The following is a 72,089-nucleotide window of genomic DNA, read 5'->3' as shown; positions in this document are numbered from 1 at the left end:
GGAGAGCTTCGGCAGCACGATGACGTGGTGACGATGGAGCTGCGTGGTACTCCGGTAGGACTTCGCCAAGCGCTACAGAGGACGAGGAGGAGGAGAGGTAGGGCTGCACCGAGGGGAGGAAGAACTTGTGTGTCTAGCAGCCCCAAACCCTCACATATATATAGGGGGGGAGGAGGAGGGTGCACCACCCCTAGGGTTTCCCTAGGTGGTGCGGCTGCAGCCCTAGATGGGAGGGGCGGCGGCCAAGAGAGCAGGGGCAGCGCCCTAGGGTGGGCTTGGCGCGCAATGCAGCCCCCACGCCTAGGGTTTGGCCCCCTTAGCCCCCTTGTGCGCCTTGGGCCCTTGGTGGTGGCAAACCAGCCCATCTAGGGGCTGGTTCCCATACACTTTTGGCCCACGTAGCCCTTCGGGGCTAGTGTCCTGCTACCTCTTGGGCTTCCATTGGTTTTTCCCTTTAAGAGGAAAGGGTGATGCAACACAGTAGCGATAAGTATTTACCTCAGTTTGAGAACCAAGGTATCAATCCAGTAGGAGTATCAAGATGAGGCACCAAGTACCTACGCAAAAACAAACAAACTTGCACCCAACGCTATAAAGGGGTTGTCAATCCCTTCATGATTATTTGCAAGTTGAGATCCGAAGGTGAAAAGTGCAACAAAGTAATTGTGTAGATCTGAGAATATGATGTGAAGTAGACCCGGGGGCCATAGTGTTCACTAGAGGCTTCTCTCATGATAGCAAGTATTATGGTGGGTGAACGAATTACCGTCGAGCAATTGATAGAATCGCGCAAAGTCATGACGATATCTAAGGCAATGATCATACATATAGGCATCACATCCGAGACAAGTAGACCGATACTTTCTGCATCTACTACTATTACTCCACACATCGACCGCTATCCAGCATGCATCTAGTGTATTGAGTTCATAACAAACAGAGTAACGCCTTAAGCAAGATGACATGATGTAGAGGGATAGATTCATGCAATATGATATAAACCCCATCTGTTTACCCTTGATGGCAACAACATGATGCGTGCCTCGCTGCCCCTTCTGTCACTAGGTGAGGACACCGCACGGTATGAACCCAAAACCAAGCACTTCTCCCATTGCAAGAATTATAGATCAAGTTGGCCAAACGAAACCCACAACTCGAAGAGAATTACAAGGATACGAAATCATGCATATAAGAGATCAGAGGAGACTCAAATAATGTGCATAGATAATCTGATCATAAATCCACAATTCATCGGATCTCGACAAACACACCGCAAAAGAAGGTTACATCGGATAGATCTCCATGAAGATCATGGAGAACTTTGTATTGAAGATCCAAGAGAGAGAAGAAGCCATCTAACTACTAGCTATGGACCCGAAGGTCTGTGGCGAATGATACGTCTCCATCGTATCTACTTTTCCAAAATCTTTTGCCCTTGTTTTGTACTCTAATTTGCATGATTTGAATGGAACTAACCTGGACTGACGCTGTTTTCAGCAGAATTGCCTTGGTGTTGTTTTTGTGCAGAAATGAAAGTTCTCAGAACGTCCTGAAAATTTACGGAGAATATTTCTGGAAAATATGAAAAATACGTGCGCAAAGATCCACCGGAGGGGATGGGTCAGTGGGCCACAAGCCCTGTAGCCACCACCCCCTGGTGGCGGCTAGCAAGCTTGTGGGGCCCACATGGCTCAGCCGCCCCCAAACTCAGTCTATAAATTTACTTTCGTCCCAGAAAAAATCAAGAGAGAAGATTTCGTCGCGTTTGCGATACGGAGGCGCCACCACATCCTGTTCTTCATCTGGAGGGCAAATCTGGAGTCCATTTTGGGCTCCGGAGAGGGGAAATTGTCGCCATCGTCATCATCAACCTTCTTCCCTCTCCAATTCCATGAAGCTCTTCATAGTTCGTGAGTAATCTATTTGTAGGCTCGCTGGGCGGTGATGAGTAGGATGAGATCTATCATGTAATCGAGTTAGTTTTGATGGGGATTGATCCCTAGTATCCACTATGTTCTGGGATTGATGTTGCTACTACTTTGCCATGCTTAATGCTTCTCACTAGGGCCCGAGTGCCATGATTTCAGATCTGAAATTATTATGTTGTCACCAATATATGTGTGTTAGTTCCGATCTTGCAAGTAGTAGTTACCTACTATGTGTTATGACCCGGCAACCCCGGAGTGACAATAACCGGAACCACTCCCGGTGATGACCATAGTTTCAGGAGTTCATGTGTTCACCAAGTTCTAATGCGTTGGTCCGGTTCATTATTAAAAGGAGAACCTTAATATCCTGTAGTTTCCTTTTGGACCCCGCTGCCACAGGAGGGATGGACAATAGATGTCATGCAAGTTCTTTTCCCTAAGCACGTATGACGACACACGGAATGCATGCCTACATCACATTGTCGAACGGGAGCTAGCCACATATCTCTCCGTGTTATGACTATTGCGTGATGAATATCATCCAAACAAATCACTGACCCATTGCCTACGAGTTTGTCCCACTGCTGTTGTTACTTGTTTTGCTCTGCTGCTGTTACTACTGTTGCCGCTACTGTTACTTGCTCTGTTGTTACTTGCTACTCTTGCTACTTGCTACTGCCGTTACTTGCTACTGTTGCTACTTCCTATTGCTGTCACTACTGCTGTTCCTTGCCACTGCTGCTACTCGTTACACTGCTGCTACCTGCTACAATTCTGATTCGCTCGGCATTGACGGGAAAAGACAATTTCCGTCAATGGGCAACTTCTGGCGCCATTGATACGATAGTTAGGAATAGTCTGCCATCAACAGATCGTTTCTGACACTGTTGCTATCATACTACTTTGTTGTTGATACTTTGCTTGCAGATATTAATCTTTCAGGTGTGGTTGAATATGACACATTCAGCTGCTAATACTTGAGAGTATCCTCTCACTTCCTATTGGCGAACCAACAAATTTGGGTTGAATACTCTACCCTCGAAAACTGCCTCGATCCCACACGCTGGTGGGTTATTGCAAGACAATTTCTAATTGTTGAGCAATCGAGAATTGCAAACGTCTAGCCATTGCCAGAGATTGCCATCAGTGAACTACTCACGCGTCATCGGAGAGGCAATGGTGTTGATGCAGAAGCCCTCCGTGTCCAAATCCCCCTCTGACACGGCACCAGAACGGTCCCCAGATGGCATCTTGAGGAGACAGAAGCCTGCGGCGGCGAAAAAGTATTTTCGTGGATCTCTCTGGTGGTTTTAGATTTTTAGAGAATTTATAGGCGAAAGAGGTAGGGCAAAGGAGCCACTAGGGGCCCACAAGCCTGCCAGGCGCCCCCCCCCAGGCCGCGGCTAGGGGGCTTGTGATCTCCCCCGAGGTCTTCTGCCTTGGTTCTCAGGTCCCCTGCGTATCTTCTGTTATGGAAAAAATCATCCCGCAGGTTTTATTCCGTTTGGACTCCGTTTAATATTCTTCTCTAGAAAAGGTCAAAAACACGGAAAAAACCAGAAACTGGCACTTGGCACTGAGTTAATAGGTTAGTCCCAAAACAGATATAAAATAGCATATTCATGCATACAAAACATCCAAAGTTGACAAGATAATATCATGGAACCATCAAAAATTATAGATATGTTGGAGACGTATCAAGCATCCCCAAGCTTAACTCGTGCTCGTCCACGAGTAGGGAAGTCATAAAGACTGAATTTTTGATGTGGAATGCTACCTAACATATTTGTTCTTTGTAACTTCTTTCTTGTGGCATTAATGTTCAGATCCGTTAGATTCAAAACAATAGATTACTATTGACATGAAAACAATAATACTTCAAGCATACTAGCAAAGTGATCATGAACTTTTGAAATAATAAGGCCAAAGAAAGTTATCCCTAGAAAATCATATAGTCTAGCTATGCTCCATCATCCCCACACAACGAATTTAAATCATGCACAACCCCGATATTGGCCAAGTAATTGTTTTCGCACTCTTACTTTCTCAAACTTTTTCAACTCTCACGCAATACATGAGCGTGAGCCATGGATATAGCACTATAGGTGGAATAGAGTGTGGTGGATGTTGTGAGACAAAAAGAAGGAGATGGTCACATTGACTTGGCGTATCAAGGTGCTATGGAGATACCCATCAATAGATATCAATGTGAATGAGTAGGGATTGCCATGCAACGGATGCACTAGAGCTATAAGTGTGTGAAAGCTCAAAAGGAAAACTAGTGGGTGTGCACCCAACTTGCTTGCTCACGAAGACCTAGGGAAATTTTGAGGAAGCCCATCATTGGAATATACAATCCAAGTTATATAATGAAGATTCCCACTAGTATATGAAGTGTCAAAATAAGAGACTCTCTATCATGAAGAACATGGTGCTATTTTGAAGCACAAGTGTGGAAAAAGATAGTAACATTGTCCCTTCTCTCTTTTTCTCTCATTTTTTTGGGCTCTTTGGCCTCTCTTTTTTTTCATTTTTTTGGTGGGCATCTTTGGCCTCTTTTTTTTTATTTCCTCACATGGTACAATGCTCTAATAATGATGATCATCACACTTTTATTTACTTACAACTCAATACTTAGAACAATGATGACTCTATATGAAATGCCTCCGGCAGTGTACCGGGATGTGCAACGATCTAGCTTAGCGTATGACGTTGAAACATCTCGCTGGCTACCTTACAATCATGAAATGGCAATATGAAAGTGACGGCACATGTCATGAGACGGAACGGTGGGAGTTGCATGGCAATATATCTCGGAATGGCTATGAAAATGCCATAATAGGTAGGTATGGTGGCTGTTTTGAGGAAGGTATATGGTGGGTTTGTGCACCGGTGAAAGTTGTGCGGCACTAGAGAGGCTAGAAGTGGTGGAAGGTGAAAGTGCATCTATACCATGGAGTCACATTAGTCATGAAGAACTCATATACTTATTGCGAAAGTTTTATTAGTAATCGAAACAAAGTGCTAAACGCATACTCCTAGGGGAAGGGTTGGTAGGTGTTAACCAGCGCGCGATCCCGACTGCCACACAAAGGATGACAATCAATAAATCGATTATGCTCCAACTTCCTAACATAGCGGTTCACCATACGTGCATGCTACGGGAATCACTAACTTCAACACAAGTATTTCTAGATTCACAACACCCTACTAACATAACTCTAATATTACCATATCCATATATCGAAACTAATTGTCAGGAATCAAACTTATCTTATTAATCAACGCACTTGAATATGGAAGTTTTTATTATATCCTCTTTGGATGCATATCATCTTTAGGACTAGTTCATAGCACACGCCAATTACCAAGTTACTTAGAGAGAGCACTCTCAAAAAGATATAAGTGAAGATCGGGAGTTCTTATTTCTTCAAAATATGACACCGCCGTGCTCTAAAAAGATCTAAGTGAAGCACTAGAGCAAAATTATCTTGCTCAAAAGATATAACTGAAGCACATGCGAGCTAAATTACCTAACTCAAAAGATAGAAGTGAAGCTCAATGAGTATTCTAGCAAATTCACGATGAGTGCATGTCCCTCTCAAAAAGGTGTGTAGCAAGGATAATTGTGAAAAAACAAAAAGAAAATACTCCTACAATACATGACGCTCCAAGCAAAACACATATCATGTGGTGAATAAAAATATAGCTCCAAGTAACGTTACCGATGGATTGAAGACGAAAGAGGGGATGCCTTTCCGGGGCATCCCCAAGCTTAGGCTTTTTGGTGTCCTTTAATTTGGCTTGGGATGCCTTGGTCATCTACAAGCTTAAGCTCTTTCCACTCTTTATCCCATTGTCCATGAGAACATCACCCAAAAGTTGAAAACTTCACAACACAAAACTTAAAGAGAAACTCGTGATATCATTAGCATAAGAAAACAAACCACCACTCTTTTTAGGTACTGTAGTTAACTTTATTCCTATTTAGATTGATGTTAGATTACTGTATTCTCACTTTTCCATGGCTAGTACCCCCCCCCCCCCCCCCCGATACTATCCATAGTTTCATCAAAATAAGCAATCAACACAACAAAAACAGAATCTGTCAAAAACATACCAGTCTGTAGCAATATGTATACTACGTATACCTCTGGTATTTCAAAAATTCTGAAAAATTATGAAAATTAGGGAAATTCGAATATAAATCAGCCACAAAAAGAATCAACTCAAAATATCTTTCTGGATAGGAACTAAAAATAATTTCGTGAGCACAAAGTTTCTGTATTTTTCAGCATGATCAAACAACTATCACCAAAACTAATCATTAAGATTCTACTTGGCACAAACACTAACTAAAACATAAAAAACACAATCATAACAGAATTATGATGGTGTGGACACAACAAAACAGAAAGCAAAAGGCAAAAATAAATTTACTCATTGGGTTGCCTCCCAACAAGCGCCATCGTTTAACGCCCTTAGCTAGGCCTAACGATTTCAATGATGCTCACATAAAAGATAGCAATCAGACACGAAGAGAGCATCATGAAACATGTGACAAACATATCTAAGTCTAACATACTTCCTATGTATAGGCATTTTATAGGAAAACAAATTATGAAGACAAGCCATAACTACCATATGCCAGGAAGAAGAAAGAGACAATAGCAATCTCAACATAACGAGAGGTGATTTAGTGACATGAAAGTTTCTACCACAATATTTTCCTCTCTCATAATAATTACATGTGGGATCATATTCAAATTCAACAATATAACTATCACATAGGATATTCTTTTCATGATCCACATGCATGCAAAGTTGACGCTTTTCAAAAATAGTGGGATTATCATAAACTAAAGTCATGACTTCTCCAAACCCACTTTCAATCTTATTGCAAACATTATTATCAATATCATAATCATCATGAGGCTTAAACAAATTTTCAAGATCATAAGAAAAATCATCACCCCAATCATGATCATTGCAACAAGTAGTGGACATAGCAAAACTAGCATCCCCAAGCTTAGGGTTTTGCATATTTTTAGCATGATTGTCATTAATAGAATTTATAGTGAAATCATTGCAATCATGCTTTTCATTCAAGGAGCCCTCGTGAATCACTTCATAAATTTCTTCATCACAATTTTCAGATTCACGCATCTCAAGCAAAACTTCATAAAGATAATCTAGTGCACAAAACTCACTAGCAATTGGTTCAACATAATTGCATCTCTTAAAGAGATTGGCAAGTGGATGAGGATCCATATCAATAGATTTTTAGCAAGCGAAGATGCAAGTAAATAGAAGGCACATGGCAACACAAGCAAACATAGCAAGAAAAAGGTGAACGGAAGAAGAGCGAATAAAAAGGAAAATATTTTTGGTATTTTCAGAAAATCATTTTAGAAGTGGGGGAAAGGAAAACGAGAGGCAAAGGAAAATAATGTAAATGCAAGAGATGACTTTGCGATAGTTACTTGGATATGCTTCACTTTGAATACTCCCCGGCAACGGCACCAGAAATTCTTCTTGCTACCTCTTGAGCTTGCTTTGGGTTTTCCCTTGAAGAGGAAAGGGTGATGCACCACAGTAGCGATAAATATTTCCCTCAGTTTGAGAACCAAGGTATCAATCCAGTAGGAGTATCAAGATGAGGCACCAATGTACCTGCGCAAAAACAAACAAACTTGCACCCAATGCTATAAAGGGGTTGTCAATCCCTTCATGATTATTTGCAAGGTGAGATCTGAAGGTGAAAAGTGCAACAAAGTAATTGTGTAGATCTGAAAATATGATGTGAAGTAGACCCGGGGGCCATAGTGTTCACTAGAGGCTTCTCTCATGATAGCAAGTATTACGGTGGGTGAACGAATTACTGTCGAGCAATTGATAGAATCGCGCAAAGTCATGATGATATCTAAGGCAATGATCATACATATAGGCATCACATCCGAGACAAGTAGACCAATACTTTCTGCATCTACTACTATTACTCCACACATCGACCGCTATCCAGCATGCATCTTGTGTATTGAGTTCATAACAAACAGAGTAACGCCTTAAGCAAGATGACATGATGTAGAGGGATAGATTCATGCAATATGATATAAACCCCATCTTTTTACCCTTGATGGCAACAACACGATGCGTGCCTCGCTACCCCTTCTGTCACTAGGTGAGGACACCGCACGGTATGAACCCAAAACCAAGCACTTCTCCCATTGCAAGAATTATAGATCAAGTTGGCCAAACGAAACCCACAACTCGAAGAGAATTACAAGGATACGAAATCATGCATATAAGAGATCAGAGGAGACTCAAATAATGTTCATAGATAATCTGATCATAAATCCGCAATTCATCGGATCTCGACAAACACACCGCAAAAGAAGGTTACATCGGATAGATCTGCATGAAGATCATGGCGGACTTTGTATTGAAGATCCAAGAGAGAGAAGAAGCCACCTAGCTACTAGCTATGGATCCGAAGGTCTGTGGTGAACTACTCACGCATCATCGGATAGGCAATGGTGTTGATGAAGAAGCCCTCCGTGCCCGAATCTCCCTCAGGCAAAGCACCAGAACGGTCCCCAGATAGGATCTTGCGGAGACAGAAGCTTGTGGCGGCAGAAAAGTATTTTCGTGGCTCTCTCTTGTGGTTTTGGATTTTTAGAGAATTTATAGGCGAAAGAGGTAGTGCAAAGGAGCCACGGGGGGCCCACAAGCCTACCAGGCGCCCCCCCCCCCCAGGCCACTGGTAGGCGGCTTGTGATCTCCCCCGAGGTCTTCTGCCTTGGTTCTCAAGTCCCCTGCGTATCTTCTGTTATGGAAAAATCATCCCGCAGGTTTTATTCCGTTTGGACTCCGTTTAATATTCTTCTCTGGAAAAGGTCAAAAACACGGAAAAAACAGAAACTGGCAATTGGCACTGAGTTAGTAGGTTAGTCCCAAAATAGATATAAAATAGCATATTGATGCATACAAAACATCCAAAGTTGACAAGATAATAGCATGGAACCATCAAAAATTATAAATACGTTGGAGACGTATCATGGCCCTTCCCGATGGACCCCCGGAATCCTTCCGGTGGTCCCGGTACAATACCGACGATCCCCGAAACACTTCTGGCGATCAAATATCCACTTCCTATATATGAATATTTAGATTCGGACTATTACGTAACTCCTAGTGATGTCCAGGATGTCATCTGGGACTCCGAACAACCTTCGGTAACCACATATACTATTCCCATAACAACTCTAGCGTCATGGAACCTTAAGTGTGTAGACCCTACAGGTTCGGGAACCATGCAGACATGATTGAGACACCTCTCCGGTCAATAACCAGCAGCGGGGTGTGGATATCCATGTTGGTTCCCACATGATCCACGATGATCTCATCGGATGAACCACGATGTCGGGGATTTAATCAATCCCGTATGCAATTACCTTTGTCTACCAGTATGATACTTGCCCGAGATTTGATCGTCGGTATCCCTATACCTAGTTCAATCACGTTACTCGCAAGTCTCTTTACTCGTTCCGCAACACATCATCACGTGGCTAACTCCTTAGTCACATTGAGCTCAGTATGATGATGTATTACCGAGTGGGGCCATAGATACCTCTCTGTCACATGGAGTGACAAATCCCAGTCTCGATTTGCACCAACCCAACAGACACTTTCAGAGATACATGTAGTGCACCTTTATAATCAGTTAGTTACGTTGTGACGCTTGATACACCCAAAGCACTCCTATTGTATCCGGCAGTTGCACAATCTCATGGTCTAAGGAAATGATACTTGACACTAGAAAAGCTTTAGCAGACGAACAATATGATCTAGTGATGTGCTTAGGATTGGGTCTTGTCCATCACATCATTCTCCTAATGATGTGATCCCATTATCAATGGCATTCAATGTCCATGATCAGGAAACCATGATGATCTATTGATCAACGAGCTAGCCAACTAGAGGCTCACTAGGGACACATTGTGGTCTATGTATTCACACATGTATTACGGTTTCCGGTTAATACAATTATAGCATGAATAACAGACAATTATCATGAACTAGGAAATGTAATAATAACCACTTTATTATTGCCTCTAGGGCATATTTCCAACAGTCTCCCACTTGCACTAGAGTCAATAATCTAGTTACATTGTGATGAATCGAACACCCATAGAGTTCTGGTGTTGATCATGTTTTGCTCCTGGAAGAGGTTTAGTCAAGGGATCTACGACATTCAAATCCGTATGTACTTTACAAATATCTATATCTCCATCCTGGATGTATCCACGAATGGAGTTGAAATGGCGCTTGATGCGCTTGGTCTTGTTGTGAAACCTGGGCTCCTTGGTAATGGCAATAGCTCCAGTGCTGTCACAAAAGAGAGTCATCGGTCCCGACGCACTAGGAATCACTCCTAGGTCGGTGATGAACTCCTTCATCCAGACTCCTTCATGTGCTGCTTCCGAAGCAGCTATGTACTCTGCTTCACATGTAGAAGTCGCCACCGTGCTTTGCTTGCAACTGCACCAGCTGACTGCCCCACCATTCAAAATATACACGTATCTGGTTTGTGACTTGGAGTCATCCGGATCTGTGTCGAAGCTAGCATCGATGTAACCCTTTACAACGAGCTCTTCAACACCTCCATAAATGAGAAACATATCTTTAGTTCTTTTCAGGTACTTAAGGATGTTCTTGACCGCTATTTAGTGATCCACTCCTGGATCATTTTGGTACCTCCCTACCAAACTTATGGCAAGGTTGACACCAGGTCTGGTACACAGCATGGCATACATAATAGAGCCTATGGCTGAAGCATAGGGGACGGTACTCATCTTTTATCTATCTTCTGTCGTGGTCGGGTGTTGAGCCGTGCTCAACCTCACACCTTGTAATACAAGCAAGAACCCCTTTTAGCCTTATCCACATTGAACTCCTTCAATATCTTGTCAAGGTATGTGCTTTGTGAAAGACCAATGAGGCGTCTCGATCTATCTCTATAGATCTTGATGCCTAATATGTAAGCAGCTTCTCCAAGGTCCTTCATTGAAAAACTCTTATTCAAATAGGCCTTTATTCTTTCCAAAAGTTCTATATCATTTCCCATCAACAATATGTCATCCACATATAATATGAGAAATGCTACAGAGCTCCCACTCACTTTCTTGTAACTACAGGCTTCTCCATAAGTCTATACAAACCCAAACGCTTTGATCACCACATCAAAGAAAATGTTCCAACTCCGAGATGCTTGCACCAGCCCTTAGATGGAGCGCTGGAGCTTGCATACCTTGTTAGCATTGCTAGGATCGACAAAACCTTCCGGCTGTATCATATACAATTCTTCCTTAAGAAAGACATTCAGGAATGCCGTTTTGACGTCCATATGCCAGATTTCATAATCATAAAATGCGGCAACTACTAACATGATTCGGACCGACTTCAGCATCGCTACGGATGAGAAATTCTCATCGTAGTCAATTCCTTGAACTTGTCGATAACCCTTAGCGACAAGTCGAGCCTTATAGATGATCACATTACCATCCATGTCAGTCTTCTTCTTGAAGATCCATTTATGTTCTATGGATCGCGGATCATCGGGCAAGTCCACTAAAGTCCATACTTTGTTCTCATACATGGATCCTGTCTTGGATTTCATGGCCTCAAGCCATTTGTTGGAATCTGTGCCCATCGTCGCTTCTTCATAGTTCGAAGGATCACTGTTCTCCAACAACATGATTTCCATGACAGGGTTGTCGTACCACTCTGGTGCGGAACGTGTCCTTGTGGACCTTTGAGGTTCAGTAGCAACTTGATCTGAAGTTTCATGATCATCATCATTAACTTCTTCTCTAGCTGGTGAAGGCACCTCAAAAACATTTTCTTGTTCTACGCTACTCTCCGATTCGAGAGGAGGTACAATTACCTCATCAAGTTCTACTTTCCTCCCACTTACTTCTTTTGAGAGAAACTCTTTCTCTAGAAAGGATCCATTCTTGGCAACAAAGATTTTGCCTTCGGACCTAAGATAGAAGGTATACCCAATAGTTTCCTTAGGGTGTCCTGTGAAGAAGCATTTTTCCGCTTTGGGTTCGAGCTTCTCTGGTTGAAGTTTCTTCACATAATCATCGCAACCCCAAACTTTCAAAAACGACAGCTTAGGTTTCTTTCCAAACCATAATTCATACGGTGTCGTCTCAACAGATTTAGACGGTGCCCTATTTAAAGTGAATGCGGCAGTTTCCAATGCATATCCCAAAAATGATAGCGGTAAATTAGTAAGAGACATCATAGATCGCACCATATCCAATAGAGTGCAATTAGGAAGTTCAGACACACCGTTACGCTACGGTGTGCCAGGCGGCGTGAGTTGTGAAACAATTCCACATTTCTTTATGTGTGTGCGAAACTCGTGACTCAAATATTCTCCTCCATGATTAGATCATAGGAACTTTATTTTCTTGTCACGTTGATTCTCTACCTCACTCTGAAATTCCTTGAACCTTTCAAAGGTTTCAGACTTGTGTTTCATTACATAGACATACCCATATCTGCTTAAGTCATCGGTGAGGGTGAGAACATAACGATAGCCACCACGAGCCTCAACGCTCATTGGACCACATACATCGGTATGTATTATTTCCAACAAGTTGGTTGCTCGCTCCATTGTTCCGGAGAACGGAGTCTTGGTCATCTTTCCCCTGAGGCATGGTTCGCATGTGTCAAATGATTCAAAATCAAGTGACTCCAAAAGTCCATCTGTATGGAGTTTCTTCATGCACTTGACACCGATATGACCAAGGCGGCAGTGCCACAAGTATGTGGGACTATCATTATCAAATTTACATCTTTTGGTACTCACACTATGGATATGTGTAACATCATGTTCCAGATTCATCAAGAATAAACCATTGACCAGCGGGGCATGACCATAAAACATATAACTCGTATAAATGGAACAACCATTATTTTCAGATTTAAATGAGTAGCCATATCGCATCAAGCAAGATCCCGATACAATGTTCATGCTCAAAGCTGGTACTAAATAACAATTATTGAGGTTTAAAACTAATCCGGAAGGTAGATGTAGAGGCAGCGTGCCGACGGCGATCACATCGACCTTGGAACCATTCCCGACACGCATCATCACCTCGTCCTTAGCCAACCTTCGCTTATTCCGCAGTTCCTGTTTTGAGTTGCAAATGTGAGCAACAACGCTGGTATCAAATACCCAGGAGCTACTACGAGCGCTGGTAAGGTACACATCAATTACATGTATATCATATATACCTTTGACGTTGTTGGCCTTCTTATCCGCTAAGTACTTGGGGCAATTCCGCTTCCACTAACCGGTTCCCTTGCAATAATAGCACTTAGTCTCAGGCTTGGGTTCTTTCTTTGGCTTCTTCCCGGCAACTGGTTTACCGGGCGCAGCAACTACTTTGTCGTCCTTCCTGAAGTTCTTTTTTCCCTTGCCTTTCTTGAAACTGGTGGTCTTACTCACCATAAACACTTGATGTTCTTTCTTGATTTCTACCTCTGCTGATTTCAGCATTGAATACAACTCGGGAATGGTTTTCTCCATCCCTTGCATTTTTTTAGTTCATCAGAAAGCCCTTATAGCTAGCTGGAAGTGACTGGAGGATTCTGTCAATGACCGCGTCATCCGGGAGTTCAACTCCGAGCTGAGTCAAGCGGTTGTGCAACCCAGACATTTTGAGTATGTGCTCACTGACGGAACTATTCTCATCCATCTTACAACTGAAGAACTTGTGGGAGACTTCATATCTCTTGACCCGGGCATGAGCTTGGAAAACTAGTTTTAGCTCCTCGAACATCTCATATGCTCCATGTTGCTCAAAACGCCTTTGGACCCCCGGTTCTAAATTGTAAAGCATGCCGCATTGAACCAGGGAGTAGTTGATACGTCTCCAACGTATCTATAATTTTTTATGGTTCCATGCTATTATCTTGCCAAACTTTGGATGTTTTGTATGCATTTTATATCTTTTTTGGGACTAACTTATTAACTCAGTGCCAAGTGCCAGTTCCTGTTTTTTCCGTGTTTTTCACCATTTTCAGAGGAGAATATCAAACGGAGTCCAAACGGAATAAAACCTCCGAAAAGATTTTTTTCCGGAACAGAAGATACGTACGGAACTTGAGAACCAAGGCAAAGGCTCCCGGGGGAGGCCACAAGCCCCCTAGCCGCGACCTGGGGGGCTCGCCTAGCAGGCTTGTGGGCCCCCCATCGCTCCTTTGCCCTACCTCCTTCGCCTATAAATTCCCTAAAAATCTGAAACCACGGGAGAGAGCCACAAAATTACTTTTCCGCCGCCGCAAGCTTCTGTCTCCGCAAGATCCCATCTGGGGCACGTTCTCGTGCCCTGCTGGAGGGGGGATTCGGACACGGAGGGCTTCTTCATCAACACCATTGCCTCTCCGATGATGCGTGAGTAGTTCACCACAGACCTTCGGGTCCTTAGCTAGTAGCTAGATGGCTTCTTCTCTCTCTTAGATCTTCAATACAAACTTCTCCATGATCTTCATGGCGATCTATCTGATGTAATCTTCTTTTGCAGTGTGTTTGTCGAGATCCGGTGAATTGTGGATTTGTGATCAGATTATCTATGAACATTATTTGAGTCTCCTTTGATCTCTTATATGCACGATTTCATATCCTTGTAATTCTCTTCGAGTTATGGGTTTCGTTTGGCCAACTTGATCTATAATTCTTGCAATGGGAGAAGTGCTTGGTTTTGGGTTCATACCGTGCGGTGTCCTCACCCAGTGATAGAAGGGGTAGCGAGGCACGCATCATGTTGTTGCCATCAAGGGTAAAAGGTTGGGGTTTATATCTATTGCATGAATCTATCCCTCTACATCATGTCATCTTGCTTAAGGCGTTACTCTGTTTGTTATGAACTCAATACACTAGATGCATGCTGGATAGCGGTCGATGTGTGGAGTAATAGTAGTAGATGCAGAAAGTATCGGTCTACTTGTCTCGGACGTGATGCCTATATGTATGATCATTGCTGTAGATATCATCATGACTTTGCATGGTTCTATAAATTGCTTGACAGTAATTCGTTCACGCACCGTAATATTTGCTACCATGAGAGAAGCCACTAGTGAACACTATGGCCTCCGGGTCTACTTCACATCATATTCTCAGCTCTACACTTTTACTTAGTTGCACTTTCCGCCTTCAGATCTCACCTTGCAATCAATCGTGAAGGGATTGACAACCCCTTTGTAGCGTTGGGTGCAAGTTTGCTTGGTTTTGCGCAGGTACTTTGGGGACTTGCCTTGATACTCCTACTGGATTGATACATTGGTTCTCAAACTGAGGGAAATACTTACTGCTACTGTGCTGCATCACCCTTTCCTCTTCAAGGGAAAAACCAATGCAAGCTCAAGAGGTAGCAAGAAGAATTTCTGGCGCCATTGCCGGGGAGGATCAAGTCAAGAATAGTCTCCCGTCAACGTGCCAATTTCTGGCACCGTTGCCGGGGAGATCAAGTCAAGAATAGTCTTCCTCCAACGTGTCAATTTCTGGCACCGAGGACTGTTCTAAGTGAAGCTTATCCAAGTAATTGTCGCAAACTCATCTCTTGCATTTACTTTTTTGCCTTTCCCCTCTCGTTTTCCTATCCCCCACTTCTGAAAAACAAAAATTTACAAAAATATTTGCCTTTTTCGTTTGACTTTCCTTTGCTTGTGTGCTATGTGCCTTCAATATGCTTGCATCTTCCCTTGCTGAAAATCTATTGATATGGATCCTCATCCACTTGCTAATCTCTTTAAGAGATCCAATTATGTTGAACCAATTGCTACTGAGTTCTGTGCACTAGATTTTCTTTATGGAGTTTTGCTTGAGATGCGTGAATCTGAAAATCGTGATGAAAAAATTTATGAAGTGATTCACGAGGGCTCCTTGAATGAAAATCATGATTGCAATGGTTTCACTATAAATCCTATTAGTGTCAATCATGCTAAAAAAAAGGAAAACCCTAAGCTTGGGGATGCTAGTTTTGCTATGTCCACTACTTGTTGCAATGATCATGATTGGGCTAATGATTTTTCTTATGATCTCAAAAATTTGTTTAAGCCTCATGATGAATATGATATTTGCAATAATATTGGAAGTGGGTTTGGAGAAGTCATGACTTTAGTTGATGATAATCCCACTATTTTTGAAGAGCGTCAACTTTGCATGCATGTGGATCATGAAAAGAATGTTGTAGGTGCTGGTTATATTGTTGAATTCATTCATGATGCTACTGAAAATTATTATGAGAGTGGATCATATGCTTCTACGTATTGCAACAATATCAAGTTTCCCCTCGATGTGTTGAAATTTTTGAAGCTATGCTTGTTTTGCCTTCCTATGCTAGATGATTCTTGCTCCAATAAGTTGTTTGATCACAAAATCCCTATTCATAGGAAGTGGGTTAGACTTAAATGTGTTAGTCATATGCTTCATGATGCTCTCGTTGTGCTTCAATTCTTGTCTTTTGTGTGAGCATCATTGAATTATCAATGCCTAGCTAAGGGCGTTAAACGATAGTGCTTGTTGGGAGGCAACCCAATGAATTTATCTTTGATTTTTGCTTTCTGTTTTTTTGTGTACACACCATCTTAATTCTGTTATGATTGTGTTTTTTGTGTTTCTTTTTGTCCTTGAGCCAAGTAAAACCTTTATGACTAGTTTTGGTGATGGTTGTTTGATCTTGCTGAAAAAGACAGAAACTTTGCGCTCACGAAATAATTTTTCATTCCTATCCCGAAAGAGCTTTTGAGTTGATTATTTTTGTTGCCGGTTGATATGCAATTTTCCTAATTTTAGTAATTTTTCAGAATTTTTGAGATACCAGAAGTATACGAAGTATACAGCTTGCTACATACTAGTCTGCTTTTGACAGATTTTGTTTTTGTTGTGTTGATTGCTTATTTTGATGAAACTATGGATAGTATCGGGGGGTACTAGCCATGGAAAAGTGAGAATACGGTAATATAACAACAATATAAATATAAATCAAGTTTGCTACAGTACCTAAAGAGGTGGTGGTTTGTTTTCTTATGCTAATGATATCACGAGTTTCTGTTTAAGTTTTGTGTTGTGAAGTTTTCATGTTTTGGGTGATGTTCTCATGGACAATGGGATAAAGAGTGGAAATAGCTCAATCTTGGGGATGCCCAAGGCATCCCAAGCCAAATTCAAGGACACCAAAAAGCCTAAGCTTGGGGATTCCCCGGGAAGGCATCCCGTCTTTCGTCTTCAATCCATCGGTAATGTTACTTGGAGCTATATTTTTATTCACCACATGATATGTGTTTTGCTTGGAGCGTCGTGTATTATAGGAGTCTTTTTTTGTCACAATCATCCTTGCTGCACACCTTTTTGAGAGAGACATGCACTCATCGTGAATTTGCTAGAATACTCATTGAGCTTCGCTTATATCTTTTGAGTTAGGCAATTTAGCTCGCATGTGCTTCACTTCTATCTTTTGAGCTAGATAACTTTGCTCTAGTGCTTCACTTTGATCTTTTTAAAGCACGTCGGTGTTATATTTTGGAGAAATAAGAACTCTCGATCTTCACTTATATCTTTTTGAGAGTGCTCTCTTTGAGTAACTTGGTAATTGGCTTATGCTATGAAAGAGTACTAAAGATGATAGGCATCCAAAGAGGATATAATAAAACTTCCATATTCGTGTGCATTGATTAGTAAAGATAAGTTTGATCCCTCTCAATTAGTTTTGAGACATGGACATGGTAATATTAGAGTCATGTTAGTAGGGTGTTGTGAATCTAGAAATACTTGTGTTGAAGTTAGTGATTCCCGTAGCATGCACGTATGGTGAACCGCTATGTTAGGAAGTCGGAGCATAATTGATTTATTGATTGTCATCCTTTGTGTGGCGGTCGGGATCGCGCGATGGTTAACACCTACCAACCCTTCCCCTAGGAGTATGCGTTTAGCACTTTGTTTCGTTTACTAATAAAACTTTCGCAATAAGTATATGAGTTCTTCATGACTAATGTGAGTCCATGGTATAGATGCATTTCACCTTCCACCATCGCTAGCTTCTCTAGTGTCGTGCAACTTTTGTTGGTACACAAAACCACCATATACCTTCCTCAAAACAGCCACCATACCTACCTATCATGGCCTTCTCATAGCCATTCCGAGATATATTGCCATGCAACTTCCACCGTTCCGTCTCATGACATGTGTCGTTACTTTCATATTGCCATTGCATGATTGCAAGATAGCTAGCAAGATGTTTCAACGTCGTATGCTAAGCTAGATCGTTGCACATCCCGGTACACTGCCGGAGGCATTTCCTATAGAGTCATCATGCTCTAAGTGTTGATTTGTGAGTAAATAAAAGTGTGATGATCATCATTACTAGAGCATTGTCCCATGTGAGGAAAAATGAAAAGAGGCCAAAGAGCCCAAACAAAAAAAATGAGAGAAAAAGAGAGAAGGGACAATGCTACTATCTCTTTCCACACTTGTGCTTCATAATAACACCATGTTCTTCATGATTGAGAGTCTCTTGTTTTGTCACCTCCTTATACTAGTGGGAATCTTCATTATATAACTTGGATTGTATATTCCAATGATGGGCTTCCTCAAAATTGCCCTAGGTCTTCATGAGCAAGCAAGTTGGGTGCACACCCACTAGTTTTCCTTTTGAGCTTTCACACACTTATAGCTCTAAGTGCATCCGTTGCATGGTAATCCCTACTCATTCACATTGATATCTATTGATGGGCATCTCCATAGCCCGTTGATACACCGAGTCGATGTGACCATCTCCTCCTTTTTGCCTCACAACCTCCACCACACTCTATTCCACCTATAGTGCTATATCCATGTCTCACGCTCATGTATTTCGTGAGAGTTGAAAAGGTTTGAGAAAGTAAGAGTGCGAAAACAATTACTTGGCCAATACCAGGGTTGTGCATGATTTAAATTCATTGTGTGGGGATGATGGAGCATAGCCAGACTATATGATTTTGTAGGGATAACTTTCTTGGGCCTTGTTATTTCGAAAGTTCATGATTAACTTGCTAGTTTGCTTGAAGTATTATCATTTTCCTGTCAATAGCAAACTATTGTTTTGAATCTTACGGATCTGAACATTCATGTCACATGAAAGAAGTTACAAAGGACAAATATGCTAGGTAGCATACCACATCAAAAATTCAGTCTTTATCACTTCCCTACTCAAGGACGAGCAGGAGTTAAGCTTGGGGATGCTTGATACGTCTCCAACGTATCTATAATTTTTTATGGTTCCATGCTATTATCTTGTCAAACTTTGGATGTTTTTTATGCATTTTATATCCTTTTTGGGACTAACTTATTAACTCAGTGCCAAGTGCCAGTTCCTGTTTTTTCCGTGTTTTTGACCTTTTTCGGAGGAGAATATCAAACGGAGTCCAAACGGAATAAAACCTCCGAAAAGATTTTTTCCGTAACAGAAGATATGCAGGGAACTTGAGAACCAAGGCAAAGGCTCCGAGGGGAAGCCACAAGCCCCCTAGCCGCGGCCTGGGGGCGTGCCTAGCAGGCTTGTGGGCCCCCCATGGCTCCTTTTCCCTACCTCTTCCGCCTATAAATTCCCTAAAAATCTGAAACCACCGGAGAGAGCCACGAAAATACTTTTCTGCCGCCGCAAGCTTCTGTCTCCGCAAGATCCCATCTGGGGCACGTTCTGGTGCCCTACCGGAGGGGGGATTTGGACACGGAGGGCTTCTTCATCAACACCATTGCCTCTCCGATGATGCATGAGTAGTTCACCACAGACCTTCGGGTCCATAGCTAGTAGCTAGATGGCTTCTTCTCTCCCTTGGATCTTCAATAAAAAGTTCTCCATGATCTTCATGGAGATCTATCCGATGTAATCTTCTTTTGTGGTGTGTTTGTCGAGATCCGGTGAATTGTGGATTTATGATTATATTATCTATGAATCTTATTTGAGTTTCCTCAGATCTCTTATATGCATGATTTCATATCCTTGTAATTCTCTTCGAGTTGTGGGTTTTGTTCGGCCAACTTGATCTATAATTCTTGCAATGGGAGAAGTGCTTGGTTTTGGGTTCATACCGTGCGGTGTCCTCACCCAGTGACAGAATGGGTAGCGAGGCACGCATCGTGTTGTTGCCATCAAGGGTAAAAAGATGGGGTTTAGATCTATTGCATGAATCTATCCCTCTACATCATGTCATCTTGCTTAAGGCGTTACTCTGTTTGTTATGAACTCGATACACTAGATGCATGCTAGATAGCGGTCGATTGGTGGAGTAATAGTAGTAGATGCAGAAAGTATCAGTCTACTTGTCTCGGACGTGATGCCTATATGTATGATCATTGCCTTAGGTATCATCATGACTTTGCGCGGTTCTATCAATTGCTCGACAGTAATTCGTTCACCCACCATAATATTTGCTATCATGAGAGAAGCCTCTAGTGAACACTATGGCCCCTGGGTCTACTTCACATCATATTTTCAGCTCTGCACTTTTACTTTGTTGCACTTTCCGCCTTCAAATCTCACCTTGCAATCAATCGTGAAGGGATTGACAACCCCTTTCTAGCGTTGGGTGCAAGTTTGCTTGTTCTTGCGCAGGTACTTTGGAGACTTGCCTTGATACTCCTACTGGATTGATACCTTGGTTCTCAAACTGAGGGAAATACTTACTACTACTGTGCTGCATCTCCCTTTCCTCTTCAAGGGAAAAACCAACACAAGCTCAAGAGGTAGCAATAGTCATTACTCCGCGACTGCTAGACGTTCTGAACGTCCTGGGCTGCCTCGGGAATGGGAGGATCACCTAGAGGTGCATCAAGGACATATGTCTTCTTGGAAGCAGTGGGGATGAGCTTTAAATTACGAGCCCAGTCCGCATAATTGCTCCCATCGCCTTTCAACTTAGTTTTCTCTAGGAACGTGTTGAAGTTGAATGGGACATGTGCATTGGCCCTTGGATCTACAATATTTGTAAAGACAATTTTAGACTAAGTTCATGATAATTAAGTTCATCTAATCAAATTATTTAATGAACTCCCACCCAGATAGACATCCCTCTAGCCATCCAAGTGTTACATGATCCACGTCGACTAGCCTGTGTCCGATCATTACGTGAGATGGACTAGTCATCAACGGTGAGCATCTCCATGCTCATCGTATCATCCATATGAATCATGTTCGACCTTTCGGTCTCTCATATTCGGTCTGTACATGCTAGGATCGTCGAGTCAACCTAAGTGTTTTGCGTGTGTAAATCTGGCTTACACCCGTTGTATTCGAACGTTAGAATTTATCACACCCAATCATCACGTGGCGCTTCGAGACAACGATCCTTCGCAATGGTGCACACTTAGGGGAATACTTATCTTGAAACTTTAATGAGGGGTCATCTTATCTTTGCTACCGTTGTTCTAAGCAATAAGATGAAAAACATGATAAACATCACATGCAATCATATAGTGACATGATATGGCCATTAGCATCTTGCTCCTTTGATCTCCATCTTCGGGGCACTACATGATCATCATTGTCACCAACATGACACCATGATCTCCATCATTGTGTCTCCGTGAAGTCGTCTCGCCAGCTATTAGTTCTACTACTATAGCTAACGGTTAGCGATAAAGTAAAGTAATCACATGGCGTTGCATCTCATACAATATATTAAGACAACTCCTATGGTTCCTGCCGGTTGTCATACTCATCGACGTGCAAGTCGTGAATCCTATTACAAGAACATGATCAATCTCATACATCACATATGTAACATCACATCCTTTTGGCCATATCACATCACATAACATACCCTGCAAAAACAAGTTAGACGTCCTCTAATTGTTGTTGCAAGTTTTACGTGGCTGATTTGGGTTTCTAGCGAGAACACTTCTTACCTACGTGACAGCCACAACGTTGATATGCTAATGCTATTTACCCTTCATAAGGACCCATTTCATCGAATCCAATTCGATAAAGTGGGAGAGACAGACACCCGCTAGCCACCTTATGCAACAAGTGCATGTCAGGCGGTGGAACCAGTCTCATGTAAGCGTACGTATAAAGTCGGTCCGGGCCGCTTCATCCTACAATACTGCCGAAAAAGTATTGGACTAGTAATGGCAAGCAATTGACAAAATCATCGCCCACAACTTTTGTGTTCTACTCGTGCATAGAATCTACGCATAGAACCTGGCTCGGATGCCACTGTTGGGGAACGTAGTAGTAATTCAAAAAAAATTCCTACGTCACACAAGGATCTATCTAGGAGAAACCAGCAACGAGCAAAGGGGTAGAGCATCTTCATACCTTTGAAGATCGCTAAGCGAAAGCGTTACTAGAACGCGGTTGATGGAGTCGTACTCATAGCTATTCAGATCGCGGAAGATTCCGATCTAAGCGCCGAATAACGGCGCCTCCGCATTCAGCACACGTGCAACCTGGTGACGTCTCATATGCCTTGATCCAGCAAGGAGAGAGGAGAGGTTGAGGGAGAGCTCCGACAGCATGACAGAGTACTGACGGTGGAGCTGCGTGGTACTCCGGTAGGGCTTCGCCAAGCGCTACGGAGGACGAGAAGGACGAGAGGTAGGGCTGCACCGAGGGGAGGAAGAACTTGTGTGTCTAGCAGACCCAAACCCTCACATATATATAGGGGGAGGAGGAGGAGGGTGCACCACCCCTTGGGTTTCCCTAGATGGTGCGGCTGCAGCCCTAGATGGGAGGGGCGGCACCCTAGGGTGGGCTTGGCGCCCAATGCAGCCTCCACACCTAGGGTTTGGCCCCCTTAGCCCCCTTGTGTGCCTTGGGCCCTTGGTGGTGGCGCACCAGCCCATCTAGGGGCTGGTTACCATCCACTTTTGGCCCATGTAGCCCTTCGGGGCTGGTGGCCCTCCCCGGTGGTCCCGGTACAATACCGACGATCCTTGAAACACTTCCGACGATCAAATCTCCACTTCCTATATATGAATTTTTACCTCCGAACTATTCCGAAACTCCTCGTGATGTCCGAGATCTCATCCGGGACTCCGAACAACCTTCAGTAACCATGTATACTATTCCCATAACAACTCTAGCGTCATCGGACCTTAAGTGTGTAGACCCTGCGGGTTCGGGAACCATGCAAACATGACCGAGACACCTCTCCGGTCAATAACCAACATCAGGGTCTGGATATCCATGTTGGTTCCCACATGTTCCACGATGATCTCATCGAATGAACCATGATGTCTTGGATTTAATCAATCTCGTATGCAATTCCCTTTGCCTACCGGTATGATACTTGCCCGAGATTCGATCGTCGGTATCCCTATACCTTGTTCAATCTAGTTACGGGCAAGTCTCTTTACTCGTTCCGCAACACATCATCCCATGGCTAACTCCTTAGTCACATTGAGCTCAGTATGATGATACATTACCGAGTGGGCCCAGAGATACCTCTCCCTCACACGGAGTGACAAATCCAAGTCTCGATTTGTACCAACCCAACAGACACTTTGGGAGATACCTGTAGTGAACCTTTATAATCACTCAGTTACGTTGTGACGTTTGATACACCCAAAGCACTCCTACGGTATCCGGGAGTTGCACAATCTCATGGTCTAAGGAAATGATACTTGACATTAGAAAAGCTTTAGCATACGAACAATACGATCTAATGTTGTGCTTAGGGTTGGGTCTTGTCCATCACATCATTCTCAATGTGATCCCGTTATCAATGACATCCAATGTCCATGATCAGGAAACCATGATCATCTATTGATCAATGAGCTAGCCAACTAGAGCCTCACTAGGGACACATTGTGGTCTATGTATTTACACATGTATTACGATTTACGGTTAATACAATTATAGCATGAATAACAGACAATTATCATGAACTAGGAAATATAATAATAACCACTTTATTATTGCCTCTAGGGCATATTTCCAACAGTCATAAAAGTGATTATGATGGTAGTGTTGTTGATTTGTTCTTTCGTGAAATTATTTGCTTGCATGGTGAGCCAAATAATATTGCTTCAGATCGTGATACTAAATTTCTTATCCACTTTTAGAGATATTTACGGGCTAAGTTGGGGATTAAACTACGTTTTAGTACTACATATTACCCCCAAACCGACGGACAAACTGAAGTACTCAATAGAATGTTGTCTACTATGCCTAGGTTGTTTTAGAAAATAACCGGAAAAATATGGTAACAATGCTTGCCTCATATTGAATTTGCTTATAATCGTTCGCTGCATTCTACTACAAAGAAGTGCCCTTTTAAAATTGTGTTTGGTTTCCTACCACATCCACCTATTGATTTGTTGCCTCTTCCATCTTCGGAGAAGGTTAATTCTGATGCCAATCAACGTGCTGAATTAATCTTAAAAATGCATGAGTTAACTGAGGAAAACATTGAGCGTATGAATGCTAAATATAAACTTGTTGAAGACAAGGGTAGAAAACATGTTGTGTTTGCACCTGGAGATCTTGTTTGGTTACATTTGCGTAAGGATAGGTTTCCTGATTTGCGCAAGTCAAAGCTAATGCCATGTGATGATGGTCCTGTTTAGGTGTTAGAGAAAATAAATGATAATTCATATAAAACTTGAGCTGCGTGCAGGTTTTGGGGCTAGTCCCACTTTTAACATTGCAGATTTGAAGCCTTATTTGGGTGAGGAAGATGAGCTTCTGTCGAGGACGACTTTATTTCAAGAAGGGGAGGATGATGAGGACATCAATACCATTGTTACACCCACAACCCCTCCTGTATACATAGTGTACCAATTACTAGAGCTCGCGCACTCCAATTAAATTATCATGTACTTCCGTTTCTTGAAAATCTTTCTAATGTTCATGAACATATGATGTTGTCTAAATTAAATACTTTTGTGTTACTTATGAATAAATGACCTAGCATGGACAAGAAGGATGACCATTGGAGAGGGATCAAGCATGGAGAAGAAGGAGCGCACGCGGGAAAGAACAATGGAGTTTTGAGTGGTGATTTTCGCACTTTGAAGCCACCATAATGAGGGCATGAAGGCTTGGACGAAATATACAAGATTCCGCTTCATAAATTTCGTCCATATGCTATTACAGGTGATGTGTCACCTTATTTTTGGGTGAAGCCCATGTAATTTCGAAATACCATATTATAGGTTGTTTTCAGAGTCCATATGTGTGCGGAAACCGAGTTAGGGTTGGTTTTGGATCCCTCCTCCAAGGGTCACAAAATCCCCTCTATTCCCCCATATATACAACCCTTAGGACGATGTTTAGACTTGAATTTTGTTTGGATTAAAAGTTTGCCATAGCTACAACTTCACGTCCTTCGTTTGTGTTTCACGACCAAACCAAGACGTCATAGAACCACACTTTTTCATCAATAAAGATTTCCTCTTATATTCGCAATATTCATATTGAAATTTTGGTTTTTTACTTCTTCTTCGTTTGCGTGCAGGAAACAGACCCTCGTGGTGAGGTTTATCGTGCTTCGGTGTGGTCAATAACCTCTCTAAGTTGGTTTAGCGATTGCAAAGGCGCGACGTCCTTGCATATTCGTAGTCGGATCATTAAATTCCATTCCACAAAAAACGATAGCCACCATCTCATCGATAGAAGGGACACATTTGCCTCTACCATTGGTCCAGTATCCCACCAAGCTAACCTACCTACTCTGTCAACTTTTGCTAATCCAACTATCATCTCTTGCATAGAATACTATTCGTATCTCTCACACACGAAATTCTTACGTGGCCTTCAATACTCCTACTCTTTCAATTATTTCGAGCGAAGGTTACCACCACCATACTCGGCTGTAGAGTAGAGAAAGCTACCACTATACTCCTATTGTGTATTTAATGTTGAGTATATTGATTATTAGGAAATATGAGATAGACTAGGATTTGTCCTACCTTATCTTGTGCTCCAAGTTGGTCATTCTACTCCTATATATATGCCCATGAGGCTCAAGCAATAAAACAACTATTGCACCAATCCTCTATTCCCTTTAAACATCGTATCTGCCGCAAGTTTCTAGACCTAGCCGCTGACCACCGCTTCCGCCCCGCGCGTCGTCCCTCGGGCGGTCGGCCTCCATGACCGCCGCCGGGGCCCGCGCCGCCCGTACCTAGGGTTCGTCCGCCGGTCGTGTTGGCTCGCTGCCCTAGAGAGTCTTTTTCCCGATCTCTTGATCCGGGTTTTCTCTATTTTGCCGGTCTCTTGATCAGCATTCTTCCTTTTTGGTTTTCTGATCTAAGATCGGGTTGCTTCGCCCGCCACCGCCATCGACACATGCGCCTCTACTCCGACCTAGGCGCGACCAACCGGCCTCTACTTCGACCCGGCGGCCTTACGTGACGCGGCGTCCCGTCATGGCCATCGTCCGCACATCTTCCCGCCCGTCACTTTACGCTGCCGTCGCCGCCCTGCACTGAACATGACTCCTACATCACCCACCTTCCGTCTTTGTCGACACTCGTCGGCCGCCTCGGGAACGTCGGCTACCTTAGGCCTGCTAGTTGCTGGCCCCCTCGTTGGATGTCGGCCTCCCGGTTGCCTTGGTCTCGTCGGTTCCCAGGCTTGCCGCTGCGCCGGGCCTGCCTACTACGCTGGGCCTGCGAGCTGCCTCGTGCTCCCAGACCATCGCCGACCACGTCTCGCATGCAGTTCCAGTTGGGGAACGTTGCATGGGAAAAAAATCCTACGCACACGAAGACCTATCATGGTGATGTCCATCTATGAGAGGAGATTAGATCCACATACCCTTGTAGATCGCTAAGCGGGAAGCGCTAAGAAATACGGTTAATGTAGTGGTACAGCTTCGTGATTCAAATCACCATCGTCCCACGATCCGTCCCATGATCCGTTCGTATCTAGCGCCGAACGGATGGCACCTCCGCGTTCAGCACACGTACAGCTCGATGACGAAGAAGTAGATGAGTTCTCCAGCAGCATGACGACACTCCGGTGGTGGTGATGATCTACTCCTGCAGGGCTCCGCCCGAGCTCCGTAGAAATCTGATCTAGAGGAAGAACTACGTGGTATAGGTTTGAGTTGCACGTGGCAAAGTTGTGTCTCAAAAAACCCTAAACCACCAATATATATAGGAGGAGGGGAGAGGCTAGCCTTGGAGCTCCAGGGAGCCCCAAGGGCGCCGGCCGAAGGGAGGAGGTGGACTGCCACCCCAATTTGGTTTGGGGGAAGGAGTCCACTCCTTCCTTCCCACCTCCCTCTTTCCTTTGGTATTTTCCACTTGTGGCGCCATAGCCCTATTGGGTTGGCAACATAGGCCCACTAAGGGCTGGTGCACCACCCTAGGGTCACTGGGCTCACTCCCGGGTGGGTGGGCCCCTCCCGGTGAATACCCGGAACCCATTCGTCATTCCCGGTACACTGCCGGTAATGCCCGAAACTTTCCGGTGACCAAATGAAACCATCCTATATATCAATCTTCATTTTTGGACCATTCCGGAAACCCTCGTGACGTTCGTGATCTCATCCGGGACTCCGAACAACCTTCGGTAACCACACATATAACTCAACTATACAAAAACATCATCGAACCTTAAGTGTGCAGACCCTGCGGGTTCGAGAACTATGTAGACATGACCAGAGACACTCCTCGGTCAATATCCAATAGCGGGACCTGGATGTCCATATTGGATCCTACATATTCTACTAAGATCTTATCGGTTGAACCTTTGTGCCAAGGATTTATATAATCCCGTATGTCATTCCCTTTGTCCTTCGGTATGTTACTTGACCGAGATTCGATCGTCGATATCCGTATACCTATTTCAATCTCGTTACCAGCAAGTCTCTTTACTCGTTCCATAATACAAGATCTCGTGACTTACACTTGAGTCACATTGCTTGCAAGGCTTGTTTGTGACGTTGTATTACCGAGTGGGCCCCGAGGTACCTCTCCGCCACACGGAGTGACAAATCCCAGTCTTGATCCATACTAACTCGACGAACACCTTCTGAGATACCTGTAGAGCACCTTTATAGTCACCCAATTACGTTGTGACGTTTGATACACACAGGGTATTCCTCCGGTGTCAGTGAGTTATATGATCTCATGGTCATAGGAATGAATACTTGACACGCAGAAAACAATAGCAATAAAATGAAATGATCACATGCTACGTTCATAGTTTGGGTCTAGTCCATGACATGATTCTCCTAATGATGTGATCCAGTTATCAAGTGACAACACTTGCATATGGTTAGAAAACCTTAACCATCCTTGATCAACTAGCTAGCCAACTAGAGGCTTGCTAGGGACATTGTTTTGTCTATGTATTCACACATGTATCTATGTTTTCATTCAATACAATTATAGCATGGATAATAAACGATTATCTTGAAACAGGAAATATAATAATAACTATTTTATCATTGCCTCTCGGGCATATTTCCTATATTCTCCCACTTGCACTAAAGTCAATAATCTAGTCCTCACATCGCTATGCGACGTACATTGTTATGAATCTAACACCCATACAGTTCTGGTGTTGATCATGCTTCGCTCGTGGAAGAGGTTTAGTCAGCGGATCTGCTACATTTAGATCCATGTCCACTTTGCAAATATTTATGTCCTCTCCTTCGACGTAGTCGCAGATGAGGATGAAGCGTCGTTTGATGTGTCTAGTCTTCTTGTGAAACCTTGGTTCCTTTGCTAAAGCAATGGCACCAGTGTTGTCACAGAACAGAGTTATTGGATTTAGTGCGCTCGGCACAACTCCAAGATCCGTCATGAAGTGCTTCATCTAGACACCCTCCTTAGCTGCCTCCAAGGCAGCCATGTACTCCGCTTCACATGTAGAATCTGCTACGACGCTTTGCTTGGAACTACACCAGCTTACCCACCCCCATTAAGAATAAATACGTATCCGGTTTGAGACTTAGAGTCATCCGGATCAGTGTCAAAGCTTGCCACGACGTAACCCTTTACGACGAGCTCTTCGTCACCTCCATAAACGAGAAACATTTCCTTAGTCCTTTTTAGGTACTTCAGAATATTCTTGACTGCCGTCCAGTCATCCACTCCTGGATTACTTTGAAACCTGCCTGCCATACTTACGGCCAGGCTGACGTCCGGTCTAGTGCACATCATTGCATACATGATAGAACCTATGGCTGAAGCATAGGGTACGGTACTCATCTTTTCTCTATCTTCCGCAGTTGCTGGGCACTGAGTCTTACTCAATTTTATACCTTGTAATACTGGCAAGAACCCCTTCTTGGACTGTTCCATTTTGAACTTCTTCAAAACTTTATCAAGGTATGTGCTTTGTGAAAGTCCTATCACGCGCCTTGATCTATCCCTATAGATCTTAATGCCTAGAATGTAAGCAGCTTCTCCTAGGTCCTTCATAGATAAACTTTTATTCAAGTAATCCTTTACGCTCTCCAAAAACTCCATGTTGTTTCCAATCAGCAATATGTCATCCGCATATAATATTAGAAACTCCACATAGCTCCCACTCAATTTCTTGTCAATACAAGATTCTCCAACAACTTGTATAAACCCAAATGCTTTGATCACCTCATCAAAGCGCTTATTCCAACTCCGAGATGCTTGCACCAGTCCATAAATGGATCTCTGGAGCTTGCATACTTTGTTAGCATTCTTTGGATCGACAAAACCTTTGGGTTGCATCATATACAACTCTTCCTTAAGAAAACCGTTAAGCAACGCTGTTTTGACATCCATCTGCCAGATTTCATAATCGAAAAATGCAGCTATTGCTAACATGATTCGGACGGACTAAAGCATCGCTACCGGTGAGAACGTCTCATCGTAGTCAACTCCTTGAACTTGTGAAAAACCCTTTGCCACAAGTCGAGCTTTATAAATTGTTACATTACCGTCCGCATCCGTCTTCTTCTTAAAGATCCATTCGTTCTGAATAGGCTTGCGGCCTTCAGGTAATACTTCCAAAGTCCACACTTTGTTTTCATACATAGATCCTATCTCGGACTTCATGGCCTCCAGCCATTTGTTGGAATCCGGGCCCACCATAGCTTCTTCATAATTCGCAGGTTCATTGTTGTCTAACAACTTGATTGATAAGACAGGATTATCGTACCACTCAGGAGCAACACGTGATCTTGTCGACCTGTGAGGTCCGATAGTAACTTGATCCTAAGTTTCATGATCATCATCATTAACTTCCTCCTCAATCGGCATCGCTTTGACAGAGGTTTCCCCTTGCCCTGCGCCACCATTTAGAGGGATTAGAGGTTCGACAACCTCATCAAGTTCTATCTTCCTCCCACTCAATTCTTTCGAGAGAAACTCCTTCTCAAGAAATGCTCCGTTCTTGGCAACAAACACTTTGCCCTCGGATTTGAGATAGAAGGTGTACCCAACTATCTCCTTTGGATAACCTATGAAGACACACTTTTCTGCTTTGGGTTCCAGCTTTGCAGGCCGAAGCTTTTTGACATAAGCATCACATCCCCAAACTTTAAGAAACGACAACTTTGGCCTCTTGCCATACCACAGCTCGTATGGTGTCGTCTCAACAGATTTTGATGGTGCCCTATTTAAAGTGAATGCAATTGTCTCTAATGCATAACCCCAAAACGATAACGGCAAATCAGTAAGATACATCATAGATTGCACCATTTCTAACAAAGTACGATTACGATGTTCCGACACACCATTACGCTGTGGTGTTCCAGGCGATATTAACTATGAAACGATTCCACATTGTCTCAAGTGAGCACCAAACTCGAAACTCAGATATTCACCCCCACGATCAGAACGTAGGAACTTGATCTTCTTGTTATGATGATTTTCAACTTCACTCTGAAATTGCTTGAACTTCTGAAACGTTTCAGACTTGTGCTTCATCAAGTAGATATATCCATACCTGCTCAAATCGTTAGTGAATGTGAGAAAATAACGATATCTGCCGCGCGCCTCCACACTCATTGGACCGCACACATCGGTATGTATGATCTCCAACAAGTCACTTGCATGCTCCATTGTTCCGGAGAACAGAGTCTTAGTCATCTTGCCCATGAGGCATGGTTCGCACGTGTCAAGTGATTCAAAATCAAGTGACTCCAAAAGCCCATCAGAATAGAGTTTCTTCATGCGCTTTACACCAATATGACCTAAGCGGTAGTGCCACAAAAACATGGCGCTATCATTGTTAACTCTACATATTTTGGTCTCAATGTTGTGTATATGTGTATTATCACTATCAAGATTCAATATGAACAATCCTCTCACATTGGGTGCATGACCATAAAAGATATTACTCATAGAAATAGAACAACCATTATTCTCTAACTTAAACTAGTAACCGTCTCGCAACAAACAAGATCCAGATATAATGTTCATGCTTAACGTAGGCACTAAATAACAATTATTTAAGTTCGTAACTAATTCTGATGGTAACTGAAGTGAGACTGTGCCGACGGCGATTGCATCAACCTTGGAACCATTTCCCACGCGCATCGTCACTTCATCCTTCGTCAGCCTTCGTTTATTCCACAGTTCCTGCTTCGAGTTGCAAATATGAGCAACAGAACATGTATCAAATACCCAGGCACTACTACGAGAGTTGGTTAAGTACACATCAATAACATGTATATCAAATATACCTGATTTTTCTTTGGCCGCCTTCTTATCAGCCAAGTACTTGGGGGCAGTTGCGCTTCCAGTGACCCATTCCCTTGCAATAATAACACTCTGTTTTCGGCTTAGGTCGAGCCTTGGGTTTCTTCGTCGGATTGGCAACAGGCTTGCCGCTCTTTGGAGTTACCCTTCTTGCCTTTGTCGTTTCTCTTGAAACTAGTGGTCTTATTGACCATCAACACTTGATGCTCTTTCCGGAGTTTTGACTGTGTGACTTTCAGCATCGCGAATAACTCGTCGGGAAACTTGTTCATCCCTTGCATGTTATAGTTCAACACAAAGCTCTTATAGCTAGGTGGTAGTGATTGAAGAATTCTGTCAGTGATAGCCTCTTGCGGGAGTTCAATCCCCAGCTCATCTAGACGGTTTGAGTACCCAGACATTTTGAGCACATGTTCACTGGCAGACGAATTCTCCTCCATCTTGCAAGCATAGAATTTATCAGATGTCTCGATCCGGGCATTCTTCTAAAAGATAAACTTCAACTCCTCGAACATCTCATATGCTCCATGACGCTCAAACTGACGTTGAAGTCCCGGTTCTAAGCCATACAAGACTGCACATTGAACTACTGAGTAGTCCTCCTTACGTGTTAACTAGGCATTCAAAACATCTTGGCTAGACGTATGGGTGGTTCATCTCCTAGCGCTGCATTAAGGACATAATCCTTTTTCCCAGCTTGCAGGAGCAGCTTTAGATTACGAGCCCAGTCTACAAAGTTGCTTCCATCATCTTTCAACTTAGCTTTCTCTAGGAACGTATTGAAATTCAGGGTTGCTACTGCGTGAGCCATTGATCTACAACATAAAACATTGCAAAGCGGAATTAGACTATGTTTAAGATAATTAGAGTTTATATAATCAAATTACTGATAAACTCCCACTCAAAAAGTATATCTCTCTAGTCATTTGTGTGGTACATGATCCAAATCCACTAACTCAAGTCCGATCATCACGTGAGTTGAGTATAGTTTCAGTGGTAAGCATCTCTATGCTAATCATATCAACTATACGATTCATGCTCGACCTTTCGGTATCTTGTGTTCCAAGGCCATGTCTGCACATGCTAGGCTCGTTAAGTTTAACCCGAGTGTTCCGCGTGTGCAACTGTTTTGCACCCGTTGTATGTGAACGTTGAGTCTATCACACCCGATCATCACGTGTTGTCTCGAAACGACGAACTGTCGCAACGGTGCACAGTCGGGGAGAACACAATTTCATCTATAAATTTTAGTGAGAGATCACCTTATAATGCTACCATCGTCCTAAGCAACATAAGGTGCATAGAAGTATTAACATCACATGTAATTCATAAGTGACATGATATGGCCATCATCTTGTGCTTCTTGATCTCCATCACCAAAGCACCAGCATGATCTTCTTGTCACCGGCGCGACACCATGATCTCCATCATCGTGCTGCCATCGAGGTTGTCGTGCTATCTATGCTATTACTACTAAAGCTACAACCTAGCAATATAGTAAACGCATCTGCAAATACAAACGTTAGTTTAAAGACAACCCTATGGCTCCTGCCGGTTGTCGTAGCATCGACGTGCAAGTCGATATTAACTATTACAACATGATCATCTCATACATCCAATATATCACATCACGTCTTTAGCCATATCATATCACAAGCATACCCTGCAAAAACAAGTTAGACGTCCTCTAATTTGTTGTTGCATGTTTTACGTGGTTGTAATGAGTATCTAGTATGATCGCATCTTACTTACGCAAAAACCACAACGGAGATGTGCAAATTGCTATTTAACCTCTCTCCAAGGACCGCCTCAGTCAAAACCAATTCAACTAAAGTCGAAGAAACCGACACCCGCCAGTCATCTTTATGCAACGAGTTGCATGTCAGTCGATGAAACCAGTCTCTCGTAAGCGTACGAGTAATGTCGGTCTGGGCCGCTTTAATCCAACAATACCGTCGAATCGAGTAAAGACTAGGGAGGGCAGCAAATCGAACATCAACTCCCATAAAACCTTTTGTGTTCTACTCGAGATGACATCTACGCATGAACCTAGCTCATGATGCCACTGTTGGGAAACGTTGCATGGGAAACAAAAAAATTTCCTACGCACACGAAGACCTATCATGTGATGTCCATCTACGAGGGGAGATTAGATCCACATACCCTTGTAGATCGCTAAGCGGGAAGCGTTAAGAAACACAGTTGATGTAGTGGTACAACTTCGTGATTCAAATCACCGTCGTCCCACGATCCATTCCGATCTAGCGCCGAACGGATGACACCTCCGTGTTCAACACACGTATAGCTCGATGACGATCTCGGCCTTCTTGATCCACCAAGAGAGACGGAGAAGTAGATGAGTTCTCCGGCAGCGTGACGGCGCGCCGGTGTTGGTGATGATCTATTCCTGCAGGGCTCCGCCCGAGCTTCGCAGAGGTGATCTATACATTGTTGATTTCACTAAAAACACAAACCTTGTACATGTCTGATTGTAAAATCATCTAAAGGTTGGCTATGGCATAGAAGGCTAGGACATGTTGGTATGCGTAATCAAGACAATCCTATCAAAGGTGATCATATTCTTGGTGTTAAAGATGTTATATTGGAAAAAGATAGACTTTGTAGTGCTTGTCAAGCAGGGAAACAAGTACGAGGAAGTCATTTCGTGAAGAACATCATGACTACTAGAAGGCCACTCGAGCTGCTTCACATGGATCTCTTTGGTCCCAATGCTTACAAGAGACTTGGTGGAAATTCTCTTGGTCTAGTCATTGTTGATGATTTTTCTAGATTTACATGGGTATTCTTTCTTGATGACAGGTCGCACGTACAATATTTGTTCAAGAACTTCGCTCAGAAAGCCCAAAATCAGTTTGAAGTGAAGATCAAGAAATTACGGAGTGACAAAGGATCAGAGTGTCGGGGAACGTTGCATGGGAAACAAAAAATTTCCTACGCACACGAAGACCTATCATGGTGATGTTCATCTACGAGAGGAGGTTAGATCTACGTACCCTTGTAGATCGCTAAGCGGGAAGCATTAAGAAACGCGGTTGATGTAGTCGTACAGCTTCGTGATTCAAATCACCGTCGTCCCATGATCCGTCCCACGATCCGTTCCGATCTAGCGGCGAACGGACGACACCTCCGCGTTCAGCACACGTACAACTTGATGACAATCTCGGCCTTCTTGATCCAGCAAGAGAGACGGAGAAGTAGATGAGTTCTCCGGCAGCATGACGGCGCTCCGGTGGTGGTGATGATCTACTCCTGTAGGGCTCCGCCCGAGCTCCGTAGAAATCCGATCTAGAGGAAGAACTACGTGGTATAGGTTTGAGTTGCATGTGGCAAAGTTGTGTCTCAAAGAACCCTAAACCACCAATATATATAGGAGGAGGGGAGGGGCTAGCCTTGGGGCTCAAGGGAGACCCAAGGGTGTCGGCCGAAGGGAGGAGGTGGACTTCCACCCTAATTCGGTTTGGGGGAAGGAGTCCACTCCTTCCTTCCCACCTCCCTCTTTCCTTTTTTTTTCTTTCCGTTGGTATTTTCCACTTGTGGCGCCATGGCCCTATTGGGATGGCCTCACCAGCCCACTAAGGGCTGGTGCGCCACCCTAGGGGCACTGGGCTCACTCCCGGGTGGGTGGGCCCCTCCCGGTGAATACCCGGAACCCATTCGTCACTCCCGGTACACTGCCGGTAATGCCCGAAACTTTCCGTGACCAAATGAAACCATCCTATATATCAATCTTCATTTCCGAACCATTCCGGAAACCCTCGTGACGTTCGTGATCTCATCTAGGAATCCGAACAACCTTCGGTAACCACACATATAACTCAACTATACTAAAACATCATCGAACCTTACGTGTGCAGACCCTGCGGGTTCGAGAACTATGTAGACATGACCCGAGACACTCCTTGGTCAATATCCAATAGCGGGACCTGGATCTCCATATTGGATCCTACATATTCTACGAAGATCTTATCGGTTGAACCTCTGTGTCAAGGATTCACATAATCACGTATGTCATTCCCTTTGTCCTTCGATATGTTACTTGCCCGAGATTCGATCGTCGGTATCCGTATACCTATTTCAATCTCGTTACCGGTAAGTCTCTTTACTCGTTCCGTAATACAAGATCCTGTGACTTACACTTGAGTCACATTGCTTGCAAGGCTTGTTTGTGATGTTGTATTACCGAGTGGGCCCCAAGATACCTCTCCGTCACACGGAGTGACAAATCCCAGTCTTGATCCATACTAACTCAACGGACACCTTCGGAGATACCTGTAGAGTACCTTTATAGTCACCCAGTTACGTTGCGACGTTTGATACACACAAGGTATTCCTCCCGGTGTCAGTGAGTTATATGATCTCATGGTCATAGGAATGAATACTTGACACGCAGAAAACAATAGCAATAAAATGACACGATCACATGCTACGTTCATAGTTTGGGTCTAGTCCATCACATGATTCTCCTCATGATGTGATCCAATTATCAAGTGTCAACACTTGCATATGGTCAGAAAACCTTAACCATCCTTGATCAACTGGCTAGCCAACTAGAGGCTTGCTAGGGACATTGTTTTGTCTATGTATCCACACATGTATCTATGTTTTCATTCAATACAATAATAGCATGGATAACAAACAATTATCTTGAAACAGAAAATATAATAATAACTATTTTATCATTGCCTCTAGGGAATATTTCCAACAGTTCCCCGTTGGCCGTCGTTGCCTTAGTTTGCTCGGCCACCCCACATCATCGTCCATGACGCCGTCATCATCATCGAGCAACGCCCCAACCTCGCGTGCGATCGGATTGATCACCCGCCCGCCACGATCGACTCCATCCTCGCCATGCAGCTGACCTGATCAAGTCGGTTGCATGCGCCTCCGCGGGTCTTGTGAAGGCTGTCCCGAGTATAGCGTGCCCCTCCACTGATCGAGCAACTGTCTGCCGCTGCGTTGCCCCATAGGGCTGCAGTGCCATCACCCAGTGGTTCTCCCAGCGGTTTCCCCGACCCGCGAGCCACCGCTACACCATCCCTTCGGGTTGTAGTGTAGCGGCACGCGGTCGTGGCCGTCGCTCGAGGCCTTCCGTGTGGCTGCACTGACCTGTGCACCACCGCTGCGTCGCCCCTTCGGGTCGTAGCATTGCGGCATGCGGCCTACGCCGCCACCCCGAGGTCTTCCCGCTGTCGCCCCGACCCGCACGTTGCCGCTTCGTCGCCCCTTCGGGTCGTAGCAATGTGGCACGCGGTCCACTCCGCCGTCCCCGCGCGTCGACTTCCTGTGGTATGCGCCGCGTCGTCTCTTTCGGCGCGGGAACGCCATCGTCCGCGCCGGTCTTCGTCATGCTGTCGGGCTCTTCCTCGCCTACTTCGAGCATCGCCGCCGCGCTCCTAACCAGCCGCCGCCGCCGCCATCAGGCCAGCACCGCCGCTCTCCTTTGGCACTGCTGCAACTTGCTCACCCGAGCCGCATCGCCCGTCCAGCTCCTTCATCTTCGTTCAGCAGCAGCTCATCGCCAGCGTCGCCGTCGTCTTCCCCAACCACTTCATCTACTCCGACCAATGCGGGCAACATGGACCCCCGCCGATTTGCACCGCAACCGTCGTTGAGTCGTTCTCTGATATCCTCTCGACATGGCGTGCAGGTTGTTCGCTGGTCCCCGTCTCCACATGCCCGGTGCTGGCAACACTGACGTGTGCCTTCGTCCCCGATGTGCTCCTAGGCCTGGCAAGCCTAGCGCGGAGCATCACTAATATCGACTTCGTTCGTCTACGCATGCGCGGTGATGGCAACATCGATGCATGCCTTCGTCCACGATGTGTTCCCGGGCTTGGCAAACCCGGCACGACGCGTCGTCAACTACGTCTCCTTCTCGACACATCACTACTTTGACACCACTACATCCACCCCTAACTCGGCGCCTCCTTGCGCCAGGGCTTCACGGCGACTTCCTCGACACCGGTTACCCCGACTCGACATCGACCACGACGTTCTTTGCACTGCTACCTCGACCGCGGCTACACCATACTACGCTCTCGGCTACCTCGACATCGGCACAAAGGGCTACCGCCTTGCTTGAGAAACCTCGTCGGTATCCACTCCAGCTACAACTTCCATGATGCCTCGACCATTACGACTGTGGGGGGATGTCCCTCGGCTTATCTTCGGATTCTTCTTCAGTCTCACCGTCTGCGTCGCTACCGCTGTGACTTCAGGGGGATCTTGAGTATATTGATTATTAGAAAATATGAGATAGACTAGGAATTGTCTTACCTTGCCTTGTACTCTAAGTTGATCATTGTACTTATATATATATATATGTCCATGAGGCTCAAGCAATAAAACAACCATTCCACCAATCCTCTATTACTTTTCAACATTTAACAGACACCGGTTTAACGTTGACTAATTTCCACCGTCACTCACTATGGCGGTAGCTTGTCTTACCATACACTAATAGACTATAACAATGATTTTTTTTTTACAACAGAAGTCAGATCGCGCTTAATTTCTGAAGAAGGATGGCCAGTACGACGTCAGCACGCTTGGGCTCACGGGAGTAGGAGACTACAATTAAGTTCAGAATGAAACAGGAACTCGTTCGGGGACGTAGCTCAGATGGTAGATTGCTCGCTTAGCATGCGAGAGGCACGGGGATCGATACCCCGCATCTCCACCCACCTTTTTGTGAAAAATCCTTGTCAATCTTTTTTTTGCTGACTCGCTGCTCGGCCCAGCCATGGGTTCCGTCGCTGACCCGCTGCGTGGCTTGGAACCTCACGCCTCATCATCTATCTCCCGCCTCGCCCTGCGTACTCAAGTCCACCCACCTTTTTGTGAAAAATCCTTGTCAATCTTTTTTTTGCTGACTCGCTGCTCGGCCCAGCCATGGGTTCCGTCGCTGACCCGCTGCGTGGCTTGGAACCTCACGCCTCATCATCTATCTCCCGCCTCGCCCTGCGTACTCAAGTCGACACGGTATCTTTCCCTTTTGCGCCGCTCCGCCCATCCGTCGCTCGCAAATCCGTCCTATTCGTATCTATCTATCTGCTGCCGCCGTCCGTAGTGCGCGCCCGGTGGTGGGAGGGTCACGGCCCCGCCCGCTGCAGCCACACACCCTTCCTTCCTTCCTTTCCTTGATGAAGGCCACCGATCCGCCCCCACCACCGCACCGCATCCCGTTCCCGACGGATAAAAATCCACGCGACACGCAACAACTTCCTAAATGCGAGCGCAACGGCGTGAGTGCGCAGCAGACGCAGATCCCATTCTATTAACACAAACCACACCACACCACACCACACCAGCGAGGGGGAGAACAGAGAAGGGGAGGGGGAGAGGCAGCGCCCACGCTCGCGCTCCCATCCGCCGCCAGCCATGGCGTCGGGGGTGTCCACGAGCATGGTGCTCACGCTGCTCGGCTTCTGCGTCAGCGTGCTCTTCATACTCTTCGTCTGCTCCAGGCTCGTCTGCGCGCTCGTGCGCCGCCGTCGGCGCCGCTCCCGGGCCTCGCCGCTCCCGCCGGGCTTCCCGCCCCTCGCCGCCAACTACTTCTTCGCCGTCCAGGTCGACCGCCTGGGGGGGCAGCCAGCGGCCGGCCCCGGCGCCGGGGGGCTTGACCTGGCCGCCGTCGCCTCCTTCCCCACCCGCGCCTTCTCAGCTGCATCGCCCTCCTCAGACTCCGACTCCTCCGACGCGGCCCCGCAGTAAGTGGCTGCTCCTCGATCTGCCTTTGCTCCGTCCAATCGCCGATTCCAATCTGTCCCCGTGCCATGCGCTTCCTTGCGTTGCCTGCCGTCTAAACTCTAAACTTGGAATCTACTCCTACTCCACTGTGTAGCGCCGTTTAGTCAGTATATCCCTCGTATTCACTGGAATTGCACTTCCGATGGGATTGTGTGTCTCGGTCGTGCAAGTTTTAGTTGATCCTTAGGCACTGATTTAGGGCGACCAGCGCTGCAATTATGAGCTTGTATCTGTGAGGGCGCACTCACTGATGAGTGCCGAAAGAGGGATCTCACCATCATTATTGTAAGGCAAGGATTAGTGTCATTGTCACTGTCTAGTTGGGTTCTTTTGGATACTAGTGCTGTGAGCACTGAATCCTCACATACATACATGCCAAATACTTTTTGGTTAGACTTCTAATATTAGTACCAAGGTGGGACTGGGACTGTGAAATCCCATGCTTCAGTTCCAACTTGCTCAATGATGCAAGTTGCTAACGCATCATTAGCTAACATGAATTTGGTGTTTCTTAACAACTTTACCATAGACTATATTATGTGGATAAAGAATTGTTGAGCTTTGCCCGGCGTTAGTTGTTATAAACATACTGCCTAAAAGGATAGTTATCCTAGGTATATACTACCCACCATTGTCCTCAGTAACCTTTGGCAAGTATTTGCATTCTTCTAACCACTTCTCAGTGTGAGTATTTGAGATGGATCCCCTCTTGTAGAAGTGAAGCTGTCCTTGAGAGTGTTTTTAGATTCTGTTAGTACCATAGGAAATGTCCTTCAGCATGTTGGTGCCTAAGAAAAAACATGTGACCTTTTTAGTACCAGAGTCCTGGTTACGGTGTTTAACTGGGATTGACTATTGAACCATTAGGTCCCCAAGATTTCATTTTCATTGGACAGATAAGACAACTTGGTTAATAACATCTAACTGAAATACAAATATCTTTGAGCTGCTCCTGAATAAAATCATACAGTACTGAAGAATAATGGTGCATCACAATTAAGGAGTATATTGTGAGTACTCACATATGCTTAATTAGAGGGAGGCTAGGACTGGCTTGGTTGTCTGATGTCCGATCTAGTCCTTCACTGTTAGTTGAACAAGTCTTTCGCTGGATGCACATCATTTACTACTACCTCCGTCCCATAATATAAGATGTTATTACAACCAATATATGAGTACAATGGTTGTAATAACATACTCCCTCCGTCCAAAATAAGTGTCTCAAGCTTAGTACAACTTTGTACTAGATCTGGTACAAAGTTAAGACACTTATTTTGGGATGGAGGGATAATAATATTATGGGAATTACTTGCACCAATTGTGTGATTCACCTTTGTGTTTAGTATCTTGAAACAAACACCAAACATCCCATCCAGTTTCCCAGCTAGTTTTTGGCAGCACAGTTTTTCCAAAATCGTAATAATCTAAGCTTAGTATTCCATTGTATGGGCAATGAATACTTCAGTTTCTAAAAACTGCAGTTTTTCTCGGTTTGGTTTAGAAAAAAAGTGAGGTAGAAATCTCTTTTTCAAACAGTACCAAAAATATACAGTAGTTGAGATACTGCGGTTTATGAATCTGTTGTATTTGTTGATGCCAAACACATTGACGTATTTAAAACCGTGGTTTCTAAGAAAACACAGTATTCTCCTAAAACTCCAAAAAAAACTGAGCTATCGAAATAGCCTGCCTCTTTTTATCTACGCATCACTAGTTGATCATTTTCAGATTTGTCCTTCATACTTTATTGCTTTGCTGAGCTAGTATATTTTTATTTATACAAAAGCTCATTACTTGATAGTGTGTGCATGTGTTGGTGTGTTATATTCTGTATTTCCATTTTTTCCTGTGCTTATTTTTTGTAGCAATTGTTCCTGGTTACACCAAAATATAAACTCTGAGCTGTTCGTGTCTTCTCTCGCAGGTGTGTTGTTTGTCTTGCAGAATACGAGGACAAAGATGTGCTCCGCACTCTTCCTTACTGTGGCCACAATTTCCATATGGTGTGCATAGATGCTTGGCTAAAGCAGCACTCAACGTGCCCAGTCTGTAGAATTTCACTGTCTGACTATCCTGATATCAAGCATATTGCGCCTCCTTTACCAAGTGCAGTGGTGATACCAATACCTATACCTCCTTATTCCCCCGAAGCATCCATATCGGATCCGTGTCATTGCCTGTTTGTCGGCACGGGGCATTCGCCAAGGCCATCGGAGGTTCTTCAAAGCGAACCCGACCAGGCGAATCGGACAGTACCCGGTCCATCCTTGGATGGGCCAAACAACTTGACGTTGTCTGAGGTTACCTCTCCTGGCGAAATAACAACGAAACAGTAAAACAGCACATGGAGAGTCCTTGTATTCCCAGCAGGTCGTGATCTGCCCAGCTAAGCCCCCAGCAAGTAGCTGTTTGGAGTTTCTTTTGTGCCGTGTGTTGCACGGTGCGGTGAACAACCTGTAAACCTGGAAACATCTGCCCATGTGGATGTCTGTTATAGGTTAGATTTCCGCGGGTTCGATGTAAATATGAGAAATCTTTGGGTTTCTTGTCGAAAAGCCACACATTTGCTCGATAATTTCACTGAAAACAGTCCATTATATCCATCTATGGTAGCCCACTGAGAATTGTTGTAGGAACATCATCATCAGTGCATTGCATGTACCAATGCTGTCATCAAACAGGATGGGTAGGGCATCTTGATTTGTTGGTTGAGATGACTGTCTTAATGCAGATGAACTGATGAGCTAACAAACATGTTGACAATGTCGTGCTCATGCATCCATAAGATAATTCTTTCATGAACAGCATAAAGATTAGCTGGTGTACTGTTTGCATCCACTTGGAAGCAGCAGCATGCTGCTTGCTTCAGTGACCATGGTTAAGTGACCCAATTGCAATTGGCTGGTTTGAGGTTAACTGACCTGCACTGCAGGGAACTGGAACCAGTACAATGCTGCATGATTCTGATCCAGAATTCGGGATCACAACATCTAACTCCAGAGTCCAGAATGATGATACTTGTTCCGAAAGGAGACCCCTGTGGGCCCTGACACACCGATGTCGGGCCAGTGGGGCCCACTCATGGCTCGTGGTAGATCTAACAGTGTGCTCAAGAGTCAAGACCAACAGCAGAGACATTGTCTACAGCTACAAGTGTGCTGCCAAGAAGAAGAAAATAAATAAATAAATAAGCCTATTTACAGTGAGTGATTCCTGTCGGTGGTGGTGGTGGCCCTCACCGGAGTAGAGCTCTCATCCCGTCCATAAAACGGCCAGCACCGTGGCGTGATGATACGCATCCGCTGCAAAAGTGCAGAGCCACCAGAGGAGAAAGCTTGGGTCACTCAGCTTTGCACTTGTGACTTGTTCAGCCATGGAGTTCAAGCACCTTTGCCTGGTCAGGTTCAAGGAGGGCGTGGTGGTGGACGACATCATTCAGCAGCTCACCAAGCTCGCCGCTGAGCTCGACACCGTCAAATTCTTTGGGTGGTATGCATCTGCATTTCATTTGTTCCGAAAAAGGGATTCCATCTTTTTTCACTGCAGAAGTACACCTCAAACTGCAGGCTGCATTTTTCTTTTTGAAGAACACTGAAGTCTTGCACCGGCGACGAAAACTGTGTCCAAGTTTATAAATAATTCAGCAACAACAGATCAACATTATTTGATATAAGAGTTTATTTGATGTAAGGGATGGGAGTACATCATTGATTGTTGCTTGTGTTGCGTTGGCGTTGCAGGGGAAAGGACGTGCTGAACCAGGAGACGCTGACGCAGGGCTTCACCCACGTCTTCTCCATGAGCTTCGCGAGCGCCGAGGACCTGGCGGCGTGCATGGGCCACGAGAAGCACTCTGCCTTCGCCGCCACCTTCATGGCCGTGCTCGACAAGGTCGTCGTCCTCGACTTCCCCTTCGTCGTTGCCAAGCCGGCGCCATCCGCTTGAACCCAGTACCCCACCCTGGTATCTGTCTGTTACCAAGCAAGTAAGCATCTACGTACCATCACCAACCACTGTCTGAAAGGTGCCTACCATTTCATGTAATAGCCACCATCCATCTATCTATCTGAAGGCTGCAGCTGTGAATGATGTACCTAAGGCCTCCTATTTTTTGCTTGCTTGTCCTGCTACTGCAGCGTTAACCGGCCGTCTAGCCTGTAAAGCCTCCCGTGTAACTCTATTCCGTGCATTCCGTTCAAAAGTTGCTTGGTTATATCATCCTTGAATAAACATCGCTGGTTTTGCTTTTACTTTGCGGTCTTGATGATGAATTGATGGATATCTGTAATGGCTCACTCCTGCTTACCACTATTGCATAAACACTAAACTCTGGCAATGTGAGCTGAAGGCATTGGTGAACAGTAACATGTCAGAATTCTCATGTGAAGGCATTTATTTACAGTGGCCGTTCAATTGCTGCCCTTGGGGTGGTTGAGCGGGGCTATCTTTCTTGGCTACTCCTTCATTATTTCCCAAGAATGAGGGCCGGCCCGATGCACACCACCATCTCATCTTGTTAATACTTAATAGTCAAAACGTCAAAAGTTACTGCAGACTTTGTCGAATGGTAATACGGACGAGTCGAAAGAAATTCCAGCGACATGAGAATGCCAATATTAACACGAATCGCACATGCAACTCAATATTCAAACAACTATTCAGAGTTATTGGGTTTCGTCGAACAGCCTGTAGGAAATCCCGTTGTCGCACCCGATTCATCGCCCTTTGTTTTTCAAAATAAAGGGTTTCATATTTAGACTTTTCTGATAGAGGTGGTATTAATCAGATCTGCCTTTTCTTGTTCCATCTCAGAGCATCCATTCGTCCGAGGCCGAAAATGATCAAGGGGCTCGATGAAATGCCAGTTTTTCCTTGGGGAAAAGATTGACGATAAATGGGGTTTGCTTACAAAACAAGAAAACATGTGTAGCAGATAACTGAAACAATTAGAGCTGCACTCCACAGGTTTGTATGTGCTAGGTGAAATTGGTGACCTGTAGAGACTAGACTAGGAGAGAGATATTGCTGGGACTGAAAGATTGAAGGTGTCTCACTGATGCATCACCACGAGAATTCACTAGCATCAACATCACCGCATGGCACACGTGGTTAGCAATCTCCATCAACGTTAGGTGCCATCTTGTTTCCATCTACCTGGATTCAGTGTCAATTCTTCGTCAAAGTATATATCTTGGTGAGTGAGCGACCTAACTGGTCTGATGAGATGAACTGGTGAAGCATCATCTAGATTGGTGGGAACACGCATAATGCTAAGCAGCTCTGATCCAAGATTCAAGATCGCAAAGATCAAACATTCATACTCCACAGTGTTGACATCTCACTCTCCTCAGAAAGCAAGCATGCAGATCCCGGTGGGGGCCTGCACTGCACGCGGATGCCGATGTCACTCGGATCGGGTACAATCATGGTTCAGACTTGAGAGGCTCATGCGGCCATGCTAGATCTAACAGTGTGCAGTGCTCAATGCAGCAGCAGCAGTAGCATGGTTGGCCTGGCTTTAACCTCCTCTGCTGAAATGATTAAGTCGAGCGTAGTGGCAAGAAAAAAGGAAAAAAACAAATATGGCTAGCAAGCTTTAGACTGAGTGATTCCTGTGGGCGGTGGTGGCCCTCACCGTGAGCAAATCTGGCCAGAGCCTCTCCCCTCCCGGCTTTAAAACGGCGTGATCATAGCAGCCTCTGCAACTGCAAGCAAAGCCACCGGCCGGAGAGGGAAGAGAGAAAAGAGAAAGCTAGCTGCCTTTGGGCCATGGGGGAGTTCAAGCACCTTTGCATGGCCAAGTTCAAGGAAGGCGTCGTGGTGGACGACATCATCCAGGAGCTCACCAAGCTCGCCGCGGAGCTCGACACCGTCAAATACTTCGGGTGGTACGCAACATCACCAGATCCATACTTTGCAGTGCACCTTAGTGAATGTATCTAAAATCTAATGCTGCATCTCTTCTCAAGAACTTTGTGCTATAAACCAGTGACCAAAAGTTCAAGATTACGTATTCATGATTCACCGATATTTCTTCGACCTGGTTAATTTGAGCAGTTGACACACATCGACATTGCAGGGGCAAGGACGTGCTGAACCAGGAGGCGCTCACGCAGGGCTTCACCCACGTCTTCGTGATGACGTTCGCCAGCGCCGAGGACCTGGCGGCGTGCATGAGCCATGAGAAACACTCTGCGTTTGCCGCCACCTTCATGGCCGCACTCGACAAGGTGGTCGTCATGGACTTCCCCTTAGTCTTTGTCAAGCCGGCGCCGCCGCTTGCTTGATCCACCTCCAGTATCACTACCAATAACTATTTTTGAAACGGGGGCAAAAGCTTTGCCTCTACCAACAACTATCACCAAGCATGGATGTGCCAGCCAACTATCTATGTGCTGCAGCTCTGGTGTACGTGAGCGGCCGAGCCTCCTTTCTCTGCTTGTCCGGTTGCTTCAGTGTTTAGCTGGTGCAGCTGCCTGTAGGACTGTAATCTGTAATGCCGCGTGTTCCCTTGAAAAGTTGTTTGGCTATCTACTCTACCCTTGAATGAACTTCTGCGATTTTCATTTGTTTTTCTTCACATTTCGGTCTTCATGACGCTTGATGGATCTCTACTACAGTATACTGGTAGCACAGTGGTGAACACTCGTCAGTGAGATGCGCGTGAATACATTCATGTGAAGCCATTTATTTACATCGGCAGTTAACTTGATGTCCTTTAGAAGCGGTGCTATCTTTCTCGCTTTTCCTTTTGGGAGATACTGGAGAGCTATATTTCTACTTAGCCTTCGGTGGAGGCAACTGCAGATTCGCCTACTACGAAGCATAGTTTTCAATAGCCTCCGTTATAATTTTGCTATAACCTTTTTAGCAGGGTGTCGGGTGTCATCTCCCCTAATAATAAAGCGCGCAGCGCTTCTGCCGTATGTTGCCGGCATTTTGCATAAAAGTCCCTTCGCTTCTGAATATTCAACCCGCAGTTTCTATATAAGTGGATCTGGATAAAAAGACGACGACGAGGCGGCGGCGCCGATCCACCGCCTGCCGTCCGTGGCGCTGCACAACGTGCTGCTGCGGCTGCAGCTGCGGGACGCCGTGGCGTGCCGCCCCGTGTCGCGCCTCTTCCGGGAGGCCCTCACGGCGCCGCTCCTCACGCTGCTGCCGGCGCTCCGCCTGCTGCTGCTCCGCCACCCGCGCCCGGAGGGCGGGGGATGTCTCCACGCCCGATTCGTAGCAAGCTACAAGGACTCTTTAAGACACCACGAGAACCGCTGTAAGTCGACCGTCAACAAACGAATCCACTAGATGTCAAACCCCAACATAACATCATGCATTTGTTGAAAGATTGTCCTATAAGCAACTACTTGAATTCCCACCTAAGAACTCCCGAAATTTCTGGTCATGCAATCTGGTCCACGGATACAAGGAGTAATGTATCACTCAACTCCTATACTAACCCGTCCAGTGTATCACATCCGTCAACACATAACCAGAATCTTGGAAACTCATCTATTTCAGACACTCGTAATCACAACGATACAAAGTATGTCGATACATCCGGAACTCTCTACACCAGTACTAGGGAAGCCGGACTCCACTCGTCACTACTAGTATTGAAGCAATTTCGAACATCCTTCGTCGTGAGATACTAAGAAATCTGAATGATAGCGATGTGCTCAAGAATCCCCTGGAGCTCAACTCCCCGGAAGAAATCAAGTCAGTCAGGAGGCACCAAGACAAAACTCCGTCACATCGACATCATATAGATTCCAAAAATATCCGCGTGATCCTATTTTTTTTGAGTGAGAAGAGGAGTATAATTAAATTATTACGTCAAGATTCCTCACCAGAGCATAGAAGAGGAGAAAAAAGAATCATACTCTCCGATATATAACTAGATTCAAAGTATTTTTTTTCACTAGACTCGACTCAGCCAAGTTCGATCAATCAAGGGGGCTCCTAGGTCGGTACTGCTCTGATACCAACTTGTAACGCCCATGATGCGATCCTATCCTTATTTTGGCATGAGGGCCTAGACAGGGATAGAAGCGCATCTCGTCGTTTCACAAGAATGGATATCGTTTCAAGTACATGTACTGAAGAGAAGAGTATATGAAATTGTCTTACACTCGCCACAAGCTACATGAGAGTCACGTCAGTACAATACATAAACATCATGAAGAAGAGCAGGGTCCGACTACGGAGGAAAGCAAACGAGAAAAGAGAACGACGTCCATCCTTGCTATCCCAGGCTGCCGGCCTGGAACCCATCCTAGATCGAAGAAGAAGAAGAAGAAGCAACTCCAAATGAACAACCAACGCGCTCGCGTCAAGTAACCTTTACCTGTACCTGCAACTGGTGTTGTAGTAATCTGTGAGCCACAGGGGACTCAACAATCTCATTTCCAAAGGTATCAAGACTAGCAAAGCTTAATAGGTGAGGTATGGTTAAGTGGTGAGGTTGCAGCAGCGGCTAAGCATTATATGAGGTGGCTAACTCACGAGTACAAGAATAAAGAGGGGGAAGAACTACGCATAGCAGACGTGAACTACTGTTAATAGAATGACCCTGAACACCTACTTACGTCAAACATAACTCCACCGTGTCCTCGATCGGAGAAGGAACTCGCGAAAGAGACAGTCACGGTTATGCACTCAGTTGGCAAGTTTTAATTAAGTTAACTTCAAGTTATCTAGAACCAGTGTTAAACAAAGTTTCCACGTTGCCACACAACTGCGGGCACGACTTTCCAAAAGATTTAACCCTGCAGGGGTGCTCCAACTAATCCATCACAAATTACCACAAGCCGCATAGAAATCCTCGATCACGAAGCTCGCGATCTTGTCGGACTCCTTAGTGGAAAACCTCAACTCTGAGATTACCCTTAAGCATCACCGGAATCCCGATGCACAAGACATTCGTCAAAGGCAAAACTAATCCAGCAAGGCCGCCCGGCATGTCGACGATCCCGATAGGAGCCGCGTATCTCGTTCTCACGACACGACGGATGAGCACTACGTATGGTGGCCGGATGACATCCCCCGAGTTGCCCCGGGTGGCCCCGCAAGTGGCTCTGTTTTTAGACCAGCACCAACAGCACTGGCCCCCCTGTATTGTGTTGAATTACTCCTCGGGTAGCGCTAACTCCCTATGCATTTCAGTATTAACAGAATTATTATGTTGGGCAAATATAGTACCAATGTTGGGCCTTGCCGGACCAGCTTTAATCTAAGACGAATTATCAAGGGGGTCCCCATAACAACCCCGATCGTGTTAGGAGCGCTCAAATATGGAACATAACACTGGTAGCCGAAACTAAGGGGGCAAAGGTGGAACAAAACACTAGGCTAGAAAGGCCGAGCCTTCCACCTTTTACCAAGTATATATGTGCATTAAATTAAATAGCATTTAATAGGGTGATATAACAAAGAACCCATGTTATCACATGGAAGCAACTACACCTGCAACTAGCAATGCTAACACATGGTTAAGCAAGCGGTAACATAGCCAATCAGTGGTTTGCTAGGTTGTGAACAGGTTGAGGGTTTTCATGGCAATGTTGAGATGTTGATATTTAACATGTGGTAGGCAACGAGACATAACGATAGAAACGGTAAAACTAGCATGGCAATGATAGTAATGGTATCTAGGGAAATGGTCATCTTGCCTGAGATCCCGCTTGTAAGAAGAATGACTTCGTGAAGCAAACGAACCGATGTAGTCGAACGGTCCTCACTTTCTGACACGCTTGCGGAACTCTATCAAGACGAAGCAAACCGGAAACAAGAATCAACACCCGATATTGACCACACGATGCACAACACAAATGATGCATGAACGGTTGAACATATGCAAGTCATGGCATGGCAATTGACAACAACCAAATGTTGGGGAACGTCGCATGGGAAACAAAAAATTTCCTACGCGCACGAAGACCTATCATGGTGATGTCCATCTACGAGAGGGGATGGATGATCTACGTACCCTTGTAGACCGTACAACAGAAGCGTTAGTGAACGCGGTTGATGTAGTGGAACGTCCTCACATCCCTCGATCCGCCCCGTGAACCATCCCGCGATCAGTCCCTCGATCTAGTGCCGAACGGACGGCACCTCCGCGTTCAGCACACGTACAGCTCGACGATGATCTCGGCCTTCTTGATCCGGCAAGAGAGACGGAGAGGTAGAAGAGTTCTCCGGCAGCGTGACGGTGCTCCGGAGGTTGGTGATGATCTTGTCTCGGCAGGGCTCCGCCCGAGCTCCGCAGAAACGCGATCTAGAGGTAAAACCGTGGAGATACGTGGTCGGGCTGCCGTGGCAAAGTTGTCTCAAATCAGCCCTAAAACCTCCGTATATATAGGGGGAGGAGGGGGAGCCTTGCCTTGGGGTCCAAGGACTCCCAAGGGGGTCGGCATAGCCTAGGGGGGCAACCCTCCCCTTCCAAACCGAGTCCAACTAGGTTTGGAAGGAGGAGTCCTTCCCCCTTTTCCCACCTCCTCCTTTTTTTCTTTTCACTTTGATTTTTCTTCCTATGGAGCATAGGGCTTTCTTGGGCTGTCCCACCAGCCCACTAAGGGCTGGTGTGCCACCCCCAATGCCTATGGGCTTCCCCGGGGTGGGTTGCCCCCCCGGTGAACTCCCGGAACCCATTCGTCATTCCCGGTACATTCCCGGTAACTCCGAAAACCTTCCGGTAATCAAATGAGGTCATCCTATATATCAATCTTCGATTCCGGACCATTCCGGAAACCCTCGTGACATCCGTGATCTCATCTGGGACTCCGAACAACATTCGGTAACCAACCATATAACTCAAATACGCATAAAACAACGTCGAACCTTAAGTGTGCAGACCCTACGGGTTCGAGAACTATGTAGACATGACCCGAGAGACTCCTCGGTCAATATCCAATAGCGGGACCTGGATGCCCATATTGGATCCTACATATTCTACGAAGATCTTATCGTTTGAACCTCAGTGCCAAGGATTCATATAATCCCGTATGTCATTCCCTTTGTCCTTCGGTATGTTACTTGCCCGAGATTCGATCGTCAGTATCCGCATACCTATTTCAATCTCGTTTACCGGCAAGTCTCTTTACTCGTTCCATAATACAAGGTCCCGCAACTTACACTAAGTCACATTGCTTGCAAGGCTTGTGTGTGATGTTGTATTACCGAGTGGGCCCCGATATACCTCTCCGTCACACGGAGTGACAAATCCCAGTCTCGATCCATACTAACTCAACGAACACCTTCGGAGATACCTGTAGAGCATATTTATAGTCACCCAGTTACGTTGCGACGTTTGATACACACAAAGTATTCCTCCGGCGTCAGTGAGTTATATGATCTCATGGTCATAGGAACAAATACTTGACACGCAGAAAACAGTAGCAAGAAAATGACACGATCAACATGCTACGTCTATTAGTTTGGGTCTAGTCCATCACGTGATTCTCCTAATGACGTGATCCAGTTATCAAGCAACAACACCTTGTTCATAATCACAAGACACTGACTATCTTTGATCAACTGGCTAGCCAACTAGAGGCTTGCTAGGGACAGTGGTTTGTCTATGTATCCACACATGTATATAAGTCTTCATTCAATACAATTATAGCATGGATAATAAACAATTATGTTGATACAGGAATTATAATAATAACTATATTTATTATTGCCTCTAGGGCATAATTCCAGCAGTCTCCCACTTGCACTAGATTCAATAATCTAGCCCTCACATCATCATGTGAATTACATTGTAATAAATCTAACACCCATATAGTTCTGGTGTTGATCATGCTTTGCCCGTGGAAGAGGTTTAGTCAGCGGGTCTGCTACATTCAGATCCGTGTGCACTTTGCATATATTTACGTCCTCCCCTTCGACGTAGTCGCGGATGAGGTTGAAGCGTCGTTTGATGTGTCTGGACTTCTTGTGAACCCGTGGTTCCTTTGCTAGGGCAATGGCACCCGTGTTGTCACAGAACAAGGTTATTGGATTCAGTGCGCTTGGCACCACTCCAAGATCCGTCATGAACTGCTTCATCCAGACACCCTCCTTAGCCGCGTCCAAGGCAGCCATGTACTCCGCTTCACATGTAGAATCTGCTACGACGCTCTGCTTGGAACTGCACCATCTTACCGCACCCCCATTAAGAATAAATACGTATCCGGTTTGCGACTTAGAGTCGTCCGGATCTGTGTCAAAGCTTGCATCGAGGTAACCTTTTACGGCGAGCTCTTCGTCACCTCCATACACGAGAAACATCTCCTTAGTCCTTTTCAGGTACTTCAGGATATTCTTGACCGCCGTCCAGTGATCCACTCCTGGATTACTCTAGAACCTACCTGCCATACTTATGGCCAGGCTAACGTCTGGTCTAGTGCACAGCATTGCATACATGATAGAACCTATGGCTGAAGCATAGGGGACGATGCTCATATGCTCTCTATCCTCATCAGTTGCTGGGCACCGAGTCTTACTCAATCTCGTACCTTGTAAAACTGGCAAGAACCCTTTCTTGGACTGTTCCATTTTGAACCTCTTCAAAACTTTATCAAGGTATGTGCTTTGTGAAAGTCCTATCACGTGTTTTGATCTATCCCTGTAGATCTTAATGCCTAGAATGTAAGCAGCTTCTCCTAGGTCCTTCATAGAGAAACTTTTATTCAAGTAATCCTTTATGCTCTCCAAAAACTCTACGTTGTTTCCAATCAGCAATATGTCATCCACATATAATATTAGAAACGCCACAGAGCTCCCACTCACTTTCTTGTAAATACAAGATTCTCCAACCACTTGTATAAACCCAAATGCTTTGATCACCTCATCAAAGCGTTTGTTCCAACTCCGAGATGCTTGCACCAGTCCATAAATGGATCGCTGGAGCTTGCACACCTTGTTAGCAGTCGTAGGATCGACAAAACCTTCGGGTTGCATCATATACAACTCTTCCTTAAGGAAACCGTTAAGGAATGCCGTTTTGACATCCATCTGCCAGATTTCATAATCGAAAAATGCAGCTATTGCTAACATGATTCTGACGGACTTAAGCATCGCTATGGGTGATAATGTCTCATCGTAGTCAACTCCTTGAACTTGTGAAAAACCCTTTGCCACAAGTCGAGCTTTATAAACGGTCACATTGCCGTCAGCGTCCGTCTTCCTCTTAAAGATCCATTTGTTCTGAATAGCCTTGCGGCCCTCAGGTAGTACTTCCAAAGTCCACACTTTGTTCTCATACTTGGATCCTATCTCGGACTTCATGGCTTCTAGCCATTTGTTGGAATCTGGGCCCAGCATCGCTTCTTCATAATTTGTAGGTTCATTATTGTCTAACAACATGATTGACAAGACGTGATTACCGTACCACTCTGGAGCAGCACGTGGTCTTGTCGACCTGCATGGTTCGACAGAAACTTGAACCGGAGTTTCATGATCATCATCATTAACTTCCTCCTCAACCGGCGTCGCAACGACAGAGGTTTCCCCTTGTCCTGCGCCACCATCTAGAGGGATGAGAGGTCCGACAACCTCATCAAGTTCTATCTTCCTCCCACTCAATTCTCTCGAGAGAAACTCCTTCTCGAGAAAAGCTCCATTTTTAGCAACAAACACTTTGCCCTCGGATTTGAGATAGAAGGTGTACCCAACTGTCTCTTTTGGGTAACCTATGAAGATGCACTTTTCCGTTTTGGGTTCCAGCTTTTCAGGCTGAAGCTTTTTGACATAAGCATCACATCCCCAAACTTTAAGAAACGACAACTTTGGCCTTTTGCCATACCACAGTTCGTATGGTGTTGTCTCAACGGATTTTGATGGTGCCCTATTTAAAGTGAATGCAGCTATTTCTAATGCATAACCCCAAAATGATAACGGCAAATCGGTAAGAGACATCATAGATCGCACCATCTCTAATAAAGTACGATTACGACGTTCGGACACACCATTACGCTGTGGTGTTCCAGGCGGTGTCAACTATGAAACAATTCCACATTGTCTTAAGTGAGCACCAAACTCGAAACTCAGATATTCACCCCCACGATCAGGCCGTAGGAACTTGATCTTCTTGTTACGATGATTTTCAAATTCACTCTGAAATTGCTTGAACTTTTCAAATGTTTCAGACTTGTGCTTCATTAAGTAGACATAACCATATCTACTCAAATCATCAGTGAAGGTGAGAAAATAACGATATCCGCCGCGTGCCTCTACGCTCATCGGACCACACACATCGGTATGTATGATTTCCAGCAAGTCACTTGCACGCTCCATTGTTCCGGAGAACGGAGTTTTAGTCATCTTGCCCATGAGGCATGGTTCGCACGTGTCAAGTGAATCAAAGTCAAGTGACTCCAAAAGTCCATCGGCATGGAGTTTCTTCATGCGCTTTACACCCATATGACCTAAGCGGCAGTGCCACAAAAATATGGCGCTATCATTGTTAACTCTAACTCTTTTGGTCTCAATGTTATGTATGTGTGTATCACTATCAAGATTCAATATGAACAATCCTCTCACATTGGGTGCATGACCATAAAAGATGTTACTCATAGAAATAGAACAACCATTATTCTCTGACTTAAAAGAGTAACCGTCTCGCAATAAACAAGATCCAGATATAATGTTCATGCTCAACGCATGCACTAAATAACAATGATTCAAGTTCATAACTAATCCTGATGGTAACTGAAGTGAAACTGTGCCGACGGCAATTGCATCAACCTTGGAACCATTTCCTACGCGCATCGTCACTTCATCTTTCGCCAGCCTTCGTGTATTCCGCAGTTCCTGTTTCGAGTTGCAAATATGAGCAACAGAACCGGTATCGAATACCCAGGCACTACTACGAGAGCCGGTTAAGTACACATCAATAACATGTATATCAAATATACCTGATTTTTCTTTGGCCGCCTTCTTATCAGCCAGATACTTGGGGCAATTGCGCTTCCAGTGACCCATACCCTTGCAATAGTAACACTCTGTTTCAGGCTTAGGTCCAGCTTTGGGTTTCTTCGTCGGATTGGCAACAGGCTTGCCGCTCTTCTTTGAATTACCCTTCTTGACTTTGCCGTTTCTCTTGAAACTAGTGGTCTTATTCACCATCAAAACTTGATGCTCTTTACGGAGTTCAGACTCTGCGACTTTCAGCACCGCAAATAACTCGCCGGGAGACTTGTTCATCCCTTGCATGTTGTAGTTCAACACAAAGCCTTTATAGCTTGGCGGCAGTGATTGAAGGATTATGTCAGTGATAGCTTCTTGCGGGAGTTCAATCCCCAGCTCAGCTAGACGGTTTAAGTACCCAGACATTTTGAGCACATGTTCACTCAGAGACAAGTTCTCCTCCATCTTGCAAGCATAGAATTTATCGGAGGTCTCATACCTCTCGATCCGGGCGTTCTTCTGAAAGATAAACTTCAACTCCTGGAACATCTCAAATGCTCCATGACGCTCAAAGCGACGTTGAAGTCCCGGTTCTAAGCCATACAAGACTGCACATTGAACTACTGAGTAGTCCTCCTTACGTGCTAACCAAGCGTTCTTAACATCCTGATCAGCCGTAGCAGGTGGTTCATCTCCTAGCGCAGCATTAAGGACATAATCCTTCTTCCCAGCTTGTAAGATTAGCTTAAGATTACGAGCCCAGTCTACAAAGTTGCTTCCATCATCTTTCAACTTAGCTTTCTCTAGGAACGTATTAAAGTTCAGGGTGACTGTCGCATGAGCCATGATCTACAACACAAATATATTCAAAGTGGACTTAGACTATGTTCAAGATAATTAGAGTTTAACTTAATCAAATTACTCGCTAAACTCCCACTCAAAAAGTACATCTCTCTAGTCATTTGAATGGTTCATGATCCACTTACACTAGCTCAAGTCCGATCATCACGTGAGTTGAGTATAGTTTCAGTGGCAAGCATCCCTATGCTAATCATATCATCTATACGATTCATGATCGACCTTTCGGTCTCATGTGTTTCGAGGCCATGTCTGCACATGCTAGGCTCGTCAAGCTTAACCCGAGTGTTCCGCGTGCGCAACTGTTTTGCACCCGTTGTATGTGAACGTTGAGTCTATCACACCCGATCATCACGTGTTGTCTCGAAACGACGAACTGTAGCAACGGTGCACAGTCGGGGAGAACACAATTTCGTCTTGAAATTTTAGTGAGATATCACCTCATAATGCTACCGTCGTTCTAAGCAAAATAAGGTGCATAAAAGGATTAACATCACATGCAATTCATAAGTGACATGATATGGCCATCATCACGTGCTCCTTGATCTCCATCACCAAAGCACCGGCACGATCTTCTTGTCATCGGCGCCACACCATGATCTCCATCAACGTATCGCCATCGGGGTTGTCGTGCTACTCATGCTATTACTACTAAAGCTACATCCTAGCAAAATAGTAAACGCATCTGCAAGCACAAACGTTAGTATAAAGACAACCCTATGGCTCCTGCCGGTTGCCGTACCATCGACGTGCAAGTCGATATTATCTATTACAACATGATCATCTCATACATCCAATATATCACATCACATCGTTGGCCATATCACATCAAAAGCATACCCTGCAAAATCAAGTTAGACGTCCTCTAATTTTGTTGTTGCATGTTTTACGTGGTGACCATGGGTATCTCGTAGGATCGCATCTTACTTACGCAAACACCACAATGGAGATATATGAGTTGCTATTTAACCTCATCCAAGGACCTCCTCGGTCAAATCCGATTAAACTAAAGTTGGAGAAACTGACACCCGCCAGTCATCTTTGAGCAACGGAGTTACTCGTAGCGATGAAACCAGTCTCTCGTAAGCGTACGAGTAATGACGGTCCGAGCCGCTTCGATCCAACAATACTGCGGAATCAAGAAAAGACTAAGGATGGCAGCAAAACGCACATCACCACCCACAAAAACTTTTGTGTTCTACTCGAGAAGAGATCTACGCATGAAGCTAGCTCATGATGCCACTGTTGGGGAACGTCGCATGGGAAACAAAAATTTTCCTACGCACATGAAGACCTATCATGGTGATGTCCATCTACGAGAGGGGATGGATGATCTACGTACCCTTGTAGACCGTACAACAGAAGCGTTAGTGAACGCGGTTGATGTAGTGGAACGTCCTCACGTCCCTCGATCCGCCCCGCGAACCGTCCCGCGATGAGTCCCTGGATCTAGTGCCGAACGGACGGCACCTCCGCGTTCAACACACGTACAACTCGACGATCATCTCGGCCTTCTTGATCCAGCAAGAGAGACGGAGAGGTAGAAGAGTTCTCCGGCAGTGTGACGGCGCTCCGGAGGTTGGTGATGATCTTGTCTCGGTAGGGCTCCACCCGAGATCCGCAGAAACGCGATCTAGAGGTAGAACCGTGGAGATATGTGGTCGGGCTGCTGTGGCAAAGTTGTCTCAAATCAGCCCTAAAACCTCCGTATATATAGGAGGAGGAGGGGGAGCCTTGCCTTGGGGTCCAAGGACTCCCAAGGGGGTCGGCCTAGCCTAGGGGGGCAACCCTCCCCTTCCAAACCGAGTCCAACTAGGTTTGGAAGGAGGAGTCCTTCCCCCTTTTCCCACCTCCTCCTTTTTTTTCTCTTTGATTTTTCTTCCTGTGGCGCAGAGGGATTTCTTGGGCTGTCCCACCAGCCCACTAAGGGCTGGTGTGCCACCCCCAATGCCTATGGGCTTTCCCGGGGTGGGTTGCCCCCCCGGTGAACTCCCGGAACCCATTCGTCATTCCCGGTACATTCCCGGTAACTCCGAAAACCTTCCGGTAATCAAATGAGGTCATCCTATATATCAATCTTCGATTCCGGACCATTCCGGAAACCCTCGTGACATCCGTGATCTCATCCGGGACTCCGAACAACATTCGGTAACCAACCATATAACTCAAATACGCATATAACAACGTCGAACCTTAAGTGTGCAGACCCTACGGGTTCGAGAACTATGTAGACATGACCCGAGAGACTCCTCGGTCAATATCCAATAGCGGGACCTGGATGCCCATATTAGATCCTACATATGCTACGAAGATCTTATCATTTGAACCTCAGTGCCAAGGATTCATATAATCCCGTATGTCATTCCCTTTGTCCTTCGGTATGTTACTTGCCCGAGATTCGATCGTCAGTATCCGCATACCTATTTCAATCTCGTTTACCGGCAAGTCTCTTTACTCGTTCCATAATACAAGATCCCGCAACTTACACTAAGTCACATTGCTTGCAAGGCTTGTGTGTGATGTTGTATTACCGAGTGGGCCCCGATATACCTCTCCGTCACACGGAGTGACAAATCCCAGTCTCGATCCATACTAACTCAACGAACACCTTCGGAGATACCTGTAGAGCATCTTTATAGTCACCCAGTTACGTTGCGACGTTTGATACACACAAAGTATTCCTCCGGCGTCAGTGAGTTATATGATCTCATGGTCATAGGAACAAATACTTGACACGCAGAAAACAGTAGCAACAAAATGACACGATCAACATGCTACGTCTATTAGTTTGGGTCTAGTCCATCACGTGATTCTCCTAATGACATGATCCAGTTATCAAGCAACAACACCTTGTTCATAATCAGAAGACACTGACTATCTTTGATCAACTGGCTAGCCAACTAGAGGCTTGCTAGGGACAGTGGTTTGTCTATGTATCCACACATGTATATAAGTCTTCATTCAATACAATTATAGCATGGATAATAAACGATTATCTTGATACAGGAATTATAATAATAACTATATTTATTATTGCCTCTAGGGCATAATTCCAACACCAAACACTACACATTAAGTGAAGTTCAATATGCAACGAGTTGCATATTGACGAAACTCCACATACGGATTATTTAGTTCTATCCCGATTAGGTACATGACAATATTAAATGTTGTTAAACATGGCAAGAGGTGAAGCATAATTAATCTACCTATCTAGGCATTTTAAATGAGGTCGGAAATGACATATAGCACCTCCGAAACGACCTCACATGTTAATTTATAATTTTGTCCAGATCTGAACTAACACTTTTACATATTTATTAAACAACAAAATAAATAGGTTCACGTGATTCTACGCATCGTTACAAGCAATTTACACACAGAGAACATCTCCACCGGAGCTACGGATCAAAAGATACGAACACCGCAAGATATGATGGCATGAATGCAATATGTGTGCAAATGGCATCCACAACATTTCAAAACACACAACCACCAAGATAATATGAAACTACACGAGATTCTAAGCAAGTTTCATATAGGGCACGATCAAAACGGAGCAATGGTTCAACAACTACGAGCTAAACAAGAAATCACTACAATCTGCCAAAATCAGCCACATAGCATTTTATACACCCCATAACTACGAGCTACACAAATCCAAATTTCTCAGAAAAGGCATGAGATGATAGAGGGAAAGAAGCACTACCACATACAACTAATAACATCTAGCATGGAAGCATGGATCACTAGGAAAAGAAGTCACAAAAAGGCATCTCACACGCAGTTTCAGACTTGGTGAAAATACCAGTTTATGACAGTGCAGTTTTCGACCTGAAGGCATATTGACAGCAGCAAAACCATAAGCTACAGGACTCCAAATGGCATTAAAATTGACAACATGCTATAGAATCTTAAATTCTACAACTAACTCCATTGCACCAACCTCAAAAGAGCTACAGATCACCAGATAAACTCATGACAAGACAACAACAAAATATAACAGATTTCAGACTTAGAAATATTTCAGCATCTCTAAAACAACACTATTTCCTAGTAAGTAGAGAACAAGAAAACCACACCTAAACATGGATTTCTATTGCAACCAAAATTACCAGAGGCTAGCCTACACATCCAAGGGCATATCTCTAGTTGACAACTCCTTCATATCAAGCACGGATTAAATCCCATAAAATAAGTAAAAGGGCAACATGGCAAAATATCACGCGCACTAACTTGCTCAAAAGCTAAAACTAAATGCACAGTTAAAGTCTATGGATTTTTCTACCCCGAAAACATATATAACATGAGGGGTTGCAAAATAAAAACAACGCCACACGTATATGCGGGAATATGTCCTAAACACGGTATAATAAAGTAGCGACAGAATCCTACATGCAAAAATACAAACAACTACTCTAAAATACATGATAAAGGGTCCCTAAAAACATGAGAATTTTATCTACGGAGTTTGAACAATCCGGACACGCATGAAAATAAATACGGGACAAAAACATAATAAGACAGCACATGTTTCTAGGCATTCAGCGGGTCAAACTATTTCAAACATGCATGCAAATTGCAAAATATTACTCTACGCGGAAAACTATACGATTTACACATATAAGTCACTCTCATCCGATGCACGGGGTAAAAGTTATAGACGTTTTAATATCTAGCATATTTCCTGAAAAGGAATTAAATCCTAAATCCTAAAAAATGCTAACGGGCTGAATCTCGAATAAGGGCGCAAACAGAGCAATGGCGCCACATACTTAAAAAACGCCAGGGCGGAGAATAGGGGCGCGAGCTCACCTCGGGCCGGATTTGGTCTGGCCTGGAGAGGAGGCGGCCTGGCGGCATGCTCGATAGGCCGGCTTGGGCCGGCTGCTCGCCAGCTGGGCCGCGTGGGGCGACGCGGGTCGGGGTGCTGCGGGGCCCATTCGCTGGTCAACCGAGCCAGCCTCTCGATCTGAATCGGGCAGGCGGCAGCGGCTCCCAGTGACGCGACGGGAGGACGGCGGCGCTACTGGCGCGAGGCGGCGGGCTTCAGGGCGCGATGGCGCGTGCGTGAGTGAGGCGGGGCCGGCCGGATCTGCCCGGATCCGGGCCGGGCGGCAACCTGAGGCGGTGGTGCGGTGAGGCTGTGGGCGGTGGATGCAGGGCTGGAGCAGGAGCGGACAGCGACGAGCTAGGGCGGCACGACGCGCATCAAAGAGGTCTTGGCGGGGCTGCGCACCGATGCGGGGAACCGGCTGCCACGCGAGGGGTGGCGCTCCGGCGACCTGGACGGGAACAGGGAGCACGGGGAGGCGGTCGAGAGCAGGGCGGCCTCGGGCCAGGGGTAGGCGGCGCGATGGGCTCGGCGGGCCTCACGCTGGCTCGCGGGCCCGACGTCGGCGCTGAGGAGGGAGGGAGGAGATAGAGAGGCTGAGGAGGGAGGTGGGCGCGGATTTCGAGGAGGATTAGGGTTTTTGTCAAAAAATGGCAGGGGATGCGTATTTATAGCAATGGGGGGCTAGGTTTAGCAGTTTTTTGCCCCGGTTTCAACCGTGCGATCGGAATTGAACGACCTCGAACGGGGGACGGGCTAAGTGGCCATGTAGAGTAGGTTATCCGGAGAAGAGAGGGAAACTGGGCACCCGACAACGTATTTTAAAATACCGATAAAAGGTCCGACGATAGACCGAATACGTTCGACCGTTCGGGTACTAGACGGACTCTCATTGCGACAAAATTTGATAGGCGGCCTACCTATAATATATTAAGACCGCATGTCAAGTTTCAACCCAATGAGAGGAAGTTTTATACACACTTTTAAAACCAGGGTTTTGACGATGCCGCGGGCGCGTGCGTGTGTGGTTGGGCTCAGAACGGACAACGACGAACACAGAGAGAACCGGTAACTAATAACGGATGCAATTTGAAAACTGGTGGCAACGGGATGCCGATGCAATGCGGATGATGCGAATGATGCGATGATGATGCGACAAATAAAATAAGCCACACGACAAAAACGGAAATAAGGGGGAATCTTCTGAAACGTCGGTCTCGGGCTGCCACAGCCATGTGGGCACATTGATTAGTCAATCCTCTTCTTTTCTGCCTCTCTAAAAACATCCTCCCACGGATAGAACATCATTGTCGACCGACCGGTGCACTCGTCGGCGTCTACTGGCCCCGACCGACCTCAAGCAGCCCCGTCGCAGAGCCACCCATCGTTATTGTCTGCATGGCAGTCAGAGCTCGTTGGTTGAAGAACGCATCTGCATGCCTCACTGTCTCCTTGCCCGCATCTATGTTGGAAATATGCCCTAGAGGCAATAATAAATTAGTTATTATTATATTTCTGAGTTCACGATAATCGTTTATTATCCATGCTATAATTGTATTGATTGGAAACACAATACTTGTGTGGATACATAGACAAAACATTGTCCCTAGTAAGCCTCTAGTTGACTAGCTCGTTGATCAAAGATGGTCAAGGTTTCCTGGCCATAGGCAAGTGTTGTCACTTGATAACGGGATCACATCATTAGGAGAATCATGTGATGGACTAGACCCAAACTAATAGACGTAGCATGTTGATCGTGTCATTTTGTTGCTACTGTTTTCTGCGTGTCAAGTATTTGTTCCTATGACCATGAGATCATATAACTCACGGACACCGGAGGAATGCTTTGTGTGTATCAAACGTCGCAACGTAACTGGGTGACTATAAAGATGCTCTACAGGTATCTCCGAAGGTGTTCGTTGAGTTAGTATAGATCGAGACTGGGATTTGTCACTCCGTGTGACGGAGAGGTATCTCGGGGCCCACTCGGTAATACAACATCACACACAAGCCTTGCAAGCAATGTAACTTAATGTAAGTTGCGGGATCTTGTATTACGGAACGAGTAAAGAGACTTGCCAGTAAACGAGATTGAAATAGGTATACGGATACTGACGATCGAATCTCGGGCAAGTAACATACCGAAGGACAAAGGGAATGACATACGGGATTATATGAATCCTTGGCACTGAGGTTCAAACGATAAGATCTTCGTAGAATATGTAGGATCCAATATGGGCATCCAGGTCCCGCTATTGGATATTGACCGAGGTGTCTCTCGGGTCATGTTTACATAGTTCTCGAACCCGCAGGGTCTGCACACTTAAGGTTCGACGTTGTTTTATGCGTATTTGAGTTATATGGTTGGTTACCGAATGTTGTTCGGAGTCCCGGATGAGATCACGGACGTCACGAGGGTTTCCGGAATGGTCCGGAAACGAAGATTGATATATAGGATGACCTCATTTGGTTACCGGAAGGTTTTCGTGCATTACCGGAAAAGTTTCGGGCTCATCGGTAGTGTACCGGGAGTGCCGGGAGGGGTGCCGGGGACCATCGGGAGGGGTGTCACGCCCCAAGGGGTCTCATGGGCTATGGGAAGAGATAAACCAGCCCCTAGTGGGCTGGAATAAGTTCCCACTAAGGCCCATAAGGTTTGAGAAGGAAAAAACACAAGGTGGAAAGAGTTTCCAAGTGGGAAGGTGGAATCCTACTCCAAGTAGGATTGGAGTAGGACTCCTCCACCTCCAATTTCGGCCAAACCTTTAGGTTTTGAGGCTGCCTCCTCCCCTCCCTCCCACCTATATATACGGAGGTTTTAGGGCTGATTTGAGACGACTTTCTCACGACTGCCAGACCACATACCTCCATAGTTTTTCCTCTAGATCGCGTTTCTGCGGAGCTCGGGCGGAGCCCTGCTGAGACAAGATCATCACCAACCTCCGGAGCGCTGTCACGCTGCCGGAGAACTCTTCTACCTCTCCGTCTCTCTTGCTGGATCAAGAAGGCCGAGATCATCGTCGAGTTGTACGTGTGCTGAACGCGGAGGTGCCGTCCGTTCGGTACTAGATCGTGGGACTGATCGCGGGATTGTTCGCGGGGCGGATCGAGGGACGTGAGGACGTTCCACTACATCAACCGCGTTCACTAACGCTTCTGCTGTACGATCTACAAGGGTACGTAGATCACTCATCCCCTCTCGTAGATGGACATCACCATGATAGGTCTTCGTGCGCGTAGGAAATTTTTTGTTTCCCATGCGACGTTCCCCAACAGTGGTATCAGAGCTAGGTTCATGCGTAGATGTCTTCTCGAGTAGAACACAAAAGTTTTTGTGGGCGGTGATGTGCGTTTTGCTGCCCTCCTTAGTCTTTTCTTGATTCCGCGGTATTGTTGGATTGAAGCGGCTTGGACCGACATTACTCGTACGCTTACGAGAGACTGGTTTCATCGCTACGAGTAACCCCGTTGCTCAAAGATGACTGGCAAGTGTCGGTTTCTCCAACTTTAGTTGAATCGGATTTGACCGAGGAGGTCCTTGGATGAGGTTAAATAGCAACTCATATATCTCCGTTGTGGTGTTTGCGTAAGTAAGATGCGATCCTACTAGATACCCATGGTCACCACGTAAAACATGCAACAACAAAATTAGAGGACGTCTAACTTGTTTTTGCAGGGTATGCTTGTGATGTGATATGGCCAACGATGTGATGTGATATATTGGATGTATGAGATGATCATGTTGTAATAGATAATATCGACTTGCACGTCGATGGTACGGCAACCGACAGGAGCCATAGGGTTGTCTTTATAACTAACGTTTGTGCTTGCAGATGCGTTTACTATTTTGCTAGGACGTAGCTTTAGTAGTAATAGCATAAGTAGCACGACAACCCCGATGGCAACACGTTGATGGATGATCATGGTGTGGCGCCGGTGACAAGAAGATCGTGCCGGTGCTTTGGTGATGGAGATCAAGAAGCATGTGATGATGGCCATATCATGTCACTTATGAATTGCATGTGATGTTAATCCTTTTATGCACCTTATTTTGCTTAGAACGACGGTAGCATTATGAGGTGATCTCTCACTAAAATTTCAAGACGAAGTTGTGTTCTCCCCGACTGTGCACCGTTGCGACAGTTCTTCGTTTCGAGACACCACGTGATGATCGGGTGTGATAGACTCAACGTTCACATACAACGGGTGCAAAACAGTTGCACACGCAGAACACTCGGGTTAAGCTTGACGAGCCTAGCATGTGCAGACATGGCCTCGGAACACATGAGACCGAAAGGTCGAGCATGAATCGTATAGTTGATATGATTAGCATAGGGATGCTTACCACTGAAACTATTCTCGACTCACGTGATGATCGGACTTGAGATAGTGGATTTGGATCATGTACCACTCAAATGACTAGAGAGATGTACTTTTTGAGTGGGAGTTCTTAAGTAATATGATTAATTGAACTAATTGTCATGAACATAGTCTAATGGTCTTTGCGAATTACGATGTAGCTTGCGCTATAGCTCTACTGTTTTTTTATGTTCCTAGAGAAAATTTAGTTGAAAATTGATAGTAGCAAACTTTGCAGACTGAGTCTGTAAAACCGAGGATTGTCCTCGTTGCTGCGCAGAAGGCTTATGTCCTTAATGCACCACTCGGTGTGCTGCACGTCGAGCGTCGTCTGTGGATGCTGTGAACATCCGACATACACGTTTCTGATGACTACACGATAGTTCAGTGCAAAGTACTTAATGGCTTAGAAGCAAGGCACCGAAAACGTTTTAAACGTCACGGAACATAAGTGATGTTCTAAAGAGATGAAATTGTGATTTCATGCTTGTGCCCTTGTTAAGAGGTACGAGACCTCCAACAAAATTCTTTGACCACAAAGTAAAGGAGAAAAGCTCAATCGTTGAGCGTGTGCTCAGATTGTCTGAGTACGACAATCGCTTGAATCAAGTGGGAGTTAATCTTCCAGATGAGATAGTGATAGTTCTCCAAAGTCACTGCCACCAAGCTCTGAGAGCTTCGTGATGAACTATAACATATCAAGGATACATACAATGATCCTTGAGCGATTCGCGATGTTTGACACTGCGAAAGTAGAAATCAAGAAGGAGCATCAATAGTTGATGGTTTGTAAAACCACTAAGTTTCAAGAAAGGCAAGGGCTAGAAGGGATACTTCGTGAAACGGCAAAACAGTTGTTGCACTAATGAAGAGACCCAAGATTAAACCCAAACCCGAGACTAAGTGCTTCTGTAATGAGGGGAACGATCACTGAGGCGGAGCAACTCAAGATACTTGGTAGATAAGAAGGCTGGCAAAAGTCGAAAGAAGTGTATTTGATATACATGATGTTGATGTGTACTTTACTAGTACTCCTAGTAGCACGAGGGTATTGGATACCGGTTCGGTTGCTAAGTGATTAGTGACGCGAAATGAAAGCTACGGCATAAACGGAGACTAGCTAAAGGCGAGGTGACGATACGTGTTGGAAGTGTTTCCAAGATTGATATGATCAAACGTCGCACGCTCCCTCTACCATCGGGATTGGTGTTAAACCTAAATAATTGTTATTTGGTGCTTGCGTTAAGCATGAACATGATTGGATCGTGTTTATTGCAATACGATTATTCATTTAAAGAGAATAACGGTTACTCTATTTTCTTGAATAATCACCTTCAATGGTTTATTGAATCTCGATCGTGGTGTTACACATGTTCATGATATTGGTGCCAAAAGATACGAGTTGATGATGATAGTACCACTTACTTGTGGCACTGCCGCTTGAGTCATGTTAGTATAAATTGCATGAAGAGGCTCCATGCTGATGGATCTTTGTACTCACCTGATTTCGAATCACTAGTGACATGCAAATCATACCACATGAGCAAGGCCTTGTTTTCATTGAGATGAAATAAGATAGTAACTTGTTGGAAGTGATGCATTTTGATGTATGCAGTCCAATCGGTGCTGAGGCACGCAGTGGATATCATTATGTTCTCACTTCAATGACGATTTGAGTAGATACTAGAGTATTTGCTTAATGAATCACAAGTCTGAAATATTGAAAAGTTCAATTCTGTTTCGGAGTGAAGTTCGCCGTAACAAGAGGTTAAACTGTCTACGATATGATCATAGAAATGAATATCTGAGTTACGAGTTTTGGTACGCAGTTAAGACAATGTGGAAATTGTTTCGCTGTTCATGCCACCTAGAACATCATAGTGTGATGATGTGTGTGAATGTCATAGCCACGCATTATTTGGTATGGTGCATGCTATGATGTCTCTTATCGAATTACCACTATCGTTTATGGGTTATGCATTAGAGACAACCGCACTCACTTTAAATAGGGCACCGCGTATTTCCGTTGAGATGACACAGTATAGACTGAGGTTTAGAGAAATCTAAACTGTCGTTTCTTGAAAGTTTGGGGTTTCGACACTTATGTGAAAAAGTTTCAGTCCGATAAGCTCGAACCCAAAGCGGATAAATGCTTCTTCATAGGGTATCCAAAACAGTTGGGTACATCTCCTATCTCAGATCCGAAAGCAAAGTGTTTGTTTCTAGAAACGGATCCTTTCTCGAGGAAAGGTTTCTCTCGAAAGAATTGAGTGGGAGGGTAGTAGAACTTGATGAGGTTATTGAACCATCACTTCAACCAGTGTGTAGCAGGGCGTAGGAAGTTGTTCATATGGCGCCTACACCAATTGAAGTGACAGCTGATGATGTTGATCATCGAGCATCGGATCAAGTTACTACAAGCCTCGTAGGTTGACAAGGTCGCGTACTACTGCAGAGTGGTACGGTAACCCTGTCTTGGAGGTCATGTTGTTGAGCAACAGTGAACCTATGAGTTATGGAGAAAGCGATGGTGGGCCCAGATTCCGACAAATGGCTGGATGCCATGAAATCCGAGAGAGGATCCATGGATGAAAACAAAGTGTAGACTTTGGAAGAATTACTTGATGGTCATAGGACTATTGAGTAAAGATGGATCTTTAAAAGAAGACAGACGATGATGGTGATAAGTCACTATTAAGAAAAGCTCGACTTGTCGCAAAGATGTTTTCGATAAGATCAAACAGTTGACTATGATGAGACTTTCTCACTCGTAGCGATGCTAAAAGTCTGTTAGAATTATGTTAGTTGTTGATGCATTATTTATGAAATATTGCACGTAGGATGTCAAAACATTGTTTTCTCGACGGTTTCCTTGAGCAAACATTGTATGTGATACAACCAGAAGGTTTTGTCGATCCTAAAGATACTAGCAAGTATGCAAGCTCCAGTGATCCTTCAATGGACTGGTGCAAGCATCTCGGAGTTGGAATATACACTTTGATGAGATGATCAAAGATTTTGGGTTTGTACAAGGTCTATGAGAAACTTGTATTTCCAAAGAAGTGAGTGGGAGCACTATAGAATTTCTGATAGGTATATGTGGTTGACATATTGTGGATCAGAAGTAATGTAGAATTTCTGTAAAGCATACAAGGTTGTTTGAAAGAAGTTTTCAAAGGAGTACCTGGATTACGCTACTTGAACGTTGAGCATCAAAGATCTATGGAGATAGATCGAAAGCGCTTAATAGAAGTTTCAACAAGATGCATGCCTTGACAAGTTTTTGAAAGAGTTCAAAATAGACCAGCAAAGAAGGAGTTCTTCGTTGCGTTGTGAGGTGTGAATTTGAGTAAGACTCAAAGCCCGACCATGGCAGAATAAAGAGAATAGACGAAGGTCGTCTTCTATGCCTTAGCCATAGAATCTAAAGTATGCCTTGCTGTGTACCGCACCTGATGTGTGCCTTACAGCAAGTCTGTTAAGAGGTACACAGAGTGATCCAGGATTGAATCACTGATCAGCGGTCAAAGTTATCCTTAGTAACTAAATAGACTAAGGAATTTTTTCTCGATTATGGAGGTGGTTAAAGAGTTCGTCGTAAAGGGTTACGTCGATGCAAGCTTTGACACTAATCCGAATAACTATGAGTAGTGAAACGGATTCGTATAGTAGAGTAGATATTTGGAGCATTTCCGAATAGCACGTAGTAGCAGCATCTATAAGATGACATAAAGATTTGTAAAGAACGCACGGATCTGAAAGTTTCAGAACCGTTGACTAAAACCTCTCTCACGAGCAAGACGTGATCACACCCCATAACTATATGGGTGTTGGATTCGTTGGAATCACATGGTGATGTGAACTAGATTATTGACTCTAGTGCAAGTGGGAGACTGTTGGAAATATGCCCTAGAGGCAATAATAAATTAGTTATTATTATATTTCTTAGTTCACGATAATCGTTTATTATCCATGCTATAATTGTATTGATTGGAAACACAATACTTGTGTGGATACATAGACAAAACATTGTCCCTAGTAAGCCTCTAGTTGACTAGCTCGTTGATCAAAGATGGTCAAGGTTTCCTGGCCATAGGCAAGTGTTGTCACTTGATAACGGGATCACATCATTAGGAGAATCATGTGATGGACTAGACCCAAACTAATAGACGTAGCATGTTGATCGTGTCATTTTGTTGCTACTGTTTTCTGCGTGTCAAGTATTTGTTCCTATGACCATGAGATCATATAACTCACGGACACCGGAGGAATGCTTTGTGTGTATCAAACGTCGCAACGTAACTGGGTGACTATAAAGATGCTCTACAGGTATCTCCGAAGGTGTTCGTTGAGTTAGTATAGATCGAGACTGGGATTTGTCACTCCGTGTGACGGAGAGGTATCTCGGGGCCCACTCGGTAATACAACATCACACACAAGCCTTGCAAGCAATGTAACTTAATGTAAGTTGCGGGATCTTGTATTACGGAACGAGTAAAGAGACTTGCCAGTAAACGAGATTGAAATAGGTATACGGATACTGACGATCGAATCTCGGGCAAGTAACATACCGAAGGACAAAGGGAATGACATACGGGATTATATGAATCCCTGGCACTGAGGTTCAAACGATAAGATCTTCGTAGAATATGTAGGATCCAATATGGGCATCCAGGTCCCGCTATTGGATATTGACCGAGGTGTCTCTCGGGTCATGTCTACATAGTTCTCGAACCCGCAGGGTCTGCACACTTAAGGTTCGACGTTGTTTTATGCGTATTTGAGTTATATGGTTGGTTACCGAATGTTGTTCGGAGTCCCGGATGAGATCACGGACGTCACGAGGGTTTCTGGAATGGTCCGGAAACGAAGATTGATATATAGGATGACCTCATTTGGTTACCGGAAGGTTTTCGTGCATTACCGGAAAAGTTTCGGGCTCATCGGTAGTGTACCGGGAGTGCCGGGAGGGGTGCCGGGGACCATCGGGAGGGGTGTCACGTCCCAAGGGGTCTCATGGGCTATGGGAAGAGATAAACCAGCCCCTAGTGGGCTGGAATAAGTTCCCACTAAGGCCCATAAGGTTTGAGAAGGAAAAAACACAAGGTGGAAAGAGTTTCCAAGTGGGAAGGTGGAATCCTACTCCAAGTAGGATTGGAGTAGGACTCCTCCACCTCCAATTTCGGCCAAACCTTTAGGTTTTGAGGCTGCCTCCTCCCCTCCCTCCCACCTATATATACGGAGGTTTTAGGGCTTATTTGAGACGACTTTCTCACGGCTGCCCGACCACATACCTCCATAGTTTTTCCTCTAGATCGCGTTTCTGCGGAGCTCGGGCGGAGCCCTGCTGAGACAAGATCATCACCAACCTCCGGAGCGCTGTCACGCTGCCGGAGAACTCTTCTACCTCTCCGTCTCTCTTGCTGGATCAAGAAGGCCGAGATCATCGTCGAGTTGTACGTGTGCTGAACGCGGAGGTGCCGTCCGTTCGGTACTAGATCGTGGGACTGATCGCGGGATTGTTCGCGGGGCGGATCGAGGGACGTGAGGACGTTCCACTACATCAACCGCGTTCACTAACGCTTCTGCTGTACGATCTACAAGGGTACGTAGATCACTCATCCCCTCTCGTAGATGGACATCACCATGATAGGTCTTCGTGCGCGTAGGAAAATTTTTATTTCCCATGCGACGTTCCCCAACAATCTATACCTTCACGAGGCGGCACCGCCGATGAGCTTACCAGTGAAGCGGTCCTCCCCGCGCAACGAAGCTCCATGGGCGGGAGTTCCCCGGCCGCCCGACGAGTTGGGGGCCAAATTTTAGAGAGGCGAAAAGAAGAGGATTGACTAGTCAATGTGCTTATGTGGATTATTTTTTGCCACATCACCTTGTCCAGTGGGACCCATATGTCCTAATCATCACCGAAATGTCCAAAGCCGCCAACTAGTGTTTTTTGCAAAAGATCAGGATGCAGAATTAGTATTTTTTTTGACACAAAAGTGTAGACTTGTGTTTTCTATAACTCTAGCCTTCGATGTATGCAATTTATGGTATTCACTCTTCGGCATGTACTAATATGAATTCTTGCCCTTTTGTATTGTTATTGGGGGCTAATGTGATCCAGCGCATGCTATGTGATCAGACGGATTTGAATTTCAAATGAGTCATACGAGTGGACATTTAGGGGATAGCTTTGTATGGCCCCTTTTTACGTCAATGTTCTCAGACTAGTCCCCTCCGATTAGGGGACAAGTCCGATATGATAACAACGCTGGAGATGCCCTTAATGCCTAAAATATCTTGTAACATTTAGAAACGTAAGGACCGCTGAATTCTCATGGTTAGTGTATCTGTTTTAGACATGGATGTTGGCCATGACTAAACGAGTGAAATGAATATTGTATGTATGCAACCGTCATCTAGGGCGTGTTTGATTACTGATGACCCACAAGTGTAGGGGATCTATCATAGTCCTTTCGATAAGTAAGAGTGTCGAACCCAACGAGGAGCAGAAGGATCTCACAAGTGGTTTTCAGCAAGGTAATCTCCGCAAGCACTGGAACTATCAGTAACAAGTAGTTGTGTGGTAAGATGATTCGTAGCAAGTAGCAAGAAACAATAGTAACAACGGTGCAGCAAAGTGGCCCAATCCCTTTTGTAGCAAGGCACAAGCCTGGATAAACTCTTATAGGAGGTAAAGCACTCCCGAGGACACATGGGAATTTCTGTCAAGCTAGTTTTGATCATGTTCATATGATTCGCGTTCGCTACTTTGATAGTTTGATATGTGGGTGGACCGGTGCTTGGGTGCTGCCCTTACTTGGAAAAACCTCCCACTTATGATTAACCCCTCACGCAAGCATCCGCAACTACAAAAGAAGAATTAAGACAAAGTCTAACCATAGCATTCAACTATTGGATCCAAATCAGCCCCTTACGAAGCAACGCATAAACTAGGGTTTAAGCTTCTGTCACTCTAGCAACCCATCATCTACTTACTACTTCCCAATGCCTTCCTCTAGGCCCAAATAATGGTGAAGTTTTATGTAGTCGACGTTCACATAACACCACTAGAGGAAAAACAACATACAACGCATCAAAATATCGAACGAATACCAAATTCACATGACTACTTATAGCATGACTTATCCCATGTCCTCAGGAACAAAAGTAACTACTCACAAAGCATAGTAATATTCATGACCAGAGAGGTATTGAATAGCATCAAGGATCTGAACATATAATCTTCCACCAAGTAATCCAACTAGCATCAACTACAAAGAGTAATTAACACTACTAGCAACCTTACAGGTACCAATCGAAGTCGCGAGACGGAGATTGGTTACAAGAGATGAACTAGGGTTTGGAGATGTGATGGTGCTGATGAAGATGTTGATGGTGATGAGTCCCCTCCGATGAGAGGAGTGTTGGTGATGACGATGGCGATGATTTCCCCCTCCGGGAGGGAAGTTTCCCCGGCGGGACGACCCTGCCGGAGCTCTAGATTGGTTGTGCTCAAGTTCCGCCTCGTGGTGGCGGCGATTCCTCTCGAAAGCCTCCACCTGATTTTTTTTGGAACGAAACCCTCCTTATAGCAAAAGAGGGGGGCCAGAGGGCCAACTGGGAGCCCACAAGCCCCCTAGGCGCGACCAGGGGGTAGGCCGCGCCTAGCAGGCTTGTGGCCTCCTGGTGGCTCCCCTGTGGTACTTCTTCCGCCCAGTATTTTTTATAAATTCCAAAATAAATCATC

The 72,089-nt window shown here is 45.0% G+C and overlaps 3 protein-coding genes across 3 annotated transcripts; all 3 read left to right on the top strand.

The window, feature by feature from the left end:
* Nucleotides 1–38,720: 38,720 nt before the first annotated feature.
* On the top strand, nucleotides 38,721–41,996 carry LOC123452635 (RING-H2 finger protein ATL67-like). The gene is made up of 2 exons (XM_045129333.1): nucleotides 38,721–39,353; nucleotides 41,318–41,996. Exons 1-2 carry the CDS (start codon nucleotides 39,025–39,027, stop codon nucleotides 41,727–41,729), a joined length of 741 nt encoding a protein of 246 aa, XP_044985268.1. The 5' UTR covers nucleotides 38,721–39,024; the 3' UTR covers nucleotides 41,730–41,996.
* A 626-nt stretch (nucleotides 41,997–42,622) lies between these two features.
* LOC123452638 (stress-response A/B barrel domain-containing protein At5g22580-like) lies at nucleotides 42,623–43,643 on the top strand. The gene is made up of 2 exons (XM_045129335.1): nucleotides 42,623–42,882; nucleotides 43,134–43,643. Exons 1-2 carry the CDS (start codon nucleotides 42,767–42,769, stop codon nucleotides 43,336–43,338), a joined length of 321 nt encoding a protein of 106 aa, XP_044985270.1. The 5' UTR covers nucleotides 42,623–42,766; the 3' UTR covers nucleotides 43,339–43,643.
* Nucleotides 43,644–45,037: 1,394 nt separating this feature from the next.
* LOC123452637 (stress-response A/B barrel domain-containing protein At5g22580-like) lies at nucleotides 45,038–45,959 on the top strand. Its single transcript, XM_045129334.1, has 2 exons — nucleotides 45,038–45,281; nucleotides 45,473–45,959. Exons 1-2 carry the CDS (start codon nucleotides 45,163–45,165, stop codon nucleotides 45,678–45,680), a joined length of 327 nt encoding a protein of 108 aa, XP_044985269.1. The 5' UTR covers nucleotides 45,038–45,162; the 3' UTR covers nucleotides 45,681–45,959.
* The last annotated feature ends 26,130 nt before the right edge of the window (nucleotides 45,960–72,089 follow it).

Source organism: Hordeum vulgare, chromosome 5H (assembly GCF_904849725.1).
Source record: "Hordeum vulgare subsp. vulgare chromosome 5H, MorexV3_pseudomolecules_assembly, whole genome shotgun sequence".
In the NCBI taxonomy this organism is placed as follows: Eukaryota; Viridiplantae; Streptophyta; class Magnoliopsida; order Poales; family Poaceae; genus Hordeum; species Hordeum vulgare.
Note: the sequence above shows the minus strand (reverse complement) of the source record. Positions and strands in the feature narration are given on the sequence as shown.

What these genes read in the sequence shown, in the direction of transcription:
- LOC123452635 (XM_045129333.1), top strand. Translation starts at nt 39,025, where the DNA reads ATGGCGTCGGGGGTGTCCACGAGCATGGTGCTCACGCTGCTCGGCTTC. An exon ending in TCCTCCGACGCGGCCCCGCA is followed by an intron (nt 39,354 to 41,317) that starts GTAAGTGGCTGC and finishes CTTCTCTCGCAG; the next exon opens with GTGTGTTGTTTGTCTTGCAG.
- LOC123452638 (XM_045129335.1), top strand. Translation starts at nt 42,767, where the DNA reads ATGGAGTTCAAGCACCTTTGCCTGGTCAGGTTCAAGGAGGGCGTGGTG. An exon ending in ACCGTCAAATTCTTTGGGTG is followed by an intron (nt 42,883 to 43,133) that starts GTATGCATCTGC and finishes TTGGCGTTGCAG; the next exon opens with GGGAAAGGACGTGCTGAACC.
- LOC123452637 (XM_045129334.1), top strand. Translation starts at nt 45,163, where the DNA reads ATGGGGGAGTTCAAGCACCTTTGCATGGCCAAGTTCAAGGAAGGCGTC. An exon ending in ACCGTCAAATACTTCGGGTG is followed by an intron (nt 45,282 to 45,472) that starts GTACGCAACATC and finishes TCGACATTGCAG; the next exon opens with GGGCAAGGACGTGCTGAACC.